Source organism: Vanellus vanellus (genome assembly GCF_965231255.1).
Source record: "Vanellus vanellus genome assembly, chromosome: 1".
NCBI lineage: Eukaryota > Metazoa > Chordata > Aves > Charadriiformes > Charadriidae > Vanellus > Vanellus vanellus.
The window spans coordinates 207,346,045-207,418,133 of NC_138905.1; the positions used below are offsets into that span (position 1 = coordinate 207,346,045).

Sequence of the window (72,089 nt, forward strand, 5' to 3'; positions counted from 1 at the left end):
AATTGCCACATGCCCAAATGGCTTTGGGCAAGCCCTGCACCTTGCTGCGGGGTCTTCTGGAAACGGTGCTGCCCACAGTCAGCTCAGTTTGAAACTCCTCCTCCTTTCCTCTTCTCCTTCCCTGCCTGCCAAAGCTTGGATCCAGAAGTCTCTTGCCCCTGGCCCTGCAACCGTTCTCCTTGGCTATTGATCTGGCAATGGATTTAAAGACAACACAGAAAAAAAAGAAAGAAAGAAAAAAAAAAAAAGGGACTAGGCCTCAACTGTAAAGAAAACAATTTCAACTGTGATCAGAAATCCTTGAGATCTTCATCTCTGTAGTCACCATGTATGTATCTGTGTAGCCACTGTCTTGACACACAGTGCCAGGCGTTTCCTTGTTGGAAACGGTCTCTGTGCATTGTTTATTATAGAGCCATCTCCTCTCCTGTCATGAGCTCACAGCCAGAAACAGCATGAAACATCTACCAGCTCCCTGAAAAGAGGGGAAGGTGGGGTGGGTATTGTGAGCATACAGGCGCTCTCTCTTTTGCAAGTATGTATTTTTTATCTAATTACTTCTTCTTTGAATGTCCCCTGTCTAACATCACTGGGGAACAGCCTGGTAAACAGCAGTGTTGTCTTTTTTTACTTCCAGTGCTCTCCATGACGAGGCTTGAGTCAGAGCCCTGAGGTGCCCCAGGTCCCGGCCCTGGGTGTTAGCTGACATATTCTGGGCTGTGAAGTAGAGCTGAGCCATGGAGATGCAAATCTCCAGAGGTGGGGAGGATGGACAGATGAGGCCTGTGACTCTTTAGGTGGCCCAACATTGGGCCAGAGTTGGACTCAATGGTCTTAAGGGTTTTTTCCAACCTAAATGATTCTATTCTTCTATGATTCTACCATGAGCTGTCAGAGCTTGTGAGAAAAGGGCCTAATAAGGGTTCAACAGCACTGGGGTTGCACCATGTGGTTGGACCATGACAAAGAAAGATTTTGGAGACAGCTGTTTGTTAATTAGAGTAGGACGTAACCTCAGTAAGGTTGGAGGAGTCTTTTATATTCCTCTTCTTTGTCCTAATTCATTGAGCTAATGAGACAGCACAACTGCTATGACTGTTGGTGTATATATATTAGAGTGACAGGAAGCCAAAATTATTATTTAGTGCTCTGAAGGATATTAACCTCTGAGGAGATTCAGAATGACATGCACATATCTAAGGGGATAAATAAGATCAGGACAATTGTCTAATGCCTAATCAATACCCAAAGTTTGGTTCCCATCCATGCAAAGAAATGCTGTTACCTTGGGTTAACAGACTACCTGGGCATCAGTCCTAGGTCTAAGGCATTTGAGAGCCCAAATCTACGTGTCCCTGAGTATATGTGCTCTGAAAAATCAGGTACCCTTGAAGTGCACCAAACAGATGCAGGTAACATGGAGCACACAGCAGAGCAAGGTAAGGGGTGGAGGAGGTGGCCCTGGTTGCCTTTTGTGGGGGGGTCTAACGGTCTGAGCAGTCCCTCAGGCAGTGAGTTTGCCATAATGATTTGCTCTTACCAATAGGAGCCTTTCTGTCAAGTTATCTTTTTCAAAATCAAAGTGTGTGGACCTAATGATGTGGGTCTTTTATCATTTTGACGGAGCATGTAAATACAAAATACGATTTACTGTGTGATTCCAAAGCTGAGGCCAGAAGCTTTTGCATAGTGTTGTCCTGGATAAACCCAGCCCTGCTTGTCCCTCTCTGGGGTTAGGTCCTCAGAAACGTGAGAAGTGCAGTTTTCAGACGGAAGGTTGGGTGAGCCTGCTGGAGGCACTGCGATAAGAAGGTGTGAATGGCACTAAGAGCTTTCCAAGAATAGAAACACTTCAAAATGTTTTTTGGTTGCAAAGATTTAACAAAAGATTCACTGCTTTGAGCATTGCCTTGTCAGATAGTTGCACTTTGACAGAGCTTTAATAGTTGGAGTAGAATGAACTCTCTGGATTGTCTCTTCCAGCTCTTCATGCTAAAGGAAGTGTAAAATGCTAGAAAGCAATTGCACTTGGATAGCACACTTGTAAAGGAGAACTTCCTTGATGGAAAATAAGATTTATGGGAAGTGTGGCTATTGTGGGAGATAAAAAATAGTTAATACATTTGGGGAAAAAAAGAAGAAACTGTTCACATTTTTCTGTCACTTAACACCAAACGTTCTGCCAAAGGAAAAAAGGTACGGATTAAGCCAGACTGCCAAAGCTTATCATTCACATATTGCCTAGAAAATTCCATCTATCACTATCCTAATTATTCCATATTTGGGCTGTCTGGCATTCAGCGACAAGTCGTTAGCAAGATAGAAAAGCTGCTATTGCAGTACTGTCTGAACTCTTCTGGAAGAAGCTTGCAAAACAAGGAATAGCACAGAAAAAGCGAGGAAGATATTCCTATTTCCCCAGGCTCACCAGAGAGCTAGGTACATGATATGAAGCTGAGATAACCTGAATCCATTTCAAAATCTGTTTAAAAAATGAAGGTTAAAAATACTGTGCAACTCGTCTATAAGAGCGAGGCCAGGAGCTGACTGAGGGGATGGTGCACTATTTCTTTCAATCTCTATGAGGAGTTCAGGCAGAGGAGACCAAAGGGAAGGTCTAGCTACAGTCCCATGACAGGATGAAAGGATGGTCTCTGCTAATTCAACATGCAGAGACTAAGCTGTTGTACGTTTATGGGGAGAAGCATGTCCTGTTTTCACAGTACAAATCGCACATACCAAAGACATCCCTGTCGATATTCACAACACCCACTTTCCCCCATTGCCCTGCACTGCATAGCGCTTCTCTCCTTCTACCTGTGGTGCGGCTGATCCATGTTCTTTGCAACAGTAGATGCGATTTAGTAGCTGTTTTCTGCGATGTGGAGCTGGCTGCCATCAGAAGATTTGCCTGCCATGTTTCTGCTGCCCTGTCTCCTCACCTGCTCTCAGCTGTTTCATACATGTATACTGGCCACCGAATTTGGGGTCGAGTGACCTCTCATCTGACACGTGCATGAGCTGTCGGGGAGAACATCGCTTACAGGAGTACCACTACCGCACTCCGTATGTGACAGGACTGTGAATAATGGGCTAATTGCACTGTATGATTATTTATACCAGCAACAGCACGAAAGTCAGTGCAGATGGAATTGGGAAGTCACATGCCTCGATAATGATAAACTGTCCATGTTTCACGGCAGTATGAAAAAGGGTGATGACAGCTGGGTGGCCCTTTGTTACTTTGAAGCCAGATGCCTCCTGTATTCCAGATACGCTGTCCTTTAATCTCCTAAGAGCCGTGCTGGATTTTGCTGTGCTCTGTGTGACTTCACCCCTCGCCGTGACACCCGGAGACAGCCTCCCGCTGAGGCAGCAGAATGGATCTGCAGGCTTCAGAGCCGCCTTGTCGACACGCGTCGCTGGGCCAGGCTATTTTCTAGCCCGGTGAGACTAGAAAAGGACCTCCATTTTCTTTTTGCTGGTGGCCAGGCCAAATTGCCTGGCAGCATTATTGAAACATTAATTAATGTGCCGTGCATCCTCTTCTGCGTGCACAATGACTGTCAGCAACGAGCAGGTTCCGGGCCATGTCCTTACGACCTTTCATTTAGCACCGAGGCTCTGGGGGAGGCAGGAGAGAAAGTAGCTCCCAGTATATTATTGTTGTTCCACCTACTAATGGTTATTCTGCACTGGAAGAACATTCTTTCGGTGATTATGTATGATTTGCAAATAATAAGCTATCTTAGAGTGACTCAACTGTGAACAAACGTAAATATGTAAAAAGGCATTTTAAGCCGTGTCTCCACAAATCTTCACATGTAATAAGCTTGAATGTGACGTAATCGTTCTGAGACTCAAGGCCAGAAACATAAGCCATAGTAAGTGCAGATTGAGACCACTCTATATTTGACTAGCTATTTTCCTGAGAACTTTCTGACCTAAGTGTGTGACAGAAGCTTTCTTTTTTAAATAACTTTATGAATGTTTGCTGGCATGGCAAACCAAAAGAACGAGATACAATAGCCTCTTGGTATAAATCTCTGTTAATGAGATCAGGACTAGAAACCTCATTGTTCAGCTCACATTCTGTCTGAACGCAATCTGCTTCTCAAATTATAAATCAGGGGCAAGACACTGTACCATTGTGTAACCCTACACCCCGGCTCTGGAATGTTTCCTAGTCACAAGAGGATTGTCATCATTTCATTTACGAGAGAACTATCAAACAGGCTTGGGCCATATTTGGTCTACAACCCCCCCCCAAATGAAGACAAATCCTACCCCCCCCGGCCCCTTTCAGCAGGGTATTTTTGTAGCAACCCCCCCAAAGCATGCGCTATGGTGCACCACATCCTGAAATCTAAAAGCAAAAGAAAATGTTGGTATGTCTATCACTCTCAGAAGCAGCACTAATTACTAAGGATTAAGAATTTCTTTATGTATGCCCTAGATATCTCCATCCCTCTAGAAAACAAGCACACGTATGTGTAATAAGATCATTGAATGGGAAGGTTTAGTCGTGTCTGCAAAGGCACATTGTGTGTGCAAAGCCTCTGCCCTCCCACAAGACCACAGCACAGTCTGCTTCAGAAAGCAGATCCCTTCTGACCAGCGCAGTCAGAGAGAGCGACTTAGTCACAGGGTGCGGGTGGTGCAGTAATTTCAGGAGGTCTGGAGGACATAATTGTTTTCACGGTTTCATCCAGCTTTCTAACAATCCAAGAAAAAGAGGAAAGACTTACTATATTTGTTACTGGCTTAGGAGCCGTCTAGGAAATCCCAAGCTCGCTCTTTAGCTCTACTGAATGCGGACTATTACACACTTAACCTAAACGAACAGTCTTTATGGCCAGCCAAGTCACATTTCGTTTCTGGTGGGACTTTGGCTACAAGGAAGCTCTCCCGGAAGGGAAAGGGGTTCACCCTTAGCAACCTGTGGACTGTCTCCCTAGTTCTGTCTGCTGTTAAGAGCAGTGTCCTGAAAGGTATGTGGAAATACTCACCCTTCCCTCCGTGTCCTTGCTAGCTGAAACCTCCCTGTGCTCTTCTCAGCGACTGAGAACGTCTGTGTTGGTAGTGCCACAGCAGCTCTGCGAAGCAGTGCCATATGGCTCTGCTCTCCAAAGGGAGATCGTGGGCATGGGCTGACTGAAAAACATGGAGATCAGTGTTGCAATGTGAATAACTAAGAGAAAATTAGTCTAGCCTCAGCAAACTGACCATACACTCTCTGAAGGCCATGTTCTCCAGTGCCAAACCCTTTGCCTACAACCGAGAACAGAGTTCACACCTCTTGAATAGATCGTGCGAATAATTTTTGCTTTTTAATAGATGGCCAAACTGAGAAATCAGAAGGAGAAATAATTTCCACTGGCAAGATATTACCAAAATATTTAAATGGACCTGAAACTAAACATTTCATATAGCTTTCGACTAATCTGATTAAGCTAAATTTAGTCTCAAAACCTTATCTTGAAGTGAAAAGTCAGACTTTTAAATAGAAACAGAAATATTTCAACTTTAGTGATTTTTTTTTCTTTGACGAAAACTCTTTGCTGAATATGAAGTATTTAATGAGCACTTCCTTCTTTAGAAATAAATGTTTTAATTTATTTCAGTTTGCTTAATGGCACAGTTTTCAGTGACCACCAAATAACAGACAATGGTCCGTTCTATTGGCATTTTTATGTAACTGTGTGATGGCACAACCTTAAAAAGATTCAGCACCAGTAGGAAAGATTAAATATCAACAGACATTACTGAAAATTGGACAAAAGGCATAGGAAAGGATTTTTTTCCCTCTTCCTCTCCTCTCCTCTCCTCTCCTCTCCTCTCCTCTCCTCTCCTCTCCTCTCCTCTCCTCTCCTCTCCTCTCCTCTCCTCTCCTCTCCTCTCCTCTCCTCTCCTCTCCTCTCCCCTCCCCTCCCCTCTCCACTTTGCTTTTATTCCTTCCTTTTTCTTTTTCTTTTTCTTTTTCTTTTTCTTTTTCTTTTTCTTTTTCTTTTTCTTTTTCTTTTTCTTTTTCTTTTTCTTTTTCTTTTTCTTTTTCTTTTTCTTTTTCTTTTTCTTTTTCTTTTTCTTTTTCTTTTTCTTTTTCTTTTTCTTTTTCTTTTTCTTTTTCTTTTTCTTTTTCTTTTTCTTTTTCTTTTTCTTTTTCTTTTTCTTTTTCTTTTTCTTTTTCTTTTTCTTTTTCTTTTTCTTTTTCTTTTTCTTTTTCTTTTTCTTTTTCTTTTCTTTTTCATTTTTCTTTTTCGTCTTTTTTATATCTTTATTTTCCTTCCAGTCTGAAAAAGCATGAACTATTGGATACAGATTAAATAAAAACGTTGGACAACTCCTTCCTTCTCAAAACAAACACAAAATTAATATATACAATAATACAGACTTTATATGTAGATTTGTGTCACCCACAGCCACTTCTGTCACCTGGATCATTGCCACCATTGTTGCTGGCTTGGGATTTATATTCAATATTGAAGGAATCCTGCGGCTATGATTTGAAATACAATTCCAAAACCACTGTGGAGTCATCTCTAGTTATATGGGGTGAAATTCACCCTGGGTGAATTCTCTCTTATGAAGCAGTGGTGTTAGAGCAGGAATCGTTACGAGCAAGACTATTATGAATATTATGATGAGAACGATTAAAGGATATGGAACCTCCTGTCTACTTGATCGAGCAGTTTTAAGTGTTTCAGAGTATTTGATGACAAGCAAGGCTGATTATTCCCACACACCAAGAGCCATGTTTTAGATGGCACTCCCCAATTCACTCTGCCCATATTTTGCTGATTTCTTTTCTACTGTGCGTTGTCATTCCTGTTTTGTCTGCAGAATTTGACAGCATCAGTCAGGTTCCCCTCCCCAGCAGGAGCTTTACCACAGCTTATGCCACACATCTCAAGACTTGCGGACTAAATACTGGCCTGGCCTGAGACAGGTAAAACCGTATTTCAAGGGTGCCTTTTGGCAGTGTTCCTGCTGCAATTTTACACAAAAGTTGGCTGCCCCCAAAAACTGTCACGAAGTAAAGGTTTATTTGTGCCCCTTTTGGCCGCAAACCACGGTGTTTAAAATGTTTGAATCATGGAGTACAGCTGCCAATAGTGGTTCTGCAAAGGCCGTCATCCCTTCACAGGGCTGCAGCTCTGTTACCCCGTGAATCTGGTAGCTACACAAAACACTTTTTCCCCGTGAAAGCAAATTGGCAGGAAGAGTGGCTGGAGGAGGAAGGTCTCTGGCCTCTCCCAGTTTCCCTCCCTTCCCACTTCTCTCCCATTACCACTGCAGTTCTTGACACCACCAAGACCTTATCAACCAGCAGAGGCTGGACCCTGCTGCCTGATGCCCCTGGCTGGCAGAAAGCTCCAGAAGAGGATGGAGAATCAGAGTCTTGTTCTGAAACCCTGGGCTGCTATGGCAGCCCCCGCTGCAGCCCAGCCAGTCCCCGTCTCCCTGCCTGTCCCTGCCAGCATAGTCCCCGTGTGGCTGCAGCTTCACCCATCCCTCACATCCACAGCACCTTCATGCCTGTCATCACTGCCTCCAGTGCCAACAGCAGGCAGGGGCCCTTCCCACCCTGATCCTGGGGTCCGTTGCTTCCTGCCACCCTAAAACCCAGCTGCAGGTGCTTTGGGTGGTGGCTATTAACCTGTGGTGCCCTCCCAGATGTAGTGGTAGATAATATTCTTGATGTTGGAGGCTGCTTGCATAGGAGATGGAGGAGACAGTGGACCTTGGCATGGGTGCTTTCACACCCTGCAAACCCCTGGTGGGGCGTAAAGATTGTGTTAACATCAGCCCCTTTCTTCTAAGCCTGGCCTTCTCCTGGCCCTGTCTGCGCTCAGGAAGCTGCTTGTCAATGACACCCTCATCTGGCTCTGCTCTACTGCCGTTTGCCACCCATTTGGGACATTCTCCCTGGCTGCTGCCTTGTATTAGCTGAAGACAATGCTGCGTCTACACCACTGTTGTGACTTTTCCTGAGTGAAGCTGGAGCGGGTTTATCACTACACACCCCATACAGGCACAGAGGGGTTGTGGAGATGGCATCTCGTGCTGGACTCTTGTCTTCATTTCACTCTGGAGCCTTACTGCTTGCTTGCAGGCCTCAGAGTCGTACAGTGTTCATCCCAGTCAAGTTTTCCTGAGTAAAATATTATGACACAGGTAAATTTCCTTTATAAATCCACGATTTATGGATGAGCAAATTTACTCAGTGTTGCGGCTCAAGGAGCAAATTAGACTAAGAGGGAAGTTGAGTGTAAAGCAGCAAATTTCATTCCAAGAAGAAAACCACGTTTGCTTTTGTGAAACGTGAAAGTTTAATCTTATCAATGAAAAATTAATTTTGTGCTCAGGCTCCCCTGTACAATTCCATGCGACCTGCTGGTCTTTAGCTTTTGCTTAAAGTATGTTTCCTCACTGGGGAAAGGATATGTACTGGGGACACGTGGCTATTTTTGGGGACCATTTGCATGTCATTCTCTGTAAAAGCAGGGAGGTGTACTTGCACCTGAAACCATCCCTAAGGGTGTTTGATCAAGTTGAAAACCAGACGCATAGGTGCACATTTAAAGAAGCTTTGTGGGTGTTTTGTATTTAGGCTTCTACTGGAAACTATAACTTTAACCTGTTTTTCGTGTTTTCTTTTCATACTAAAATGTTATTGTAGAAAAGATATGGACTAATTCTGTTCAAAAGCAGCAAAAATGGTTGACAGAGTGAAGAGCTTTTGAAAGAAATGGAAGGTATGCAAATTTTAGTATGTTCATGTCTAAACCAAGTTTGTTGATTTTAACATAGTTACTTCGTACTTGAAAGATAAAATTCACCCTTTTAATTTTTTTTTTTTTTTTATAATTTCTATGTGATAAATAGAAAAGCCTGAAAACATCAACCTGAAGAGTAACCATCAACTAATGGGAACAAAAGACCTTGTTGGTTCTTCGCAAGTGCTTAGAATCCAGTAGCTGCCTCTGGGTCCACTCTCATTCCTGATGCCCGAGTGTCACACTGCTTAGACACCTAAACAAAACCTATACTTTACTATTGTCAAAAGAGCCAAAGTGATCTAGGAAACAAGGTTAGTATCTTTGAGTTGAAGCCTGTAGCCCTAAATCAAATAACTGTTTGAAAATATTTTACTAGAAACATAAATTTAGGCACCCATTTTTGAAAAAACTCTCTCCATGTCATTGAGGACGCTGACTCACGGGCTTTGATTTGCCCCCTAAACTGATTAACAGGAGAAGAAACCTGGTTAAGCTGGTGCTCTGGCTTGCTGACTAGCAGGACTGTTTCTGATCCATGGCCTCTGGTATTTGGGTTATTTGCTTTCCCCTCTCTTAATCTCTGAAGGGAAACTTTCTCTCGCTATTTAAATATTAAATTCTCGCCATACTGGAATGTCGCAGTGTACTGCATGCAAACAGAGATGTAAGGGCTCAGTATTTTCAGTGCAAACCAATTTTGAATTCCAACTCAGAAGGCCTTTGTCCATTTGCTCTGAGGATACACACATGTCTTTTGCTGGGAATTTTACATGTATTTGAGCACCAAAGACCCAATAAGATATGACACACATCAGAATCCTTTAGGCATGTGCACTGCAGCTATATTTTCCCTTTTCTGGCAGCAGTGTCAGGATGGCAACAGCAATTGTAAGACATCAAGTTTCTACAATTTTGATGTTTATATACAGTTTATCTTACCAGGCTCCAGACTGAAGTCAGCCCCTTTGAGCCTACCAGATCACTCCTCCAAAGATGCTGCAGTGCCTTGCTAGAGGAGAAAGGGAGCGTTATTCCAGTCTTCGAAACATTGTTTTGAAAAAAATTAATCTTCCCCTAAATCTCCTTTGTAAAATTTCAGCTGCTGGCTATTTGCTACATACGTAGCTTGCCTTAATCTTGGCTGACATCACGCACCAGCAGGCAGTTCTAATTCCCTGATAAATTGTCCAGTGTTATGATGGGCACATGTTTTTCTCTTGTCTCCTTTTTACAGGCTGGTTCCCTCCCAAGCAATGACAGCACTTATTAAAGATAATGGTATGATGGGGAATAACAAAATTTTAAAAATACTTTTGCCAAATAATAATTTGATTGCTTCTTTTGGGAAGATGCATTCTATTCAGAGAAAAAACAGTGTCCCTCTGGGTGCACGATCCCACGGTTGCGCTGGTACAGCACTGAGCCCACTCCTGAAATGCAACTCTTCGGTGCTCCCATACACCTTAACAAAGACGAGCAGTAACACTGGGTGGAGTTCAGGTGCATCTCTGGTGGAAATACAGTAGTGCTTAAGTCCCCAGAATAACCCCAGAATTCTTACTCTATAGCTACGAATAGAAAACCAGGCATCTAATATGGAGTTAAAAATCCAGAGATTTAGTAAATTGCTTTTCTTGCTTTTTGCAGCCAATTACCAACTGTTGACCAGTTCTGTGCATTGCATATACCTTCTACAGCTTGTTTCAATGTTCATCTACTTTGTACAGAAACAGCAGAGGAAAAGCAAAAGAGAGGAAGTTAAAAAGTTACTGCTCCTTAGCAATTAACTAACTTCACAGATACGGGTATCATGCTAATTAACAAAAGGTCTTTAATCTAGAACTGACATAACAATGCAGACAGGATTATCATCAAACATGTCAAATCGGTTGACAAGTTAATTGTCATGCTACAGATGAATTTAAAGTCAAGGGACCAATGTATAATCTGCCAGTCCAAGACTGCCAAAACCAATCTGTCACTCCAAAATAAGCACTTGCAAAGACAACTGCAAGTGCATCTATCTCTGCAGAAAGACACTCAGACGTGTTATTAGACTATATATGCCCTTATGCAGAATATATTAATTTTTGGCTCCATTTGGGTATCTTAAGCACAGGAATGGAGTCATCTCCAGGCCTGCTGTCCTCACTTTGCTTCCTTTTATGAAGAGATTGTGTAATATGGGTTACAAAGGTAAAACCAATCAATCAGAAATACCACAAACCGGCTTTTGCTGATGAGCTAGCTGGGTGCTTTTGGCTTTGTGTTTCTAGAATAATGGTTTTAGCCTAAAGCTGACATTGCTGTAGAGAGGTTTCCCTGTGTGCTTCGGTGAAAGTGCATCTACATACCATTAGTTGTGCGTTTCCTTCCAAAGCACCCTTCTTCCTAATTTCCTGACAGTTTCAGCCTGGGGTTCTTCACATGAGGGGCTGAGGAAGAATTGCTCTTTAAGCGCAAGTGTTGATCAACGTTGTTGGGAAAATCTGGAGACCAGGAATCACCAACAAATTGAACAAGACCTGCAGGAGCATATGCTAGGAGAGGTATGAAGTTGGGAGCACAGTCAATTTTACAGCCATCAGAAGTAGCTACTGAATAAGGGCAACACACAGTTTGCAGTAATTTGCAATACAGCCACCAGTATAAAGATAACAGGTGAAACTCCATGTATTATGTACTGATAATCAAATAACTTTTAAAATGTATCTTTTGCAATTGTAATATTAGCAAATCCCCAACCCCCCGAGAAGTTAGGAAAGTAGTATATACATAATCTAAATAACAAAAGATTTGTTTTCCTTTCACTTTAATTATGGGTACAGGAAATTTACACAACCACTGCAAACACTAAAAATGTGAAGTATTCTAATTCTTTTAATTTTACAACACAGTGCATAATAAAATAGACTTAATTATCCTAAAAATGCTTACCAGTCAATTGACATTCATTATTTGAGCTACTTTCATCTTTATTTTGTTGCTAATTTTATAGTGTCAAATAGTGTACACCTTACATAGAAAGTACGTAAAGCTGCAATATCCTGGAGCAGATAATGTCAGTATCGCCTGTGCAATTGCAATTGATTGCTAGCTGAGGCATTCTGGTACTGCTGTGAGGCTGTTGTAGTGTTCACCAAAGGGGAGGATATACATGCCGAACACTCTATAACAAAATGGAGAATAATGAGATATACATGTATGTAAACAGAAACGTGTTTATGTATAACATAACATTCAAGAAATGCCATTTAAGGATATGATGTAATTTGTTTTCCAATATATAAACTAGTGTGCATCTTCATCTGGATTTAGAGGTTGGTATTACAGGGTACAGTGTCATTCACACAAATTACTGAGTGAATATCCATACTTTATTTGGAGGCTCTGAACCTAGGAGAGCTGAAGCAGGTTCTTCCCTTGGTGAAGTAAAAATTTAAAATCCCATCACTTCTTATAGCAGAAGATTTGATGAACTCTTAGTCATTTATACTTTTTCTGCACCTGGGAACTTGTATGACAGTTTTTAGTCTTATCATCACGGAGAATTCCAAGCCAGTGCCCGAGATCTGAACATATATCTACAGGTGGACACCTCTTTAAATGCTTAAGTATATACTCGTAGGGAAAGAAGGGTTTTAAATGTCCATCAGAGAACTTACAATTCCAGAGACTGGGCAGCCTGAGTAATGTCTAGTATTTATAACTCATTTATGAAACAAAAATCTTGTAGATGAAGAATTAATGGGAGAAAGGCTTTGTCACAGACCAGCCAGCCAGGAAGACTGACTACTGAAAGCCAGGAAAATGAATTGGTAAGGAGAACAGCTTTTTATTTTATTTTATTTTTTTAAGTAGGACAGGCTGTGAAGAAAGGCCCAGAGAACATACAAGCTCAAAAATGCTTTAGTAAAACACAGTTAGATCCAATAAAGGTAGCATTGCTGAAAAATACAACATTTACAAGTTGCTTAGCCATAAGGAATTAAATTTGTAAGACAGGAGGCAGAAGAGAGGAAGCTGAGGTTCCAAGTCACACCTGCTACTAGGATTCACAAGAAGAGAGGTAATGATGTGCTCTGTGTTCTTTTTTAATCATTTTGAATTTAGGAGCCTGGAAACTTTCTTGGCTTTTTCAGTCTCAAACTCAGTAAGTGGCAAAAGTCTTCTGAATAAAGAGTATTTTCTCTAACATTTTTGGTAACAGTTTATCCAGTAAAGTACATGAAGTAAGTGAAAGTATATAAAGTATGTGAAGTATACAGTCATCTGTCTATATTTTTTCCTCAGTACAAATATTGAGTAAAGGAGGAGACTGATAATACAGAATTATAAATACTAAGTCCTGCATTATAAATTGAATATTTGAAATGTAAATTTTGTACTTGGGACACTCATCTGCCTATTCAGTTCTTTATATTCCTGGTATCATGATTATTTTGTTTCAAACTGACAAGATCTAGAATATATGAAACAAAATACAAACACTTATTGAAGAAAGGTAATACCTATCACTTGTAGAACATGGTATATCTGCAGGTCAAAGTAAGAATTTATTGTATTGCCAGTTATTTTACACAGTACAATACATGTCATCTCTATGTTATTAAGAAATACAAATTAGTTATGAGCTATATAGAGTTCAAATCAACCCTGCTAAATTACTATTCCTTAGAAGTTCTTGGAACATCCTGGACTTGGCAAGTGTCTTCAGATTCCAAAAGGAAAATGAAGCCAGAGGATGAGGCAGTCTGGTATAAACTGTTAAAGCCTGCTTACGGTACTATAAAGTTCTTTTACATAAATATAAATCTGAAAATCTGGCAAGCCAGTGAACAGATTGATGTCAATATTTTCAATTATATTTTTACTATAAAATAAGCCATAAAGTCAGTTTGTAGGAGCTAAAGCTGAACATATTTAAATTAAATACTTACTAAAGGGGTGATTATCTGCAAAACATTTGAAACAGATGGGTTTCTGGTAATGGCTTCTTGAACATCTAAAAATGGCATAAAAGTATACCATAAATATTATGTAAACCAAATACTGCAACAGAAATGTGATTCACAGTCAAATATTCAACACAAAACTTTCCAAAGATTGTGGAAATGTAGTTTAATAGCACTGTTCTTTTTTCCCCTACCAACAGCTGCTGAAGTATATGCCGTATCTGTATTATTAAAATTTGCAGCTAGATATTATTATCTGAACAACAAATTTAGTGTTAATAAAGAAAACTAAAGCTAGAGAAAAAAATGCCAGCTACTCTAAGCTGGCAACAAAAATTCCAGACTTAGATTGGTTAGTGACTAACTGTTATTCATTAAAAAGACTGCTATGAAGGTACAGTTTTAGTCACTTAATGTGGTAATGCGAAAACAAAGCCAAAAAAAGGGGGTTCAAAAAGGTCATGATTTAAAAAAGCAATGTACTTACATGACATGTAAGTACTTACAACACTTTACCTACTTACTTACAGGTACATACTGACATGTCCTTACGTGTCCTGTAAGTCTACCTGTAAAATTTCACAGCTTCTTATTACCAATTCTAATCCCCAAATATTAGGCAAGCTAACTAGATTTCTAAGATACATATGTATGTATTACATTAATTTTCACAGTTACTTCATTTGCAATCAGTTAACTGCTTTGATTCTTTCATTGTTTCTATCATATTCCTTATGTACTTTCCTTACAGTTTTCATAGTTTTCCTTTTCACACTTTGCAAACTTTAGCTTTCTTGCTCCCAGTTCCTTTGCTGCATTTACCTTTGCCTCTATTTCTTTGTTATTTCTGTTATTTATCCAGCAATTTATTTCTATTTTCCTGAATTTCTCTTTTCATATCTACTTTCTTAACCCGAGCACATCCTACTAAAACTCCTCTCTGACAAAAGATGGCATTCTTCACTTCTATTTGCCTGGAAGCAGTAACCATAAGGTACAGTAAAATGAAATTCTGAACCACTGTTTGATGGGAGCAGGAATCATAGGCAACAGCTGCAGAAAGTTTCTAAGTGGTTGCAAAGATCTTTTATTCTGCTGTTGCATTTTACAGGAAACTGAAGCCTTTTCCCTCAAAGTCAAGCAATCCACCAGCTGAAGTAGAAATATATGGATAGTGTACAGGAGCTTAATAAGCTCCGGTTTAGTTTGATTCCAGTCAATAGGGAGGTAAATGTGGGTAATGACCATGAAACAGTGCAGTCCACAAGGAAAAGAAGTAGAACAGTAAAATAAAATCAATGGACTTCAAGAAAGCAGACTCTTATAAACTCAAATAATTGGCATGTAAAATTTTATGTGAAAAAAGTCCACGGAAAACATAAAATTTAGGAGAGTTGGCAGTTCCATAAACAGCAAAAATGGCAAGAAGTTATTCCAATGGTATGGAAAGCCAAGCAGTCCAGTGAAGACACCACAAGGTCCTCATCGATTTCAAATACAGGACTGAGCACACAAAATGCAGAAACTATGTCAAACTAATGAGAATTCTTATGAAAGACCTGTATGATCATGTAGGTCAAAGCAAATACTATTAGATACAGCAGCAAGAGACCCCAAAAATAAGTTTGTTCTACAAGTATGTTAGTTATAATAGGATGACAAATGAAAGTGTTGGCTAACTAATCACTGAAGAGAAAAAAAAACCAAGAACAAACACAGATTATTTTCCCCACATTCTTCAATAAAACGTCAACTGCAATGTGACAGCTCATATTAAAAGCACCAGTATAAAGCAGGTAAGAAATCAGCCTGGCATACAGAAAGAATAGGTTAGGGAATGCTCAAGTAAGTTTGAGATTTTTAAAATAGTTGTGCAGGTGATGTTCACATAAACATTCGGATTTGGCTGCAGCATCTCAGAACTGTATTGTGATACAGAGAAGAGAAGATCCTAAAAGACTAGAAGAAAGGAAATGAAAAACCATTCATTATAAAAGGTTATATTTGCAAAAATATAGGGTGAATAATAGAAAGGGTAATTATTTGCAAAAATAATTGCAAAAAAATTAAGATGGATAAACACTGGAACAGAGTCCAAAGTGAGGCTGATACATCTGTATCTCTACACTTTAAAAAACAGTTTTGACAAACATCTGTTAGAAACATCTACAGTTGGGCTGAGACAGTTTCTGAAGGTGTCCTGCAGTCATATTTTGAATTTTTTTTTTTTAGCAGGGCAAAGTCACCATTATTTTCAATTAATTTCATTGCCTCTAGGAAAGGTTTCATGATTTTGTTTTCCTGTATGTTACATTTAGTACAGAATAATAATAAGAAAATAAGAAGAAACATATTTCTATCATAGGATTTATTTTTTAATCCAAATTAATCCATGACAACAAAACAAAAAGTTACTTAATCACTTGATATAGGACCCTATTTATTATCAGACTTACTTTGTAGCCTATGATTGAGACGATCGAGCGATTGGAAAATCTTCTGTTCTTCTACTGAAAGTGCACTCATGCCTAGACATGGGGCCCTGTTAAGCAGTAAGGGCTGTCGGGCTGGATGCACACTTTCCATAGCTGCCAGGATTTCATCTTCTGCAACTGGTGTACTTGCTAGTTTTTCTGCCATAAGAAACTGAACAGTGCTTTCTGAAACTGAAGAGATTACAGGGGTAACTTCAAATGAGAAGAGCTCGTGACATTTAAATATGCTGCTTGCTTTCATTACTATAGGTCTGTGAAACACATAAAATTCACATTAAAAGATCAAAAAAGTGGCAAAGTAAAAAATGTTACAAAATTACATAATTCAGATCACTAATGCATCTTACAGTTGGCACCAGAGCAAGTTCTACTGACTTCAGAAATACATGATGATAGCAAGCAATACCTGTCACAGAATCACAGAATGGTCACGCTTGGAAGGGAACTCTGGACATCATCTAGTCCAACCCCTCTGCCAGAGCAGGGTCACCTACAGCAGGTTGCACAGGACGGCATCCAGGCAGGTTTTGAATGTCTCCAGAGTGGGAAACTCCACAACCTCTCTGGGCAGCCTTTGCCAGTGCTCCACTACCCTCAAAGTGAAGAAGTTCCTCCTCATGTTTAGATGGAACTTCCTATGTTCAAGTTTGTGCTCGTTACCTCTTGTCCTATCACTGGGGACCACTGAAAAAAGACTGGTCCCAATCCCCTGGCACCCTCCCTTTATATTTATAAGCATTAATAAGATCCCCCCTCAGTCTTCTTTTCTCCAGACTAAAAAGACCCAAGTCCCTCAGCCTTTCCTTGTAAGAAAGATGCTCCAGTCCCCTAATCATCTCTGTAGCCCTTTGCTGGACCCTCTCCAGCAGTTCCCTGTCCTTCTTGAACTGGGGAGCCCAGAACTGGACACAATACTCCAGATGTGGCCTCACCAGGGCAGAGTAGAGGGGGAGGATGACCTCCCTTGACCTGCTGGCCAAACTCTTCTTGATGCACCCCAGGATGCCATTGGCCTTCTTGGCCACCAGGGCACATTGCTGGCTCATGGTCATCCTGTTGTCCACCAGGACTCCCAGGTCCCTTTCCACAGAGCTCCCTTCCAGCAGGTCAGCCCCCAACCTGTACTGATGCATGGGGTTATTCCTCCCCAGGTGCAGTACCCTACACTTGCCCTTGTTGAACTTCAAAAGGTTTCTCTCTGCCCAATTCTCCAGCCTGTCCAGGTCATGCTGAATGGCAGTACAACCTTTCAGTGTGTCAGCCACCCCTCCCAGTTTTGTGTCATCTGCAAACTTGCTGAAGATGCACTCTATCCCTTCATCCAGGTCATTGATAAATACATTGAACAGGACTGGGCCCGGCACTGACCCCTGGAGAACACAATTATGTATGATACCTACAGCTACCATACAGTTAAATACAAACAGGAATGGAATGAAACTTGAGTATATGTTGTAATGCATTTATAAAACCATCAGTATCATGAGACATGATGCCATATCTTACATTTCTGTGAAAAAATAATTAGGTCCAGACAACAAACTGTCCTTTCTTACTTAGAATCATTGATGCCAAAAGACACAAGTGATGTTACACAGTGGATATATTAGGTCACTACTTTATGTATAACAAAGAATTGAAGAGAGATGTTTTACTGTACCTTCCTCAGACTTATAGGTGTTATTCATATTTTGTACTGGATAAAATGCAGATTGAACTGGACTCAGCTGGACAGTACATAATGAATTCTATGGAAAAAGTTATAAGAATATTTTAAGTGTAATTTAAGGTAACTGTACTACCTTCTGGACATTTTTAATTTATTATTTCATATTACTAATTGTTTTCAAGTGCAAAAATATTAGTGTACACTAATACAGTGATTATTATAGTTGATTTTATTCTTTTCATTAGCAGTGACAGGAAGCTGGCTAAGCACATTGATTCAAAATTGTATGACACCGAACAAATCTTTGATATTCCTGAACTCTTTCCATTTTTAAGAGAAATAAGCTTTTTATTTTTTATAGTATTCAATATTTACCTGTGCATGATAAGTAGGCTTCCATCTTTTAGAGGCTACACTTTGTCTTCTGTGTTCTGAAAAAGCTCCGTGTTTATTTTCATGGTTGGCAAAAGCCTGCTTTTGTCCTGTAACAGGAACAACACCTTAAGTAACATGCATACAAAAATAAACCAAAAATGCGTAATCCCACGATAAAGATAGTCGTAGCAAAATTAATAACAGTGAGTAAATGTCTCTGTCCAAATTTAGATGTTTACCTTGTGTATGTTTACATCTGATCTAGCTGAATGTATTTTCTTAGAGTGAAAAGAGAAAAATGGGCACTTCTAAGGCATATTTAATGTCATGTTAGCATAGGACTATAAGGTACAGATGTGGATTGTATGTGAACATTTATAAGCAGGTTAAGTGAAGCCCCACTTTGAATCCCAGATAATAAAGATGGTCTGTACAAAGATAAAAGGTGGTCTTACCAAGTAAGAGGGAGAATGAAGAGTGAACTAATATTGAATAATGTGCATTGAATAATGTGCCAAAAAGTAATGTTTTAGAAAATAAGTTGCATGTAGAGAATAATCCTAAAGTCTAATTGTCCAATGCAGTAAACGCCTGTTGCCAAGATGCTGTATCTTATATTTTCGTGGATTCACCATTTATTAAAATTACATAGCACTGTGTAGAAAACATGTAATAGTTCACACAGGTTATTGGATTCACAGAATCACAAAATGGTAGAGATGGGAAGGGACCTCTGGAGGTCATCCAGTCCAACACCCCTGCTCAAGCAGGGCCACCTACAGCTGGTTGCCCAGGACCATGACCAGATGGCTTTTGAGTATCTCCAAGGATGGAGACTCTACAAAGTCTTTGGGCAACTTGTGCCTGTGCTCCATCACCCTCATGGTAAAAAGAAGTGTTTCCTGATGTTCAGAGGGAACCTCCTGTGTTTCTGTTTGTTCCCATTTCCTCTGGTCCTTTCAGCGGGCACCACTGAAAGAGCCTGGCTCTGTCCTCTTTGCACCTTCCTTCCAGGTATTTATAGACATTGATAATATCCCCCATGGCCTTCTCTTCTGCAGGCTGAACAGTCGCAGCTCTCAGCCTTTCCTCCTAGGACAGATGCTTCAGTCCCTTCACCACCTTCGTGGTTCTTTGTTGGACTCTGTCTAGTATGTCCATGTCTCTCTTGTACTGAGGAGCCCAGAACTGAACACAGTCCTCCAGGTGTGGCCTCACAGGTGTGATTCTTGCAAAGTCATGGTTTAAAACTTTTGTTCTACAGCTTGGGATTTTGTAGATAATCTCACTAATTTATTCATGACAGTACTGCTGTGTAGTATTTTCCCTTGGCTAGAGAGGCCTAACCTAGACACCGTGCCTCAAACTTATCTCACTTTTGTCTGGTGTAATAATACATTTTCAAAATTAAAGCACCAAGTTTCAAAATTAAAATTAAGTTCTTAATTCATCTTTAATGCATACAAACTGGAGATGCAAATCAGCATTTTCATGTGCAACTCAGGAATCCATACATCTAAGGAGATATTATATTCTCATTTGTAAATGCAGTTACTTGATTTATACTTGGGAAGATAAATTACCTATTCATTTACATAACAAATATTTACATGTGCAGTTTAATGTACAGCTCATGATTAGACCGAGACTTTTTTAGTGGTTTTAACAGAATGTTATTTCTTTAGTTGTTATTAAAGTGGTATTTCAATTCAATATTTCTCAGTGATCAAAACAGCCAGCACACCTCCACCAAGGAGGATGGATTTGATGGGTAGACTGTTTGGTGGATGAGGAACAGGTTGGATGGTTGTATCCAGAGGGTAGTGGTCAACAACTCGATGTTCAGATGGAGATCAGAGACTAGTGTTGTCCCTCAGAGGTCCATGTTGGGACCAGTACTGTTTAATATCTTCATCAATGACATAGTGGGACTGAGTGCACCCTCAGCAAGTTTGCACCAAGCTGACTGGTGCAGTTGACACACCTGAGTGATGGGACTGGCTGGAGAAGTGGGCCCATGTGAAACTCACAAGTTTCAACAAGGCCAACTGCAGGGTCCTGCACCTGGGTCAGGGCAACCCCTGGTATCAATACAGGCTGGGGGATGAAGGGATTGAGAGCAGCCCTGCTGAGAAGGACTTGGGGGTACTAGTGGATGAAAAGCTGGATATGAGCCGACAATATGCGCTCACAGCCCAGAAGGCCAGCCATATCCTGGGCTGCATCAGAAGTGTGGCCAGCAGGTAAAGGGAGGTGATTCTGCCCCTCTGTTCCGCTCTCATGAGACCCCACCTGGAGTACTGCATCCAGCTCTTGAGCTCTCAGCATAGGAAGGATATGGACCTGTTGGAGCAGGTCCAGAGTAGGGCCACAAAAATAATCTGAGGGATGGAACATCTCTCCTATGAGGACAGCCTGAAAGAGTTGGAGTTATTCAGCCTAGAGAAGAGAAGGCTCCAGAGATACCTTATTGTGGCCTTCCAGTACTTAAAAGGGGCTTATAAGAAAGATGGGGACAAACTTTTTAGCAGGGCCTGTTGTGATAGGACAAGGGGTAATGGTTTTAAACCAAAAGAGGGTAGATTTAGATTAGATACAAGGAAGATATTTTTTACCATGAGGGAGGTGAAACACTGGCAGAGGTTGCCCAGAAAGGTGGTAGATGACCCATCTCTGGAAACATTCGAGGTCGGGTTTGATGGAGGTCTGAGCAACCAGACCTAGTTGAAGATGTGCCTGCTCACTGCAGGGGGATTCGACTAGATGACCTTTAAAGGTCCATTCCAACGCAAACTATTCTATGATTCTATGATTTAACAAAGCAGAGTTCTTACCATTTGCAGAAAAAAACCCCAATTCATTGATCCTAGAAATAGATTTGAAAGTACTCATCTGGCTGCTGCCATCAATAGTAACATGGGACACATTAGCTTTAAAAGGTTGCCATTTAGTTATATGCAAATTATTGTAATGTGACACGTGGTGCTAATAGCACCTGAAAAGAAAAAGAAATGTGATCATTTTATATTGAATATGAGGGGAAATTTTAAAAGAAGCAAATAAGAAATTCCTTATTGTATTAGTAATCAGGGAATGTTTTTCAGAAAAATACAATCCAAAGTTGCAGTATTGATATGCATCAACAATTAATTTAATTAGTTTGCAAGACACGCTAGATCTATGCCAAGGAAAAGATTCCTTTGAGAAATGTAAGACAAAAATACAATAAGCAATAGTATCTTTAAGGGCATGAGATACTGAGGAGTCTGCCCCTGTTTAACTATGAGCATGCAAATTAGTCCCATATTTGTCGCAGGCTAAAAGTTAAACATATTTTTAAAGCATTTTACTGACTGAACACCAAAGGGCTTAAAATAATTCTAATATGCAGCTACAGTATAATGTGTCAGCCATAAGATATACCACTGGAAGCTTGGAAGCCCAACTAAAGGAAGATCCTCACGGATAACCATTTTATTTATTCCTGTTCTCACTTACTCTTTCTGTACATTTGGCCAAGCATTGCAACAGATCTCATTTTCCACAGTGTCCTCACAGACCTCACTGTACTCTGTAATAGTGCCCCAGCAGATATTTTACTCAAGAACAATGCAGCATTCAGTCTCTCATAGCAAACACTTCAGGACAAAGACTATGGTGATCTATGTGCATTTGCAGGCAATAGAACAATAGCAAGTCATTAAGAGTTATCTAAAGTATTTAAAATAAAGAAGACTTACAAAACACAAAATCGAAGCAGATACAGAGAGAGGGCCACCCACCGCAATTTTAAAATGTTACTCCACGCTTCCTCTAAAAGAGCTGGAGTTATGTGACACTGGGGATGTAGCATTTAAAGTTGCAGTGAAGACAGTGTTAGCAGTGCACGCAACTTTGACCCAGTAAATTTCCTGATTCATTGATCTGATGTGCAAATAAGGACATCAAGAGGCAAGTATCTCTGCTGGAGGCGAGGCATGGTAATGCAAGGCTTCATTCATTTCCCATGTAAAATCAAATAGGTTAACTTAAGTCACACATATCTTAAGCTCATCTGTTTGACTTTGAACTGGAATGGACAAGCAGATAACATTTCTCATTTCCCACCCCTGCTTTAGGCCAAGAATATTCACCTACCTCTGCTCTTATGAAACAGAACCGTTCTGAATCACTGCGTAGTTAAAATTACGCATTCCTGGAGATAAAACTAGAAATTCAGGGTTTTTTGTAAGTTATGGGAATTACTTATTTTGCTGGGAAGTATCTTTGAGCTGCATGGCTGATCTTCGGGGTGATTCCAGTACGTAAAGTGGTTTGGATACTGCTCCTGCCTGAAGCAGGGTCTACACCTTCAAGAGCTCAGCCTCCAGCTGCAACCCTCAATAAGAAGCAAACCAGCATACAACATACAAATTACAAGCACAAGGATGCCATCAGTGCCCAAGGCACAGAATACAGCTGGGCTGCAGAGGAGAAACAAGGCAAATCAAAACCCATGAAACCTATTTTGAAATGTAAACCCCAGGAGATTAAAGTTTATTCTCCCAAAATTTCTTATGCATCTTACCTATGTTTTGTCAATCAATCTCTGCATCATATTGTTCCCAAGGTTAATTTTTAATAAAATGCAGGATTGGTCCTAAAATATCTTAAAATTCTTTATAAATCCGACATACTTTGCAGCACAGCAAAATTTGTCTGGTAGAAGCTCTTTAATTTTAACTTGCATTTCAGTTTTTTCAGCATTAATTGGATTACTGGGACTAAAACAATAATTTTAGGCATTTACAGTGTCAGCATTTTAAAAACATGGTAGATCTACATTTCTTTCACTCTCAGGTGGCAGTGACTGGTGGACAACAAACTATGACTCCCAGTTACCTTGTAAAACTCGGTCATATAAACTTATTCACTTCTTCCTGTGTCATTATTTAGACCACCTGTCACATCTGCTCATTAGTCAGGAATATAATCTCAGGGAAAATACTTCCTTTTCATTTAATATTGTAGAGAGCTATTAAAAACCAGATCAACGTTTGAGAGGCCTCTGGGCAGCACTAGAATAGAAATGACAGTGACAAATGGAGAAAACTTGTTAAAACTGGCTGTATTGTGTGAATGGATGAAAGGCTGGATGTTTTAACTGAAAACAAATTTGTGATGTAATTGAGAAAGACTTTCGTCTGTACATCCCCCCGCCCCAGACCCAGAAACATGACTCTTACCAGTGGCAGAGTCTTTTGGAGCTCGGGCAGTATGTGCTCCTTGCCAGGAGGTACTTGTTTTCCCAGCTGCTGGGATATGATGGAGAAGTAATCCATTCTCTGCGTTAGCAGGTCTTCTTTCGGTGCAGGTTACGGAACGATCTTGACAGGCGCTTGTCTGAACACTATTTACAGAACAAGTACTTTTTGCCCAAGGTTCGTATTTGGCCGTGCTGCAGCCAGGTGTAGATATCGCAGTGGCCAAGTCCGAAGGACAAGTAATACTCTCACTGTTTTCTGTACCGTTTCTATTTAAAACCTGATCTGCTAACAAAACATGCCTTTCATTTAAATCATTCCTGTTTGTAGTGGTAGCTTGAAGACTTGAAGGCAGCAGTGGCTGACACCCAGGGCTGGCTGCGTTTTCGCCACTTCTGTTTCCCGGCAGAGGTGCGGATGGTGGGTGAGGTGCTAGCAATTTCCCTGGAGCTTTTAGAGTTTTGTTGGCTTCAGTGGCTGACTGCGGTCGGATTATAGTGCCTGCTCTCTTCTTGGGCATAAGACTTGGCTGGGCTCTTACAGCTCTTGGTCTTCTAGTTATTTTTGCCTTATTTTTGAGTTGATTAACGTCATTAATTTTAGAATTCTTGCTACATACTGGGGGTTTACTTTCTTCATCCGGTGATACCATCCAAGCTTTTTTGGTAGAAAAGGATCCAGTAGACATAAATATATTCAGAGACGTGCATTCTTTATTCGATATTTCAGTATTAACATTTGGTTTTGATATATGAGAGTTTTCCTGATGATTTTTTATGAACATGGGGTTTGAAGGTTGAGCAACAATACTTAAATTAGTCTTAGGAACATTATTTGTAGTTTGAACATATTGCAGCTGTGCAGAAGATATTTCACTGGTGTTTTTTTCATAGCATTTTTTATTATTTTCTATTACTATCCTGTTAATTTGATGATGCCATCTTAGCTTTCTATTGTATTTTTCATTTTCTGCACTCTTCTTTTTTATTTTTGCCATTTCTAAACTGTCTCTGATAGAAGACACGGGCCGAGTTCCAGAACTGATCCCATGGTTCATAACCACAGCTTTAAAATGACTGGCTTCGTATTTAGATTCCTTCTTTAAGATACTTGTGAATAATCTTGCTCTTTTTCTTTCAAGAATATTATTTTTCAGGGTTTTGTGCTGTGCAGGAGTGCCAGAATTTAACTCCGTATCAGACACCAGTGACAGAGTTTCTATCATATTTCCTTTTTCTTCCTCTCTGTTATTCTGTTGCTTAACATCGCACAGAACTGAGGCATTTGGTATGTCCTGAAATAAAGATGATCCTGAATTAGTGACATCAATACATGTAATATTTTGTTCTTTTGTTTCAGTCATTTTCGCTGAGGTATTTTTTAAAAACTCCGTAATGATGTTTTTGTCCTTTGGTAATGTATCAGCTGTGCTGGGAATGCCAGTGGAACATCCCTGATTAGGAAATAAGATTATAGATGTTGCAATAGGTTGACTGGAGGTTTGCACAGATATAGTTCTTTTTTGTGGGGTCATTTTAAAACTCTGATCTTGCATCAGATCCTGAACTCTTTCTCCTGGAATAGAGTCAGGGCTGGCGGAGGCTTTGCTAGGATTGAAAACAGGATGACCAGTGGCTAATGTGCTGCCTGTTCCAGAAGATGGTTTGCTTCTTTCTTCTTTTATATTTTGCAGAAAACTAAATGCATTACTTACAGAGCGTTCTTTCTTACCAAAGGTAGACAACTCTGCAGATTTTTTTCCAGAGCTGTGTGAAGCAGGTGATTCCTCTTCTGAATTGTTTACATATTCAGCAGGAGTTAGAACATTATGTTTAGCTAAAAGATCATGAATAGGTAAGTTGTGGTTGTTTTGCAAATCTGCATTTCTCAAACAATTATTTAGATGCATATTTTTAGAAGTACTTTGAGCTGTATAAAGCAAACCATTATTCCTAGTTTGCAATTTTTCTGGATTGTACAGGGCACAGTCACACTGTGTAGTCAAAGATGATTCACTCGGTGTTGTGTAATTTCCATTTTGTTCTCCAGCCTCAAGACTGTCAAGGCTTGACAAGCTTTCTGAATCATCTGTTTTCTTGACTTCTTGATGAAAATTCTGAAATACAGGCATAAAACCAGACTGTTACATTTATCAGAAAAGATTTTTGCTGATACTAATTTTTCACTAATGAGAGCTTAGGCTAATACACAATCAATAGTGAGGTTGGTGTTCTTATGACTTGGAGTCATAGCATCATGAGTGTTTCCATCAAGTCAAAATTTACCTGTGTTCAATTGCAAAAGAAAGTGATGTGTTTTGGGCATGAAATTCAGAGGAAAGAGATGCAACAAAATGAATCTTAAGTTTTATATCAATTCTACAATATCAAAAAAGGAAGAAGATTTTTCTGAGCAACACTACTGTTTCCAGATTGCCCTATGGCACAGGATGTTTTTTGCATTGTAACATGTAAAGGAGTTTACAAAATGAAATTGAATCCAGAAAAATGCATATTTGATACTGGATCTGACCCAAACTGGAATTCTTCCATAATACTAGACTGAACATGTTTATTTTCATACAAAGTGCCACAAGTGATGAGGATTTAAACCTTGTCATGACAAACACAGAAAACGTCTCTCTGCTACCATAATCACAGTGATTAACACCTCCCCCCAGTAAACCCCCTCTTCTCATCTTTCAGAAAAAAAAATATCATCTGATCTATGAGGACAGATCAGGTCTAAGGGTATATGGGAGTCCCATCCACTCCCCCAATTTCTTTGTAAAACTTTAATGTAGTGATGAATAAGAGTGACTGGTACCATCCAAATCACCATTGGGACAACTTTATGTATGTACTATATAGGCATTTTCTTCACTATTACTTCTTCATCCAAACACTGAGATGCCTGACGTGGTTGAAAATACATACCTTTTTAAGTAAAAGATTTCAAAATACACATAAACATAGAGGAAAACAAGCATATTGACTAGTTTCACTATCTCGTATTCTCTCTGCTGTTAAGTTCACTTCCATGCAACTGAGCAGCTAGGTGATTTTAAACCATATGTTGGAAAAATTCGGGGTAAAATACTAGAAGCTACATGAGATATGCAATCTTATGCAGTGAAGACCTTAAATGGAAAATGTTCAAGTAGCAAAATCTGTTAACCTAAGTAAGTGATTATATATCCCCTGGCAATTACAGTAGAACTAACATTTTGACAACTTACATAAAGAATGCATAAAATTAATTAGCGAATAAGAACATATTTTTGTAGTAAAACTTTTTTTTTATTCTAATAAAATTATTATACCATAATATCACACAGTATATAGCTGTACAAATATTTTAAATTGGAGAACAAAAAGCTTAGTGAGTTCTGAAAGACTTTTTACGATTAAATTGAATCTTATCTTGCTCTAAACATTCAGAGTTTGGTGCAGTCTTCCGTTATAGTTATGATCTGAGATAAAGAAACTAAATAGAAGAACAAAGAAGCAAGTGTAGGGAAAGATCCTTTTAGGGAACATTTTCAAATGAAAGCTATACAAACCAGTGTCTTTTTAATATAAAAGAATAAATAACGCTTTGTTAGGTATTTATTAACCTTTATGCTTGGCTAAATTATGTTGTTAACCTCTGCTTGAACTTCACCAAACAAGGAAAAGGCATATGCTCAGAGTTTTCTGTACCAGGCCAAATTTAAGAACTAACTTTGAAATTTTCAGATGGGAAAAAAGAACAGTAAAAGGAAATTATAGGTGTCAGGCTTACTTCTTGTCTAATTTGGAAACTGCACCTGTATAGCTGAACATGTGTTTCTAAAATGACTAGGTTAAAAAGAGGAAAAATTTTGTAAGGATTGATTTTAAAAAAACTGTTCTGATAGCAGGCTAGCTTAAAATGGTAAATCTGGAGGCTGCAAGAAAAGTTGCAACTTCCAAAAATTAAGATAAAAAAAATTCTACTCAGTTGTGCTCCAGAGGTTGAAAATAGACTTGATCCTGCATTATATATAGTTTTAGTCTCCTTGTCAAACAAAACCTTGTGGGAATACAAAATCTCAGTTGTGGCAACCTCCAGAAATAAATTAGGAACTAAGGAATAAAGAAGGATTCCTCATTTAAGCACATACTCACTTTTACTTAGTTCATGCAAATTTAGTTCATTTACATTTATTTTGTTGCAACATACAATTTCATAATTTCACACATTAAAGATGCTTATCATTCTCATTAAAATATTTACATATTTTATTTCCCTTTCTAGCGTACTCTAATGAAAATGAATGTCACCTTTTCTTGAAAAATGCATAACTAGAACTACTTCTGCAGACCTCATAAAGCTTTCAACAATTATTATTTTTAGTGGGCAAAAACTACAGGGAAATAAACCTGGAAATCCCAATGATTTAATTTGATTTAATCTGTGAGAATATTATGGGATGATAAGGAAAGAAAAATGTTCATATAGTTTACTATCGTTTTATTTTCTGGATTTGCATATTGTTTCTGTTATATAAGTACAATTCATTGTATTGCCTGTTGCCTGCATTATCGTATATCCTAATGCATGAAACCTAAACCCAGCCTGTCCACATACCTGGTAGTCTAGAAAAGGGAACACTTACGAGGAGTTAAAGAGGTCACTTGTATGCCTTAAGACTTAGAACAGCTGTGTCAAGCAATTTCATTTCAGTAAAGCACTAAAACAAAGACAAAACATGAGCCTAAGAAATCTTTCATGAGGCCAATGAAAGAACAACATGGCAACAAGTAAAATTTTAAGAGAACCTGAGAAGTGAATTTTCTGCCAAAGGACTCTGTCAGAATGCTATTACACTAAAGAGCTGCTATATGTATATTTGACATTTTTCTGCAAAAGAACTGCTGACTGTTCACAATTCCAAGAGGTGAATGGGAACACTCTTCTACAGATAAATGATGGAAAAACGTTACCTACTCTGAAAACCCAGGCGCTTCACTTCTCACACACTAATTGCTGGTTTTGATAATTTCAACTGTTTTCTTCACAGGAGTTCTTTGTGTGTTATATGTGTGTATATATAATGTTATATTTCACATTCATTGTGAAGTAAAAGACACCAATGTGCATACAGATACAAAGCTACCCCTCCAAACCCAGTGAGGTAGCTAAACACCTTCATTGCTTTTGGTCTACCAACTATGGAATGGTAAAGTCCATTAGAAAATTAATAATCCCTTTTCTACGCAATTTTGGAAAACAAAATGTACATGGCACTACACTATAATGATTTCACAGAAGATTTGGGAAGACCCAAGAAAGCAAATGCCACTGAGAAAGGATTTCGGTGCTTATGTTACACAAGAGATCCATTATACTACGCAAATCCACCAAAGAAGCTATGGAGGTGTAGGATGACCAGAGAAAAGCTTCCTATCAACACCCCTGTCTTTCCTAGGCTAACTCCTAGGTGCATAATTTCCCCCCAGGCTATCTAGGATACAGAAACTATCTATCTGTGAACCTGAGTATTCAAAAGGACTTGATTTGCCCATTTGGAAAATCATCACAGGATGCTAAAAATACAGGTTCAAATTCCTTGGGAGAAAAAGAATTCAAGTTCCCAATTTCGTGGGTACTCAGGCACTTCAGTAAGCCGTACTGTACTGAAGGATTTTTAAAGAAAAGTGATCTAAACACTGACTGCCTGGGTTTCAAGTTCTGACTTCCAGTTTTAATGAAGACCTGACATAAATGTACACAACTGTGCAGGAAACAGGATTTCAGCTAAACTTTTCTCTCTGCTGCTTTCTTTTAATTAATTTAGCATCTTAGTACTCAGAGTGCTGCTTCTCAGGATCCCTGTTCCAGGTGCCTAACTCTCACAGACTAACCTAGTCATTCAGCTCCAGAAGTGGAATTCATAATGCTAGTTTTTAAATACTATTAAAATTATTAAATGAATAGATGTTGGGGCACTGAGCACAACAATGCATTAGCCCCTTTTTTGTTTATGGTTATAAATTAATACATTTATTTTGAGCAGGCACCATCTATCCTGCACATTTAAGAGATGGGGTCATGTAAAAATAGTATGGGACTGCATAACTGAAAACCATCATAAAGCAAATAGACATGGAGAAAAATTGGGTATGCATATGCAATATTAATTCTAGAAGTTCTTAACTGCTTAACTAATACTAATTTTAATGTTATATATAAAATGCAAGGATATAATTTAATAAGCATATTCATAGTTATTTACAATCTATGTTATATTCAATGTCATTTTGGGTCTCCCAAAAATGGAGAGTGGAGATCAGCTAAAACTTATCCATTTTCACTTCTTTGGAATTTGCAGGTTGTAGGAGAAATGATGTTTTAAAAAATATTTTGTAGATGAAGTTATTTCTAGAAAATACTTTAGAAACAGAAATGAAAGGGAAACAGTTCTCAGAGATTTTTTCCATCTTAAAGCAAAGAAAGAATCCTCTTTCTCAGTAATGGTTAAAGTCTTAATGACGAGACTCAAAGCCCTGAAATTATCCTTTTCAGAAAAGCTTTCCAACAAAATCTGATTTAAGGGGAAAGAAGAGAAGAATAACTGACAGAGGAAAGTAGTCTTCATCTTCTAGAAAACTCAGAATCTGCCTTCCTAGTTTATTCTTATTCACAAATACACAAATAAGGCATTAGGGTTAAACTATTTGAATGAACTGGACCTGTAGCATCAGAAAAAAAATAATATTATTTGACCAGTACACACCTCCTAAAAGACCCACAACCACACAGTATAATTTTTAAAATAATCCCTAGTTCAGCTGAGAGACTATCCTACCAGATCTCTCTGACTTGCTAAAAAATCAGTACGCATTTTTGCAGTCTGTAAAAAACATTACTTTTTCTTTTAACAATGTAAATACATTGCAGAGGTGGAACAGTTTTTAACCTCTTTCCACTTTATCTTGTGCACTGCACAGCAGCAACCAAGGCAGAAAGTGGATTTATATTAGGAAGTGCTAAAGGTCAGATACAGAAATACTTTTAGAATCATAGAATGATTGGAGTTGGAAGGGACCAACAAGGATCAAGTCCAAAGCCTGACTCCACACAAGGCAACCTAAAAGTTAAACCATCTATCTAAGAACATTTTCTAATATTGTGCATTTATACCTCTCTAGAAATAAGTTATCTAATGAAACAGTTTCATGTAATTGCCAACATTCACTGCATGCTTCATTAATATACTCACTTATCTTGAAAAAAATATTTAGTGACTGTTACATGTTACCTGTTTTACAAATTCCATTCTTTTGATCATTTATTTTTCAAGACATACATTCCTCTTAAGTACTTTACAGATATGATTTATAAGCACATGTACAAGATTTCAGCATCTACCTTCTCCTAAACAGCCTACTGAATTTAAAGGCTGATATTTATTGTTTTTTCTTGCCACTGTTAGAAACAGCGTAATTCTTTGAGCTGTTTGTTACAAGATCTTTCAGTCTCCTGGGTCCCAGTTATTCTTTGCTTATTTCTGTCCTTTGAATTTTGGGTTTAATGCTTTATTTCCCAGTTGGTGAGCCATACTTCCTATGGAGGTATGCCAATATCAGGCATGAACTGCACAGCAAAGCTCAAGCTACTAAATACCACAGAAGTGCTGTAATAACTAATATTAGAAAAAAATTGAAAGAATTGATTACTTTTCTGTGTACCCAGGCTACCATGAGCCTACTAGGACAGAAGCAAAATACTGGAAGAAAAAAGTAGTTAAATTCTGTTTTGCTTTCTACTTCACAAAAGGTTTATGTCTTTAAAAAAACCCAAAACACAGCTCTGCTCTTCAATGGGGTAGAATTAGTTTGGATGGTGATACTTTAATCTTAATGAGAAAGCAATAGATTTCCCAATATCCCCTTGAGACATTAGAATATACTTTCTCTGATAATGCCAAGTTACCATAATATGATATAGCATCCTGGCAGACCAGTATGCACAAACTTTTGTATCTTCCACTTCCTTCCTTCAAGGAAACATTTCAGTGTTACTATAACTTCAGTAAACTAAAGATCAGATCTATTTTTTCCTCTGTTCCTCTTCTTTAGTTACTTTTATGAACATTTTACTCTGTTGCAGTAAAACGAAGAACTTCAAAAATAGCTATGAAGTATGGTAGAAATAATTTAGTGCATGGCTATGTATATAAATATTTCATAGATCCATATATATAGATATATATATGTATTTGAATGTAAAACCAAAAATGGAATTCATGCTAATATGTATAGCAATTCTTATGAAAACAGTATATGCTTGTAAAGGAGGAGCAGGTATCTATTAGATGACAGTTCTCAAATTCCCTGTTTCTGTGGTTTGTGAGCTATGGTCTATGTATAACAATCCTAACTTATCCACAGGCAAAGTCTTATTCATGTAGTAATCTACCTGTGAAACAAACTCTTTTGTACTGAAAATGCTGTTTCAGCTCCAATCCTACATTATCACCTGTTCAAGCAGGGCTTTGAATTGAGGCAAGACACTCTTCAAATGACTGAACATCCAGATTGCCAAATATGAAGATTGCAGTGTCACTTTATATAGCACAGGCTTGGAATAAACCACTATTTTATGTAAAAAAACCCCACCTACTCTTGACAAATACACTATCAAAACAAGTTTGAGTATTTGGGCAAAATAATTTAGTCTGGAGATACATTTAAATTTGCATTTATAGCAAATGTGAATTTTGGATTAGTGAAACTTGTGGAAGATAGTGGTATGTTTCATTATTGTTTGAATGCCAATAAAAACTGATCCCCTCTGATCTTGCCAAAAGGAAAATGAGTAGGGAAATCACTCAAGTTTGTCATATAATTTAAGCGATTAACATAAAATGTTAACATTCACAGTTACAGGTAAAAAATGGCCAATGTTTCTAGATTTAAGGTGACCACAGAAACCTATTTCAAGTCTTTGAATGGTCTCTTCAAAATCAAGTCTGACTTCAGTTCCAGTGCCATTTTATCCTAACTCTCCCCTTAAGAGGCTGTTTTCCCACTAACTGAGCATTTTACAAGTTCTTGACACTGGGGAGAGACTCTGTCCACAGGCACTCCTTTTTTCCATGCTGGCCTTGTCTATGACTCTGAAGAGTCAAACTGATACAATACACCTTGCAGAAGGAACCCTTGTTTAACTCATTCCAGTCATACTACCCACGCACTTGAAAATGAATTTAGTTTTTCCATCAGTTACCTGAAACATCTCCACTTCATAAACATGGTCCAACCTCAAAAGCATAGTAACGCAGCTAACAGTCATACAGGTCAACTCACTCATGCAAGTAAGGCCATGTCCAACCCAAACCATTCTATGATTCTATGAATCTATCATATGACACAAAATTTTATTGTACTAGAGATAGTGTAAGAATAACCCTCTGACCTCATGGTTTGGGTTGCAATTTCTGAGAAATTGTACCTGTGTTCCCGTCCATTTCAATAAATATTGAAGCATTTTCATTGTCAGACTATGCAGGGATGCAATGAGGAAGGCTATGGCCCACTTGGAATTAAACCTGGCAAGGACAATAAAAAGGGCTTCTTCAAGTGTATCAACAGTAAAAGGAAGACTAGGGAAAATGTAGGACTGCTGCTGAATGAGGTAGATGCCCTGGTGATGGAGGATGCAGAGAAGGCAGTTACTGAATGCCTTCTTTGCGTCAGTCTTCATTGATAAGGCCAGTCCTTAGGAATCCCAGACCCTGGAGGTAAGAGAGAGAGCCTGGAGAAAGGAAGACTCTCCTTTCAAGGAGGATCAGGTTAGAGATCATTTAGGCAAACTTGACACCCAGAAATCCATGGGCCCTGATGGGATGCACCCACAAGTGCTGAGGGAGCTGGCAGATGTTATTGTGAAGCCGCTTTCTATCATCTTTGAAAGGTCATGGAGAACAGGAGATGTGCCTGAGGACCGGAGGAAAGATAATGTCATGCCAGTCTTCAAAAAGGGCAAAAAGGAGGACCTAGGAAACTACAGGCCAGTCAGCCTCACCTCCATCCCTGGAAAGGTGGTGGAACAGCTCATCCCGGATGTCATCTCTAAGCACGTGAAGGAAAAGAAGGTTACCAGGAGTGGTCAACATGGATTCACCAAGAGGAAATCATGCCTGACCAATCTGATAGCCTTCTATGATGGCATGACTGGCTGGGCGGATGAGGGGAGAGCAGTGGACACTGTCTACCTTGACTTCAGCAAGGCTTTTGACACTGTCTCCCATAACGTCCTCATAGGTAAGCTTAGGAAGTGTGGGTTACGAGTGGACAGTGACGTGGATTAAGAACTGGCTGAATGGGAGAGCTCAGAGGGTTGTGTGATCAGTGGTGCCAAGTCTAGGTGGAGACCTGTAGCTAGCAGTGTTCCCCAAGGGTCAGTACTGGGTCCAGTCTTGCTCAACATATTCATCAGCAATCTGGATGAGGGAACAGAGTGCATCTTCAGCAAGTTTCCTGATGACACAAAGCTGGGAGGAGTGGCTGACACACCAGAAGGCTGTACTGTCATTCAGCGAGACCTGGACACGCTAGAGAGTTGGGTCGAAAGGAACCTAATGAAGTTCAACAAGGGCAAGTGTAGGGTCCTGCACCTGGGGAGAATAACCCCATACACTGTTACAGGTTAGGGGTTGACTTGCTGGAAAGCAGCTCTGCAGAGAGAGGCCTGGGAGTCCTGGTGGACAACAAGTTGACCATGAGCCAGCAATGTGCCCTTGTGGCCAAGAAGGCAAATGATCTCCTGGGGTGCATTAGAAAGAGCATGGCCAGCAGGTCAAGGGAGGTCATCCTCCCCCTCTACTCTGCCCTGGTGAGGCCGCATCTGGAGTACTGTGTCCAGTTCTGGGCTCCCCAGTTCAAGAAAGACAGGGAACTACTGGAGAGAGTCCAGTGGAGGGCTACAAAGATGATCAAGGAACTGGAGCATCTCTCCTATGAGGAAAGGCTGAAAGACCTGGGTCTGTTTAGCCTGGAGAAGAGAAGACTGAGCAGGGATCTCATTAACATTTATAAATATCTAAAGGGTGGGCATTCAGAGGATGGGGCCAGATTCTTTTCAGTGGTGCCCAGCAACAGGACAAGGGGAAACAGGCACAAACTGGAACACAGGAAATTCTGTCTGAACATAAGGAAAACTTTACTTTGAGGGTGCCAGAGCACTGGAACAGGCTGCCCAGAGAGGTTGTGGAATCTCCTTCTCTGGAGACATTCAAAGCCCACCTGGATGCATTCCTCTGCAACCTGCTGTAGGTGAACCTGCTTTGGCAGGGGGGTTGACTAGATGATCTCCAAAGGCTGCTTCCAATGCCTACCATTCTGGATTCTGTGATTCTGTGATTTTATGCTGAGGGGAACAGTATCCATAGAAAGATTGATAGTGAGTACTTCAATGGCTGCACAGCACATTTGGAAAAACAGGAGAGCCAAGGTAAAATTCCTGCTTCAAATCAATCAGAAAGGGATTTAAATTTGAATTTCACAGACACCACCTGAATAACCTAATTATGGTCCTATAAAGGAGGGAAGAGGAAAATACAACCTCCGTGTTGTAATCTATACCTATTTTGTCTGTGAATTAGCTCTTACTTCCAAGTATTTTGTTTAAAAAGTGAAACAAAAGAGGTAAAATGTTACATCAGTCAAACACTTTAATTCAAGCATAATGTATTTTCTGGAAGAGTATAAAAATATTGTACTGATTTTTTTTTTGTGCGGGCATCAAACTAAAGAGGTAATGGAAAGAAAAAGACAAAAGATATCTGAATAATAGTATTCCTTGTCACAGATGAGCCATTTTACTGGAAAATTTCAAAATTACTCAGTTCAAGGCAGGTGCCATGGAAAATCTCAAAATAAACAGTTAACATTTGGAACAATGTTTGGCACTTGTCTTTTGGTGAAAAGCTGCATGCAGCTTTAGCTAAAGACCATGCTACCAGCTCCACCTTAAAGATTTTATTCCGGTCTGCAACAAACCCAGGAAAGGACTGTGCAACAAAACCTTTGATTGCAAATGAAATTAACAGTATTAATTTCTTCAAAACCAATCATACTTATGAACATATAACAAATAATAATTTGTTGTACTGGCTCAGGCGTAGCTGTTGCACAAAATAAAAAATCTACTGCTCTCAATATTTTAAGCAAAATAATTTTGGAGAATGGCAGAAGGGTGACTGAAAACCTTGGCTTACTGCTGAAACTATACAAATTTTTAGGGATGGAAAGCAGGGAACACACCAAATCTACTGGTAAAGGTCTACATAGAACTTCATTGCCCTGTAGGAAAGAAAAGAATTTTAGGAATCTTTATAATCCTGCTGGGCCTGTAAAAACAGAAACAAAGAGAGGTCAAAGGATCTCAATGGATGGTTAGACTGCAAAGCATGTGTGCAGTGAAATACTTTGACATTAGTTTCAGAAAGGCAAGTACTGTTGAAATTATTTTGGACAACAGACAGTAATAAGACTACTGAAACCTATTCATGTCAGTAAGAGCATTATAAATAATTATAATTTATAAATTTTATTAGTAAGAGTATTAGAAATACTATTTCATATCACAGGAAGTCACGATGCACACCAGCACAATCCAAGTATTAAACTTCCAAAACTCAGGCTTTAGAACAATGACAATAGCTTTCTTGACTATTTTTGTAATCAGAGTGCAAAGCAAGCAATTTCAACAAAGAAAGTCCAAATATTTGAAGTATAAATATTTACAATTTGAAACTGTTTATCAGAGGGAAGAAGCTGAGCAACCCCTAGTGGTAGCAGAAAAATAGAAATTTTTTTTTACAGAACCAGAGCATTTTCAAAAATACATTAATTTGTAAACACAAATTCCTATATTATATGCAGTGTCCAGAGCTGATGATAACATTTAGAAAAGACTACAAGTGAAAATTATGCATGACTCATGGCAGTTTTTCCCTAGAATTCAAGTCTAATGTGATCATTTTGTTTGATAAAATACACTACAATATAGTTGTCTTGCAATATATTAAGAAGAATCTTTTTATACCTCTTTCTCAAAGAGATTGCATTTTTCTTCCTAATTCTACGAATTCCTAATGCAGCTACTACCAAATTCAGCATCACTATTTAGGGAGGGATTTGCAAACACTATACCAATGAAATGCACAATGTGGTATTAAAAAAAAAAAGAAAAGAAAAAGCTTCGACCTTTGTGGATTTTGTTTGAAAGTGATTATCTAGAATTCAGTTTTATCAGCTTCCTCTTATAAATTGACATTTGCTCTTCCTTCTTTTTGTGCTTGGAAATAAGAATGAAATGGAAAGAATATTCAACAACCTTGCCAGTACAAACTGTACTTTTTGTCTCCTCAACCTTTTTGAAATTTACTTCAGTTGAGTGAGATTTTCTGTGTTAGCCATCAGCTCAAGATTCTCATGAATACCCATTGGAACAAAGTAGGTACGAAGACAGAGAAGAATATGGCTGAAAACATCAGTATCAAAGAACTCGAAATGTATCTGAACTGTGTACAGTCTTTCAAAAGTTATCCATACACATGTATTAAAAGGAAAAACCCTTGCTCTGTTGCCACGACTGATCCCATGACTCTAGCCATCACCAATATAAAGGGACGGTGTTTCATACAGTCAAGGTCATTTCAGACACCATGAATCCAGATACCAGTAGATAATATTATAGAAATGAAAGAATGAGTCCAAAATTATGTCCTCTTTTCAAAAAAATGTAATATTGAAGACAATATTTCCAAAATCAAAGACAACATTGACAGACCTAAAATTAGACTTAAAACTGCAGAAATCACTTTGGAGCTCGGTTCTTCTTGATTTTCACTGTGTTTCTAAGGTGACTTTTGAAACCGACTTTGGGTCCAAAAATTAGTTTAGGTAGAAAGTTATCGGGCCTGTTGCTGGAACACCTATTTCTATTCCAAAGATGACAAAAACTGATCTCAAGGTATTTGAAGTCAATCCCTAAGAAATCACAACACATTGGGAGAAAAAACAAGAAATGAAAAAACACCCCAACGTTTGACCTACCATATTTATACTGCTGTAGAATTTTGTGCTGAGCTGTAGCAATCAGCAAAGTAGAAACTTAAGTGCAAATTGGAAGCCACCAATTTAAGTTTGGAGCTACCACAAGACTCCTGTGATAGACTAATGGCTAGCTATCTCAGAGCCAAGAAGTCTGACATACAAATCTTACATTCACAGAAAGAAAGAACAACATGGCAGATATCTCTGAAGAATTTTTGAAAATATTCTTACAAACATTTTTAAAGATCTCAGATTTCTTACTGAAAAATATGTGTAATTTTACTGTAAATAATCTATTGGTAAGGCATAGTACACTGCGGCCTCAGGTGTTTTCTACTTGATAAAGAGTGCTTAACAGACCTTTCATTTTTATCACATTCAAGAAACTTTCTATTACATTTAAGAAGCATCATGTAATGAATCACATGGAAATATCATACCTCCAAGTTGCTGAGATGCTGTTTTTCGAGTTGTTGTTGCATTTCTTTCAGATTTTTCTGGAAAAGAAGTTGGTTACTATCCATGTTTGTTGTACTGCTCTCTTGTGTTGTTTTATCCCAGTCAACCATTGCTGAAATCTGCTTCTGATGGAAAGAACCATTTCTAGATGCTGATGAGGATGAAGTGTCATCTGTGGTTCTTGATGCAAGCAAATAACTTATTACTTTGGCTTATTTCTATGTGTCAACTGTACACTTTTAAATATGTTCCTTTCCAAAAGTATACATCGTCAATAAATGCCCAGCAAGTGAAGGACACCTATACTATATGTAACTACAGCTGGTGCTGTTAGTACTATCTAAAACTGCCCAACACTTTCCATTTTAAACCTTTTCTTCTGTTATTTATAAATAGTCAGACTTTTCAGTCAGACTTGGTTGGGTGACTGCCTCAGGCTGAATTAATCTGGAAAATGTCAGCCAACAGTTTGGTCACTTACAGAACTGGAAAATGGAATTTTTTGCTTGTTTGTTTTGTTTGTTTTGTTTTTGTTTTTTCCTGTTTTGTTTTGTTTTTTTTTTTTTTTTTAAACCCCAAGCAAAATGGCTTTTATTTTTCCATAAGGTTGGCCTATATAGAGGACAACTATATACTGATGTTGTCAGATATTCCCTTACTTCAAATAGCAAGTACTACCTAGAGACCCCAACTCTACTGATGATGTGTAATGCCACTTATGTGGTACATTAAAGAATTTGTATTTGCTACCTGAAAAAAATATCTTTGGAGTAGCTAGTCTAGCTGAGTACTGTGGTCAGGCTGAGTCCAAATTAAGATAGAGGAAATCTCAGGTTTCTACAGGATGAGAATTAGCAAGAACATGGGGCTGGTTGATACGCAGGAATCAAAGAAGCCAAGAACAGTGTGAAGCCAAATGACAAGGAAAATGTGCAAAGGAAGGCAAGGAGTGGGCAACAAGATACATTCAAGAATAAAAAGCAGATAGAACTGCAACAAGACTGGGTAAGATCCCTAGGAATAGGAACCAAGCTTTGGAAAACAAGAAGCAAGAACTAGGTAGAAATCAAGGATGACAAAACCAAGAAACAAGTAGCTTTAACCAATAAGAAAGGTAAGCCTTAAAAAAAAGCAAACCCAACCCACATATCAAAACCCACCAGCTCATAGATAGATCAAGCTTTAGTCTTCTGGAAGTATAACTGTTACAGGTTGCCAGCTATGCTTGACTGCCTAGGTGGAACAGTTTAGCGAAGGACAATATTACTGTCTTTTGGTTCCAATCTGGCTCAAGGGCCCTACATGCCCTTAGTCTGGTATATCCAAAGTGGCACTTACATAAATCTCCCACCAGATCCATGCTTTGAGTTCTCGCATCTGTTCAGTAGAGCCATAACCCTTACAATTGATTAGAAAACCAAGCTTATGTCTTGCTATTTTAGGATCAAGAATTTGTTATACTCCCTGATGATTAACAAATGGTGGTAGAAGGAGAATAGATATTGGAAACAGATTATCAGTATAAACTTTCAGTGAAGTTATTTGTAAAATGGGTATACCTTTAGTAAATAGGGGGGATCCAGGTCCAATATTTGAAATGATACTGTGTCTCAGGAATCACTGGATTTTGAGTAACAAACTAAACCTTATTGTCCATTCAATATGCAGATGCTTTCCAACATTCCCAGGATGCATTTCTCATATACAGTTCCTTAGCAGCATCACCACGATCCCTTAAATATTGCTCTATTGGGTGAAGGTGTTTAGCTAAATTTGTGGCAAAAGTGAACTTTGAGTCTATACGCGACAAAATGTGAAAATCATACTTCTGCATATTTCCTTCCTTTTTTTTTAAATTTTTTATTGGAATCTGGCCTGACAAGATGATGCACCACCCACATTTCACCTGTCTTCAGTTTCAGTGAAGGTGATGGTGAAAGTGATGGTTCCTTTCATATATGGGCAATACGCAGTGTAGTGTATGAAGATAGGACTATTTCATGCCACACAAAGCTATGTTCCTTAATAGCTGGCATTCCTATTGAGCAAATTTGAACAGTGCAGTCACACAATATGTACAGACCTCATCCTCTTCTACTGCTTATCCAACAGAGATGCATTATTAAGAATGTATTGTTCCTAGCTGGAGGTGGCTACCATATGTCTAATGTATGTATAGAAACTCAGCAACCCCTTTCCTTCATTTCTCTCCATTTCTTCCGCTTAAGTTTCCATGGTTCCTTCTTCTGAGCCTTCATCTGTTTCATCCTCTTTCTGTATCTAAAAGTATGCTCCCTGTTAAAATCAATCCCTTTCTTTTTGGTACATCTGTGTCAAATTAGACAAATGAGACCTTTTCTGTATTATAACACTTATAATTTTAGGACAATGAAAAATGTAAATTTTTGTCCCATCAAGATTATTGTTTTTTTTTCTGAAGATTTTATATAGTACTCCAAAAAGGTTGGCGTAATTGCACTGACCTAAGCAGAGATATATATTTAGCAGAGTCTAAAAAGGAATTTATTATTTCTGATAAGATGGCTGATAGCAAAAATGGAGAACAACTTCTATTTATTTATAGAACTCAGAAAACTGCATCTATATTCTTTTGAATGAGAGATATCCTCCCTATCCAAAAACTTTCTGTACCTATCCACTTTTAAAGACTTTGTTACTGTGGACCAGACCAACATACATCTGGCTCCCCCAAAAATCTGTTGGTTTTTGGGGGGGGAAGGGGGCGGGGGGGAACAGGAGAAAGTTTCTTGATATCTATTTGGATGTTCAGACCATTTATATTTATAAAAGTTTCTATATTCTCACTTTTTTCAGGGAACATTTTGTCTTGATTAAGTTCCTAGCCCAAGACTGAACCTAATCAAATACAACTGTTTGTAAACACAAACAGGGAAATATATCTTCTACAAAGAGCAGCACACCATTTACACACCTGATGTGCACACATCCCAATCCCTTTCAGCTAATGAGTTGACCAAAATCTCTGCTTCAGCCTTTAATAACTAAACCTTACTAGAAGCAGAGTAGCTCTTCTGCAAGCACATAATACAATCTCACTTATTAGGTGTTCCAGGATTTTTTGCCTTTCTCCAAGAGGAAGTAATATGTCTCCATTGCCTTATTTAATTTTTTACAACTTTTTAAACACAGACATTAAGAATTCTAGAACCTTATATAATCCACCTATATCCAGCTGGTCCTGCAGCCGATATTTGTCTTGGATACTTAATACAACATTCATTTCTTCCTTTAAAAGGGGACTGTCAATGAATTCTATACACTGTATTTCTGAGGGAGGGTGAATTCTAAAGATGATACAGGATTTTTGGTTTGAGTGTTTATAGAAGTGTAAGAAGAGGTAGAAATACTGAAAGGCATCTACTACCTCATCTGAGTTAATTATTAGCTGTCCCAAAATCTCCAGTTAAAGGGGTTATAAGACATTTTTAAAGCTTTAGAGCTCAGAATTGGTGAGTTTTGAAGAACCTCCACCTTTGCGAACCTTCTTAAAATGCTTTTCTTCTTCAAAGCTTACTTTGCTGTACTGATTTGCAAGAAATTTATTTGTCCTCTAAGAAAATTTTGGAACCAAGTCTGAAAACACAGACATGCCATTTTTATGACCCACATGAACTATGGCTCCCAGACCAAAACTAACAGGAACATCCCTGCACTAACATCTTCTGCAGCAGACCAGGAGAATCTATGCTGCATAGCACGTGCTCAGTTTGAATCTCAGCGCTTAGTAAGGGATTGTGTGAGATGCAGACAAAAACGCATACAGTATTTTCTGTCACAAGAAAGGGAGACAAATTGTTAGCATTAGAATAAGCAAAGCTTTATTTCATATTAATTTGTATACCTTGCCCCTATACACAAGCCTGTACTGCCATAACTTAATTCTTTTTCCCTTGTTACCATACCCCCAATATTCTCTGCATCCTCCTTCACCCATCCCATATGACTCCTACTCAAGCCTCACTCCTTGTGACCTGTCAATAGGTCAATGTGGACTCAACTTTTAAGCCTTTTTCATGCTGGGGTCACTTGTTTGAGTAATTTCTTCCTTGCTCAATTGCCAATTTCAAACTTGTAGAAATATAATTATCTTTGCAATTCTTAGCTCTCTCTCAAATTTGGTTACTAGGGGAACACAAACTGTAAAAGAATATGAATGTATAAATTTAATTTCCTTAGGAAATCAGGTTAGTAAAATGAAAATCAGGAAAAGAACACGCTATCATTACAGGACAGTGAATTTTTAAAATTATACAAATATAATATGGAGTGACAGCATTGTCATACTGTAAGAAATTAAGGAAATGGTAAGTGGTTTGAAGATGTCCTAAGAGAAACCTGTGAGCCCCTGAGGCACAAGAATCAGTTTGAAGAAAGTTGAAAAATAAAGAAACAAATGATAAAGGCAGTGGGAAGAGGCACTGAGCTGCTGTCCTTAATCAAGCCTATGACTGAAATCAGATAAACGATCAGGAACCCTGGGACAGGGTTCAGAAACATCTACATTTTTTTTCCCATAATTTCAACTTATATTTAGCAGGTAGTTTTTTTGATTGTTTGTTTTTATGGCTGCAATCCTTTATTGTGTCAATCCAGTGTAGTAGTGGCAGAACTATATGCCAACAGGCATATAGTATTTAGCTCAGAGAGGTATGAAATATTTTCTCAATCGCCCAGTTTATCTGCTGCAAACATGTTTTAATCAGCAGTAGAAATGTAATCAAGCTGAATATTAACGTGACAATGAAGAACACACTGAAGCTTGAAAGTAGGAAGAGCCCTTTTAGATAGAATTTATCTCTACTCTGAACATCTGCACAACTTACAGCATGCAGCAAATAATTATAATAACAGTAATAACAAAAGTAGCAACAACAAAAATAAAACCCTGAACTGAAATGTTAAAGAAATGAGAGATTAGGAAGGGGATAATCAGGAAGGAGTATCAAATACAGTAGATAAACTATGCATGAAGAAACATTCTGTGATAAGTCAAAGTATCTTAGAAAAAGTGCTTGGGTAGAGTGAAAAATATGCAATTCAAATTGCGTGTAATATAAAATGAAATTTCAGGGGAAATTGTTATCAGGATGCTCAAGATACATACAGAGGATTAGAAATTTAAAGGAATGTTACCTGGAAAGATCATGGGATAAATATACAAACTAAACTATCCTTGAATGTCAAAAGGAAAAAAATCTGGATGAGAATAAGAAATCACCAAGACAGAATACTTTATACTTCATAGAACAGCGGGTGGTTTGATAACCATGGCAGTCTGAGTCGGGCCACAACCGAATGCGGATTGGGTTGGCCCTGACTATTCCCAGAATTCTGCTGAAGGGAAAAGGTTTGTGTCGTCTCCTCTGGTGTTTTACCAAATGGACACAAACAACTCAAGATGTTTCATAATGTTTCATTGGAACAATTCACAGAAATGCTTTATTTGCCACTAGACAAATGGCCTATAATTTCTTAAAGAGTAATTGTCTGCTGTTTATTGACTGCACTAAGCAATTTACTTCCTTTGATCATCACAGTAAACAGAAATGCCTACCTGAAGTTGGTTTTGTTTCTGCTGGGCAAGCAGAGTCCTGGTGTTAAAACTGATCCTTTAATTTGCTCAAGAGCTTCTTCTAACTGAAAAGCTGCTTTTGTCTGAACTAGAGGGATTAGAGTAAAAAACACAATGGAAAAAATATTTTTACAATTGGAATATGTTACCATAAATGGTTTGGTTAAGTTTCTTAAGTCTGGAAGCCTAAATCCAGACTGTTACAATAAACTGAGTGGTTTAGCATCATTAGGCATGCTGGAGTTCCTCTGAAACAAAACCCCACTCTATTTAAGTGTTTACAGTAACACATGTATTCAACAGTTTTGCTATTTGTTTTCAGACTGCACTGTTAAAAAGTCCACCACTAACTTTGTTTTCACATCAGGATTATTCCGCTCATGCACTAAGCCAAAGTTATGGCTTGCAGATATTTTATTGAGGCCAAACTGTGACTTACTAATCAAATCAGTGGAGAAAGAAAGAGTCCAGACAGGCACAAGGTGTTGCCTCTTTCAAGTAAGCAAAAGTAGGGCAGAAAGTGGCAGAGGCAGAATTGCTATAAAAGAAAATCAAGAAAAAAATAATTGTGATTCACGATATTGCTACACAGTCTGGGCTGTCAGTAGAGCTATGAAGAAGCCCTAAACCAGTACTGTTCCATTTTGTTATTTTAATCTGACATTTGATCTTGAAGTCAGAGACATTACCTCACAGTTGGCACAATTGCAATTGGGAGAGTAAATCTGTTAAAGAATACCTAAGTAATATACCATATCTTAAGAGTTTCAACACTGGAAAGTTGACTGGAAATCAGACTTGGCTGATGCTGTTAAAAACTCCTGCCAATCTGCACCGATTCCAAGAAAGCAGGAACTGAGTTGAAGTGATCATTACTTCCCAGCAGCGAGAGAACAGCTTAAAAAGCTGACTAATTCAGCAAGAGTTATGTAATACATTAATATATGCTAGGACTGCTTTTACTTAATGATAAACAAATGCACATTCTTGAATATTTCATATTCAAGGGTTCAAATAGGGGATCATTATACTATCCTAGTAACTTCCAGTGGCCTTGTAACACTTTGCACCCAGCTGTGAAAGTACAGTATTGTAAGCAATAAGCACATTGGAGTGAAAAAAGTGGGGAAAATGCAGGAACCCACAATATTCCAAGGCGGTGATGTACTTACTGTGACTGGAACATAATGAAATATCTCACAATACAATTTTTTAGAAAAAAAAAAAAACAACATTTTTTTAATTCCCTCTACCCACGTTTTTCATATTTATCAGATCTGAGCTTTTTGTCAGTTATGTTTTGCTTATATTAATGAATACAATTAATCTGAGTGAAGTTAATTGTTCTATTTGCCTCAATTATATTGTATTAATAGAAAAACATTTGCATTGCGAATAATGGTTGAATTTTAATTTACAAACCTATTTGCTTGTGCTGAGAAAAAGGAAGATGAGCACGCTGGAACTTATCAGTTGCTTCCTGAAGTTTAATTTTCCTCTGCTGCAGAACTTGTTCTCTAAATCTTTGTTCTTTTTCTTCTTGTTGCTTCCGCCTTTCTTCAAAGGCTCTGTATTTAAGAAGCAAAAGTAGATGATCCCTGTGTTTTCTAATTACATTTACTGAAATATTAGTAACTTACTTGCTTATCAATTTGCAATTTTAGTACAAAAGCTTTCTTGTCCACAAATTAAATACTATAAACTCCAGCACCGCTGGATTTTTATGGTTTGTCTGAATGTAAATAGGACAGCAGGTTATAAATAAAAGACACACCATAATCTTTCTATTTTTTAGCCTCAACCAGCGGTTTGATTCTTTCTTATATATGAGTTAACATGCAGACTCAAACAGTTCTTGTCACAATGTGACTTTCTCCACAGTCTTTACATTACCACGTAAATCTATTACAGTGGGCAGATCAATAGGAAGGTGAACTGCAAATGCTGTGCGTGCAAGGTCCTGCACCTGAGAAGGAAGAATGCTAGGCACCAGTACAGGTTAGGGGCGGACCTGCTGGGAAGTAGCTCGGAGGAGAAGGATCTGGGGGTCCTAGTAGACAGTAAATTATCCATGGCCCAGCAATGTGCCCTTGTTGCCAAAAAGGCCAATGGAATCCTGGGCTGCATAGGGAAGAGTGTGGCCAGTAGGTCGAAAGAGGTCATTCTCCCCCTCTACTCTGCACTGGGGAGGCCACAACTGGAATACTGTGTCCAGTTTTGGGCTCCCCAGTTCAAGAGGGACAGGGAACTGCTGGAGCGAGTCCAGCGAAGGGCAACTAAGATGATTAAGGGATTGGAGCATCTGCCTTATGAGGAAAGGCTGAGAGAGCTCGGACTCTTTGGCCTGGAGAAGAGAAGGCTGAGGGGAGACCTTATTATGGCGTACAAGTATCTAAAGGGCGGGTTGAAGGAGGATGGAGCCAGGCTCTTTTCAATGGTTCCCAGTGACAGGACGAGGGGTAATGGGCACAAGTTAGAACACAGGAAGTTCCGTTCAAATACACGGAAAAACTTCTTTACGGTTCAGGTGACAGAGCACTGGCACAGGCTGCCCAGGGAGGGTGTGGAGTCCCCTTCTCTGGAGATTTTCAAGACCCGCCTGGATGCAGTCCTGAGTAATGTGCTGTAGGCAATCCTGCTTTGGCAGGGGAGTTGGACTAGATGATCTCTAGAGGCCCCTTCCAACTCTGAAAATTCTGTGATTCTGTGTGATTCTGTGTGATTCTGTGATTCTGCGCGTGCATTTCATAAGTTGTCAGGGAAACAGTAACAGTTGAGAAGTTGTTATTCATAAATAACAGAAAGGAACTACAGCTTTTACCTATAAATATGTAAGAGTTAGTACCAACTCCCAGTTGCTGAGAAGCTTCCTGAAAGACAATCAGATTAGTAGCACAAAATGGAATAAAACTGTAATGTGAAACTATGACTGACAGAATCAGTTGCTAATATCAAATATCTTAAATGCGTCCTACTGGTCGGAAAGCAAATCAGGCTTTCATCAAAAATAGCCATCATCACAAAGCTTTCCTTTGGTAGGCACAAGCTTGATGAAGCTATGTGGAATGTTTATTCCTGATGCAAAATCATCAACTTTTACTGACAAACTTAAATTAGCTCCCAGAGTGAAAACATATCCTCTACCAATAAAGTTATTGGCACAGTGCCTATGTAGGCAAAACAATATTTAAATACATAACTTTTCAAGTAAAACTTCTAAAGCCTGCCATGCAAGGTTCACTACAACTGGAAGATTCCCATAGTTAAAAGTTCTCTGTGTGTTAGAAATGTGATTTAACAGGTCACTAGTACACTAGGTAGGGTCCCATTCCCGGCCAGCATTAGTGGAAAGAAAGGTAGTAACATCTAGCCAGACATTCTTTGTTTCTCTCATCATAATAAGATACCTTCCCTTAACTTTAATCAATTACAGTTGCTTCATAGAGTTTCTTGCTTAATGCAGCAAAGCTCCTACTTAACAGAGCTACTCTTTAACTCAAAGTATTTTACTTATTCTTCCCTTTTCTTCTCAGGGAAAAAATTCAAACTAAACTATTCAGCTTGACCCTCCCTAGTATCCCTTCAAAGTGTTGACTTATCACCTGTGAAAACAAACAGAGGTACTGTTTGTTTTTTTTGAAATTTGAAATTTGAAAGGGGTACTATTTATTTTAGAAAGTCTAGAGGCTATAATTGCACAATAGTAAAAAATAGGAAAACAGCCAGCTAATTCCTAAGCACACACTTTTACAGGAATATCCACTTTAATCCACTTGGAATCCAAAGCGTAGCAGACAGAGACATAAAGAACTTTCACCATTTTGAAAATTCATCTATGCATTGTTGTCAAAACATACTAAACTAATGACTGATAATTCCCAATTTTATGGACCAATTAGTGCATTTCATTAATAAAAAGTGAAGACAATATATATGTATCTTTAAAGTGGAAATGCACTGTAAACAGATCCCATGCAGCTATTCAAACCTCAAAGCATGACTACCTACTTGCATTCCTGCTATCATGAGCGCACCTTAAAACTCCTCCCCATATCATAAGGGGAAACTGGAAATTGTGTTACTGCTGATCTTCCTTTCTTCAGTACTACACCTCCAATATTGCCAACGTTAACCTCAAGAAAGACAGTCGTGGAGCATATGAAAAGAGATAAAATGTGCAAAAGGATCCACTACTTTCGCTACTGTATACATATAGCACTCTGGATTAATGTTCTCCAAGGTCAGAAATCAAAATGCCAGTGAACAACTTAAGCAATTACTACTTCTACTTCAGAAGTACATTCCCTCACAAATCTCCAGATCTCCCAGCAGCAGCAATCCTGACAATTGTCTTGGATCATAAGAACTGCTGAGACTACCTCCTGCAATGCACACAGATGGTAGCTTACATTTTATTTTAACAACCCATTTATTGCAAATGACACTTAATAGTTATACTTTCAAAAATTCAGGTGAATATCTACAATTTGAGGTAATGCTGCTTCTAGAGATCAAGTTATAAAACTCTACAGCTTCAAATGAAGGATAAGACAGAAGATTGACTTATGCAAAGAGAAGTGATTAAATTAAAATATGACCCCAACACTGCAAGTTTCATCTGTAAACTTCAGTTTGTCAGCAAGCAGGAATGGTTTCACTTGAGGCATGGGGTGAAGCCAGAGAAGTTATCCAACACCCCAAAAAATCTGCAGAGAACTTTATCCACATAAAATGTCTTATTGCAATTTGGTTAAAATTTCACAGGAACTTCAGTTGTTCATAAAATCCAGAAGTGAGAACTAAAAAAGTAGAACTAGAGTTCATGGTCAACTTTCAGTATTCCTGTATTTCACTTGGGTTAAAATCCGATACAGAAATCCACAATATTTTACATCTTTATCTTGACTAAAGAAATAGGAAAATAACAACACAGGAAACAGACTTACTTATCCTAGTAAGCACTTTAAACACATTCTTCTTGATACCCTTAATACTTCTTGAAGCTGCTCAAGAAGGCCTTTAGTTGAACTGTTGTTGTTAAATTCAGACATGTGGGAAATTCTATAACTTTGCACCTGGAGTAATTCCAGAGTATAACTCCAAAAAGGAAAGAGTAAATTCTGACAGAGCCTTTATTTATTTATTTTTTAAACGATTTTGGAGTATGACTTAGCTGCACTCTTCCACATTCTTAATAACTGGCACAAAAAATTACTCTTGTTCCACGTTCCATATAGCTGGAAATGGGCAAGTCCAAATGCTGATGCAAGAGGTCTTTTTCACCACAGCTCATCACAGTAACTATTTGGTTTGGATTAAGGCATGAGGGAGAGAAAGGATCTTATTTTAAATGTAAGGAAATGCACTGAAGATATGCAGTGAAGCCTGCATCATTAACTTCTTGACCTCACAGAATGTAAATTGTGACACCCAGGTGTATTATGTAAAATAAATAATTTTACAAATACACATTGACATCTTACAGAAAAGCAGTTAAAGCAAATGTTTGTTCATCCGCTCTCTTTAAGCCACCAGCTTAGGTTCATATCACAGATGTAACATTGGCAAAAGAGTGAGGCTTGAAGATGGGGAGTTAGCACAAGAATTTCCTGGATGGTGTTTTTTTAACCCAGTTTTTCTGTCTACTATAAACAGCTCAGCAGTGCAGCAATTTTTGAAATGGCTGCCAAAATGTTTATAGTGAATTTGGAATACAAAACTTAAAATATTTAGCAGTTTCACATATACAGACATTATGTGGAAAGCATTTTTATGTTAAAAACAGTATAACCAGATGGTGGAACTATTTCCTGGTTAATTTTATTAAATTATCTTCATGGTGAAGTGATGGATACTACATTCCCAGGTGGACTAAATGCTTACTACTACCTTGGATGAAAATAAAAAAAGGAATATTGAATGCTAAGAAATGAACCTTTCGATGACGAGTTGATATTATTTATCCATTGCCATATCATGTTTGCAAACCAGTGCACAATAATTTTAAAATTGAGGTAGGAGGGTGCTTGTATACTTTATGACTACAGCAAGATCAAGAGAAGGCTAGAATGGGTGTCACACTCAAAATCCCCTTCATGGGCAAATAGGAAACACACCTTAGATCCTTAAAAGCATCTGCAGAGGTTGCCCATAAATCATTTTTTTTATTTAAGTGAGATACTTACCAGGACCATAGGGACACATACTAACTCCATTCTCTCATCTTCTCTGATTATCATATGATGAAGACAAAAGGACAGCCCCAAATTGCTGGGAGAGCTTCAGAAGGACTGACCCATACAATGCCATAAGAGCTCACAGAGGGCTGTCCTCCAAAATGCCCCAAAGGTTCACAGGAGAGCTGCCTGCACTATCCACCAGTTGTTACACTCCAAATCTTATTTATGGGCAAAAAGTAAGCATATGTTATATATTGCCAAGAATTTTTTTTGTTAGCATAATTAAAATCTTAGAAGTCTAATCCTATTAATCCAGATATAATTGTTACCAAAACATAATAATAATACTTCTATACAGAGAAAGCCTTGATAATAGTGATAATACAGTTTGAATTGTTATTCACACACAGAGTTTCTACCCCTTTTCTTGATGCTCGTGCTTCTTCTGTGTCCCAAGGCTGGTCATTTCATCCTGGTGGTGCTTGGGTGTTATGGTGAGTTGTCACCATCTGTAGTCCCTTCACCAGGAGCAATATGATGTTCATGTTAATGGTTTCTTGTTCCTCACCTCAGGATCTACTTGGCGTCATTTTTGTATTTCCCAAGACACTTTTGCACCTTTGCTCTTTCTTCATCAATCTGCAGCTCCACAGTACCTCCAAATATTCCATACACAGTGCCTTTTACATATATTACATATTATTCCTTTGTTCTCTTTGTTACCCCTAAAGCCAGTTTTGTCAGACCTAGGTCTGCATTTCTTTAACTGACTATCAGTGAGTTGTTTACAGCTGTGGGGTCTTCAGTGCCAAGCCTGTGTGCCATCTCTTATCACCCCCTGCCTCTACTCCTCTACGCTGTGTCTTGCACCTTCGGCTCTCAAGGCCTCTGCAATCGTATCAGGACTGTATTTCCTACACTACATCGTTATATTAGTCATAAATATTTCATTCTACATAGAATAACTGCTTTTTACTGCTATCTATATAAAACTATGGTCACACCATAAAAATATAAACAAAGGCAAAATAAATTAGCCACAGACACCTGATTAATTAGAGAAATTGCTGTTACAGCTAAACCAAGCAAAACAAAGCTGCAGGCAGGTCAAGAGTTCAGAGAAAGCAAGCTTGGCAAGCATCTGTCCTGAGGCCTTGCAAACTCAGCACAATCCAGTGGCCCATTACCAGAAATGGCAATACCGGATTACAGGTCTACATGGTTACAGCGACCACTACTTTTCACAGTTTCATTCCGACATAGAAAGCAATATTAAATTCTTAACACTTTGCCCTGTCGGTTTACCAAGTGCTAACATTTTTCTCCCATTTCTGGCACTAGACTGCTTTTAGGTCTGCATCAACAACACTGATGAATAATTTAAAAAGCTTTTATTAAATAATCAATGATAATCAGCCAGTAGGTGGAGCACGACGCTTGTGCATGTGTTGAAAAAAATATTGTTTTGAAAAGAAACCACAACAGTAATGGGAATAGATTGGAAACTGATATAAAGTGGGAAAGCGTTTCCTTCCCCAGTTACAACAGATGGATTAGCTATTCAGATTTTAAGGTAATTCAGACCACTGAACCAAGATAGCTGACTGTAAGATTTATTTAAAAATGCACATAGACAATTGCATTTCCAGAATGAACCAACTACCTGCAGCCAGTAACATCACAGTAAAATGGGAAACACATTTTGCATTAAGCAATAACAGCGGGACAGCTGCAGTCCCCAGCAAGTCGGCAGCTGGTATTTAAAAAGTACTGCAGTATATAAACCCAAATTATGATATCCTATTCACTTACATCAAGTATGCGTTTAGTCAGTAGCTCTTATTTCTGGAATACTGTTATTTAAACAAAATATCTGTCAGCTACTGTCCCAGAGCATATTTAATTCTTAACCTGATCTTGAAATTGCAACTTTGCATATTAGCGAGACAATAAAGCAATTACTTTCTTTATACTAGGGCAAAAAACAATCAGTAGGCTGGTTGTTCACTATGTTGAAGCACTGCTGTTAGGACAAAGCTAAGGAGCTTGGTCAGTACAAGAGATGCAAAGAAACTGGTGGCATCAGACATGAATATGGGTTCCTCTACGTATTCACTTTGAAAAAGATATGTGACTTAAGTTACTGTGACTTTGCTTTCCAAAGCTATACTTGCTCTTTTCTGTGCAAGTAGTGTTTCTGCCTTTTACCAATAAAGCAACTAACTGAGCACATCTTGTCAGAAATTGAGTATTCTTAATGCTGAAGCTGCTGCGTTTTAGAGGTATTGACAACAGATCAATACAACACCATCAGGGAAAAAATCATTACAAATACATTTAGAAAAAGTTGAAAACAAAAGACCTCAATCTGCAAGCTCTTTGAGCTCTTTGATCTCAATATGAACTCTATGCAGTTCTCATGAGTGGGGAAGTAGGGGCTATCAGACTTGGACTCAGCCTTGGTATAACCTTGTTTAAAGGTAGGCTACTGGTGGTTCTTCCAAAAAACGAAAAAAAAAAAAACCCACAGAAAATTTTTCCTCCATAATGCAACACAAAGAGAATAAACCTAAATGACACAAGATTGAGAATAGAGCAGAACCTCTGATATATGTTCCCTAGATCTGTTTGCTAAAGGAAATTCACCACTATTACTTTTCAGCAGAGGCTTTATAAATTTCAGGTTGGCATCAAATTTGGTCATGTTTGACCGACCTGATAAACTTCTTCAAAGAAACAACTGGTCAGGTAGGGGTAGATGACAGGAGAGCAGTGGATATTGTCTACGTGGATTTCACTAAGGCCATTGATAGTCTCCCATAGATCCTCATAGACAAGCTCTTGATGTACAGGCTGGATGACCAGACAGGGAGGTGGAAAGAAAACTGGCAGAATGGCTGGGCCCAGAGGGTGGTGACTAGTTTCATAAAGCCTCGTTGGAAGCCAATAACTAGCAGTGTAACCCAAGGGTCAATACTGGTTCCAGTCCTATTCAATATCTTCATTAATGATCATGGATGACGGGGCAGAGTGTACCCTCAGCAAGTTTGCAGATGACACAAAACCAGGAGGAGTGGCTGATACATCAGAGGGTCCTGCTGCCATCCAGAGGGACCTCAACAGGCTGGAGAAATATGCTAGCAGGAACCTCATAAAGTTCAACAAGGAGAAGCACAAAGTCCTGCACGTGGGAAAGAACAACCCCATGCACTGACATATACTGGGGGCTACCCCTCTGGAAATCAGCCTTGCAGAAAAAGACCGCGGGGTGCTGGTCGACAGCAAGCTGAACACGAGCCAACAGTGGGCCCTTGCAGCAAAAAAAAGCAAATGGTATCCTGGGCTGCATTAGGCAAAGCATTGCCAGCAGGTTGAGGACAGTGATCCTTCCCCTCTACTCAGCACTGGTGAGGCCACACCTGGACTCCCGTGACTGGTGAGAGACAGGGACATACTGGATGGAATCCAACAAAGGACCATGAAGATGATAAAGGGACTGGGCCATCTCTCCTAGGAGGACAGGCTAAGAGAGCTGGGACTGTTCAGCCCGGTTTTCCAGCTGAGAAGGCTCATGTGGGATATTATCAATGTATATAAATACCTGAAGGGAGGGTGCGAAGAGGATGGAGTCAGGCTCTTTTCAGTGATGCCCAGTGACAGGATCAGAGGCAATGGGCACAAAATGACACACAGCAGGTTCCCTCTGAACTTCAGGAAGCACTTTTTTTTTACTGTGAGAGTGACCGAGCACAGGCACAGGTTGCCCAGAGACATTGTGGAGTCTCCATCCTTGGAGATACTCAAAAGCCATTTGGACATGGTCCTGGGGAACGAGCTCTAGATGGCCCTTCTGTAGCAGAGGTGTTGGACCAGATGACCTAGAGAGGTCCCTTCCAACCTCCACCATTTTGTGTGAAGGTTAGAAGTAGAAAACAGGCTGTCATACCTCACAATGCACTCATGTCTACTCTCCATATGTTGAAAGAAAAAAAGAGAGAGAGAAAAAATTTGCTGATGATACCAAGCTGTTTGGCAAGGTAGACACACTGGAGGGGAGGGATGCCATCCAGAGGGACCTGGACAGGCTGCAGAGGTGGGCCCAAGCCAACCTCATGCAGTTCAACAAGGCCAAGTGCAAGGTCCTACATCTGGGTCGGGGCAATCCCAAGCACAAATACAGGCTCGGCGGGGAATGGCTGGAGAGCAGCTCTGAGGAGAAGGACCTGGGGATGCTGACTGACAAGAAGCTCAAGATGAGCCGGCAAAGTGCGATCACAGCCCAGAAGGCCAACCATATCCTGGGCTGCATCAGAAGAAGTGTGGCCAGCAGGTCAAAGGAGGTGATTCTGCCCCTCTACTCCACTCTCGTGAGACCCCACCTGGAGTACTGCATCCAGCTCTAGAATCCCCAACATAAGAAGGACATCGACCTGCTGGAGCATGTCCAGAGGAGGGCCACGAGGATGATCCAAGGGCTGGAGCACCTCTCCTATGAGGAGAGGCTGAAAGAGTTGGGGCTGCTCAGCCTGTAGAAGAGAAGGCTCCGGGGAGATCTTATTGTGGCCTTCCAGTACCTAAAGGGGGCCTACAGGAGAGCTGAGGAAGGACTTTTTACTAGGGCATGTAGCGATAGGACGAGGGGGAATGGCTTTAAACTGGAAGAGGGCAGGTTGAGATTAAGTATCAGGAAGCAGTTTCTCACTTTGAGAGTGGTAAGGCACTGGAACATGTTGCCCAGAGAGGTTGTTGAGGCCCCATCCCTGGAGGTGTTCAAGGCCAGGCTGGATGGGGCCTTGGGCAACCTGGTCTAGTGAGAGGTGTCCCTGCCTATGGCAGGGGGGTTGGAACTCGATGATCTTCAAGGTCCTTTCCAACCTAAACCATTCTATGATTCTATGAATTTCAGTTTTGAAATTACAAAACAGCAGTGCAAAGAATAACTTCTGATACATGCCAGTAAGCCCAGTCATGGAGAACTCGGGGTGCTGCCAGGTGAGAATGTGAAGCTTAAGGAAGGCATGCTACCTTTGCGAAACCATCATAGCTAACACCTTTACATGTGTTAGAAAGCTAACAGAATTTGCCTCATACACGGATTTGAGACATGACCTGATGGCTGATCCATGAGAAGATAAATTGCTTCCTACTTACATAACTGTCAGGAAAAAATATTCAATTCCAAGGAACTTTTTATTTCCAAACTACTTTCCTCCATACATGCAATGACACTTAATTTTGAATTATATTTCACAGCTTAGTAATACTGTATGCACTTACTACCTTTCTAACATTAGACAACTAACTCTTTTCAGTTATTATGGGAAGACTTGTTACCACAGACTTCTATTTGAACTGCTTATTAGGCTTATAATTATGCCATTATCAATTATCACAAATGGAAACAATTTCATTTTACGAATACCAGACCTAAATTTTTAACTGGCTCACCTGAGTAACTTGGATTGATACTGTGTTTCTTATAGCTGCAATGAAATTCATATGGAAATGTTGGGACTGTTTAGTTTGAGGAGGAGGAGGCTGAGAGGAGACCTCATCACTGTCTACAACTATTTGAAAGGACACTGTAGAGAGGTTGGTGCTGGTCTCTTCTCACAGGTAATTAATGACAGAACAAGAGGGAATGGCTTCAAGCTCCAACAGGGTAGATTTAGACTGAACATTAGGAAAGAATTTTTCACAGAAAGAGTGGTCGGGCATAGGTCGGCAATAGACTGCCCAGGGAGGTGGCTGAGTCACCATCCCTGGATGCGTTTAAGAGATGTTTAGATGTGGTCTTGGGGGATATGGTGTAGGGGAGAACTTTGTAGAGTAGGGTAGATGGTTGGACTCAATGGTCCTAAAGGTCTCTTCCAACCTAGACAATTCTATGATTCTATGTATTTATGTATCAACAAGTTTAACTATACCAATCTATCAAAAATATGCAGCATGTCTGGTATTCCTTTTACATTGGAGTATAATATTTCAAGACCAGTAATACAATAAACAGTGATCATCTGAGAGCTGTAGTCTTACAGTGGTACTGTTCCAGAGAACTAAATAAGATATTTAATCTTTCAGCTGAGATTCAGTTTATTATTTGCAAAGCTTGTGGGTCACACATTGTCTTTAATCACTCACAGGTGATTATATTTCCTCTTCCATTTTTCTTTATATTTCAAAACATATGTTGATAGGACATACTGTCAAGCTACACTGACAGTATAAACAATATTAACTGCCTCTATACCTATTAAACTACTTACAGCACTTCACTGAAACATCTCAATGTGTTTACTTAACCCATCTGTCACAGAATATTTCATGACTTTGCATTGTGATGTATGCAGAAAAGCAAAATATTCAAAGCTCCGTTTAAAGTGTCAAAGCAGAATAAGTTTATTATAAATATAATCCTGTACTAGGAAGACTGTGTTGTGTTTATTGGGGAGTGGGAGCACAAAGCCCCACCACGGAGGGGAGGCTGTGCAGTTGTTATGCCATGCAGACAGATAACCATACACTTCAGAGGGCAATGAGAACTGCCTGCCTGCTGACTGACTTGTACCGTACATCTTAATGTGTTTTTCACAGATCCACTGAAACTAATAAAAAACAGAATAATATTAGAAATGCAGATCCATGAAATGAAAGCACTACTTTACTTTATATGAGGTGACTACAGCGAGTCTCCAAAAAGTAGCGAGTAACTCAGAATATTGTTCTTTTTATATTTTATTTGTCCTATATATTTTGTCCTACATATTTTATTTGTCCTATAGCAAGAAACTGGATTGGTTAAACTTTTCTGCCTAGATTCCTCTAGAACAAAGGAGTAAGGCTATTTAACAATGCAAATGTGCAAATAGTAGAAATATATTGTGCTGTTTCAAGGTTTTGACTTGCTCTTTTTTCTTAGTCTCCTACCAAAGGAACTCTAGTTACTTACCTTCTTCTTCTGTTTGTCTCTAACAAATATTTCTGTGCTCTACTCCGACATATTTTTTGATCTTCTTTCAATGCCTGACGTTCTTCTTCTAAATCCCATTCAAAATGAAATGTTGAAGCTCTATCCCTAGCACTGTGTTAAGGACAATGGAAACTGTATTAAACAGCTCATTAAAGGATTAAAAGCCTGTGTGATTGACTTTACATACCTTTTTAGGAAAGGGCAAACTTTCTACATGAGATAAAGGCTGATACACCTTTTGACTAAATACACAATAGTTGTCTATTATGGTCATACCTAACTTTATGTTTATCCAGACAAAAATGTAATTGCATTTTATTGTTTACAGTGATCTTGACAGAGACTTTGCTCTCATCTTTCATCGTATCAGAAAATGAAAAATCTCACCTTCACTATGTCTATTTGAAGATACATCTTTCAGATACATTCTTCTGTCATTACCTAAATCTGTTACACACGAAAATGTTTTATCACAGGGAAAACAGTAAAATGGTAAAACCAACCTCTCCCCGATCTAAAGAATTAGTTGTTTACACTGAAATTTGTTCATATCACCAGATAAAAGCTCTCCACAGAGCACGATCAGTCCTGCCTCACTTCAGTCATGATTTAAGTAGGGCTGTACAGGCACAGCTTAGAACTTATGTCAGTATTTATTTTCACTTAAACTCAAAAAAAAAAAAAAAGGATCCCCAAGTTACGACGGAAAATACAACTCCCAATGGCAGTATCTTGCTCTAGGAGGGAAAACAAAGACGACGACTCCAAAGTTGCCTGAGGAGTCAATTCTTCTACCCCACTTTAAATGAAGCCAACATACCAGTTTTACTTCACGCCAACACTGAGGCAACCCCTGACGGGGGCTGTGCCCCCCCTCCTCCCCCCCGCCGCCGCCGCCGCCGCCCCGCCCCGCCCCGCCCCGGCCCCCCGCAGCCCCCCGCACCCGCCCCACAAAACCGCCTCGCAACCCTGCCGCCCGGCAAGACCTGCCTCCCTGCGGGACGGCCATTCCCGAGGCAGGCCGCCTCAACCCGCCCTCACCCTCCGCTCCACCGCCCCAGCCCCTCGCCCCCGGCGGACGGATACGCGGAAGGATACGCAGCTCCGCTCCTCCTCCCTTCCGCGCTGTCCTGGAGGCGGCCGGGGAGGTTTTGCCCCCGTGCCGCCCTGCCGCCCTTCCCGCTAGGCTCCATTCAGCGCCTCGGGCCCGTCGCCCCCGTACCGGAGCACACCGCCGTCAGTGCCGGGCACCGATCCACGACTCAGCACAGCCCGGCCTCGCCACCGCCATCGTAGCAACCGGAGACGCCGCTTCCTTCGCAACGGGGCCGGGCCACGGCTGAGGGGAAGGCGGGGCCGCCACTGAGGGGAGGGCGGCGGCAGTTTGGATGTCGCAGCCTTTGATGGCCTTCAAACCAGGCGCGAGGGACAGGGCGGGTGGGGCCCGGTCCGGGCCTCGAGGGTCCCCGGAAGTCCCCAGCGGTCCCCAGCCGAGGGTGGGCGCCAGGCCTGGGCACCTCGCTGCCCCTCCGTGCCCTATCCGTGCCCCCTCCGTGCCCACCCGCCTCTTTAGGCACAGTGCTGCCAAACTCCGGGCCCAGGCACGGTGCTTGGCTCTCAAGGGGCCTTCCATCCTTTCTGCACTTTTATAAATAACAGGATGGGTTTTTTTTTTTGTTTGTTTGTTTTTTTTTTTTTTTTTTTAGTTTAAAAAATTGGTATCCAAACACGTTTCTCATTAGTTTTGCAGGGCAAACGAAACACCGCTGCGAGCCCCTGTGTGCTACTTGTGGGTTTGCAGAGCTCTCTGTGGATGTCTGTTAAATCTGTTGATGGTAAAGACTTGGGAGCTAAGAGGATAAATTTAAAAAAAAAAAAAACCGCAAAAAATAAAAAGGTAAAATATTTAAAATGCTGTAAAATTTTATACAAAAATATAAAAAGTACATAAAAAAGGAAATAAAGTTGCACATAGTAAATAAATAAAATAAAAAGTAAGTTGTTCCTAAGACTGAAAAACTTTTTTTTTTCAGGCAAAGCAGGGTGTGTTTTCTTGGGATATGGCCATGCCTCGGATGAGTTGTCCGCAGAAGGAAGGCTAAGTGCCTTGGTGATTTCCTGGCGAGACATTTCTTGGCTGTTGTATTTGAGCTTAAACCAATTCTTCTCTTTTTCAGTGTGCAGCTGTTCTATGTCTTTGACTAGGAGGGTAAAAATAGTACTCGGCATTTGTAAAATACTTTTCTCCCCAGAACCCCCCCCATATTTGTAGCACAGCTTGTGAAGTAGGTGTTACTGTTACCATTTTACAGTCAAGACCCCTGATGCTCAGGCTCCCAAATGTGCTTAATATTTATAATATCCCGGTTACCACAGTTGAGAAATAACCCTAATATGGAAGTCTTCCACCTCTAATTCAGAACAGGAGACCCAAAGTCGCCACCTCTTCTGAACTCGCAACACAGAATTTTAGCTTCTCTAGAGTTACTGCAAATTTTGATCTTATCCAGCGCAACTCATGCGACTTCATGGGGAAGTCATGCTTGACCAACCTCATAGCCTTTTATGAGGAAATAACGAGGTGGATGGATGATGGCAGAGCTGTAGATGTGGTCTACCTTGACTTCAGTAAAGCATTTGACACGGTCTCCCACAGCATCCTCATGGCTAAACTGAGGAAGTGTGGACTGGATGATCGGATAGTTAGGTGGACTGCGAACTGGCTGAAGGAGAGAAGCCAGAGAGTCGTAGTCAATGGGGCAGAGTCCAGTTGGAGGCCGGTAACCAGTGGAGTGCCTCAAGGGTCGGTACTGGGGCCCATATTATTCAATATATTCATCAATGATTTAGATGAGGGAATTGAGTGTACTATCAGCAAGTTTGCTGATGACACTAAGCTAGGAGGAGTGGCTGACACGCCAGAGGGCTGTGCTGCCATCCAGAGAGACTTGGACAGGCTGGAGATTTGGGCAGGGAATAACTTAATGAAATACAACAAGGGAAAGTGTAGGGTCCTACATCTGGGCAGAAACAACCCCAGATTCCAGTATAGGATGGGGAGCTACCTGTTAGAGAGCAGTGTAGAGGAAAGGGACCTGGGGGTCCTGGTGGACAGCAGGATGACCATGAGCCAGCACTGTGCCCTTGTGGCCAAGAAGGCCAATGGCATCCTGGGCTGTATTAGAAGGGGGGTGGTTAGTAGATCGAGAGAGGTCCTCCTTCCCCTCTACTCTGCCCTGGTGAGACCGCATCTGGAATATTGTGTCCAGTTCTGGGCCCCTCAGTTCAAGGGGGACAGAGAGCTGCTGGAGAGAGTCCAGCGTAGGGCAACTAAGATGATTAAGGGAGTGGAGCATCTCCCTTATGAGGAAAGACTGAGGGAGCTGGGTCTCTTTAGTTTGGAGAAGAGGAGACTGAGGGGTGATCTTATTAGCGTTTATAAATATATAAAGGGGGAATGTCATGAGGATGGAGCCAGGCTCTTCTCAGTAGCAACCAATGATAGGACAAGGGGTAATGGATTCAAGCTGGAACACAAGAGGTTCCACTTAAATCTGAGAAGAAACTTCTTCTCAGTGAGGGTGACAGAGCACTGGAACAGGCTGCCCAGGGAGGTTGTGGAGTCTTCTTCTCTGGAGACATTCAAAACTCGCCTGGACGCCTTCCTGTGCAACCTCATCTAGGTGTTCTTGCTCCGACAGGGGGATTGGACTAGATGATCTTTTGAGGTCCCTTCCAATCCCTAGCATACTGTGATACTGTGATACTGTGAACTTGCAGCTTCACCTTAGATACCTTCTGAAATTTAGAATTAAGAATAGTCTTTATATATTTTATTGTCTTTCCCTTTTTTACTTTTGCTGACTTCTTCATAGCCCTCTTTTTGGGTTATTAGATAATTCCTCCTGGTAAGTAACCTCACATCTTTCAGACTGGGATGAGAATGTGACTAGTTGAGGACCATGTATTCCAGAACTGTATGATTACTCTGGGGCAGCAAGCAGCCTGATCTCAAGTGGTTATGAAATGAAAGATTCCACTCTGGCAGCTGGTTTGAAAGAAGTTTCATAAATTTTACTGTGGGCTGATATTCCAGTGAAGAGTAAGGATCAGCTCTTAAATCTTTGTGAGATAGATTCTGAATTTATTGCAAATCTTATTTGAAGGCTGGAGCATAGCTATGGTGCTGCAGAAACACATGTTTCTTTCCTTCTTGTTCCAGAGGGGATTAATCTCCTAATGCCCTTTAGCTTTCCTCCAAGCTTTAGTTTAACTGTGTAGGTGACTGCACGGGAGAAGGAGTTCAGCCAAGGTTCTGACCATTTAAACCATTCCTTCCTGAAATTTGTCTCCTCTTCCTATTTCTGTGCATAGGAAAGGAATAAAAACTGTTTATTCCCCCTTAATGTCATAGATGGATAGCTATGAAAATCTTTCCAACCTTCTCACCACCCTGAGACTGTACTATGGATCACAACCTGCATCTTCTTAAGAGAGCATCAACTGATGCACTTGTTAAATTCTAGTAACTCTGATCTTGGAAAACTATAATGTGCCATGCAGTAATTTAGAACAAATTAAACATTTTATTTTGAGAGATATTGAAGAACCAAAGTTATTAAAAATTTCCCAGGCAGTTGAATGTGCTCCTCTCAGGAAGAGGTCAGGTACAGGTTCTTACTGCCCTTTAGCTATCAATTTTGAAAGAAAACATTGGATTAAAAAAATGGATTAAAATCTGGATTTAAAGCTGTATTAACCACCCTCTCCCAACTTCTTTCAAATCTCCTTGTAGCAAAAGGTATTTCCAGTGTATTCCAACTTCAGACAGGGATGGAGATGAACCACAATATCAAGACAAATTTGGAACATTGTCTGGCTGTACCAGTGTAAGGCGATGTTGAGCAGTGTATTCTGGTGATCATTTAGATAGTCTGTCTCCCAGTGGTACATTAGAAGCTGAGGTTTCATTTATTTAGGCAGATCACAAAAAATTTAAATTCTCTAATGCACATGAGGAGTTGAAAATCTGTTGGACCTTTATGAACTTTCCATATAAACCTTACAAACAATTTGCTTTTTGGTTAAAATATCAGATCCAGTTTTTAGGATACAAAAATGGTGGAATGGTTTGTGAAAACTCTAAGTTCCTCATAGCTTTAATTAAGTTTTTGTGGACTACACTTAATCTTCTTTTTCACGATATTCTCTTGTACTTTGACACTTTTCAGGGGTAAAAGTCATTGTATTTGAATGATTGTCCCACTCTCAATACTTCTGTTGCTAGGGATGGGCTACCAGAGAGACCAAGAGACTGCTGTTGTCCTCCTGATAAACAATTTTCAATGTAACACACAGTATTATTTTTAAGTATTTTTTTTTAAGTTTTCTATTAGAATTTGCTTTTAGGACATATTCTAAAATTGCCTCCACAGCCAGTTTAGTGCACTACCATGACACTAAGGTAAATGCCTTAATTTTAATGATAAAAACCTTTGTAAAAAGATGAAAACATAAATTTATACTTATTCTTTCAAGTAGCTCAGACTACTCAATACCAAATATATACAAATACTCAAAAACAGTGTATAAGAAAAACTGTCACAGTTTTATCACAATGAAAATACGTATGTTTGATGTGTCATGTAAAGGTGATAAGCAGTAATTGCTCCCAGGATACAAGCAGTAGTATATAAAATCTACTGTGCAATTGAAATGTGGTTTATTAAATCCAGGCGTTAAAGGAGTGATGTGTTGGCTGCTCTTTGTGCTGTAGACATTCCCAAATAGTTAGCTCAGGACTTCATAGCGTACAAGCCTTTCCACGGAAATTTGAAACCCGTCAAAACGTTTGCATTTCTTCAAGTAAAAGATGAACTGCTTTAGGGTAACTTCACTGATTTGTCTTAATGTTTTTTTGTTCAGTTTAGGAGAGACTGTCATAAGTAATGTCAAGCCTTGTTCATCTACGGTAAGATTTTCAATTACTTTGCTTCAATAAGATAATGAATGTAACCGAATGTTTTTTTAGAAAAATGACAGATGTTTTTAAAATGTAGTTTGCTTTATTCAGGATAGATATGAAAATACAGAAGAGTCAGGTTATTTTCAGACAGAGAAAAGAAACTACATTGATATTGTAGGAATTCAGTATATTAGAACATTTTTGTCTCAATGTCCTTCATCACAGCTCAGTTGTTAGGCCATATTTTTAATCTCATCTGCATGACTGTAAATGCAGAGTAACTATTGTTTTTGGCAGAGTCACGGTTTTTGCTTGTATTGCTGAGGTCAGATTTAATTGCCTGTTTCATGTTGGCTTTTGTTAAAAATACTGATTAAAAATATTTGCTTGACAGTATTTAATTGAACATCTGGTGAGTAGCTGTGATAAAGCCCTGGAACAAACCATAGTTTCAAGTGATCTATTTATGAGTTGCAAGCGATCTATTTATAGCTCTTCAAGAATTTTTCTTTCTTTATTTTGTGCTTATTTCAAAATTAAAGAAACTCTAGCACTCGTTTCTGGACACAAAATGCAATTACATCAATCATTCAGAAACTTTTTTTTAATAAAATCTCCTTGTTAACAGTTTTGTGTAATTTTTGCTTTCACTTTTTAAAAGCAAAAATCAGGAAAAAACCTGTTCAGTGCTTTGCCAGTGTAGAGCCAATACCAGAAGGAGAAAACTGAAGCAGGAAAGGAGAGCAATTATATTGAAGATATATCCAAGTCTAAATAAGTTTTCTTTTTCATTAAAATCTTTAAGTTTCTACGAATCCTATTTACATTTGAAAATACAGTATATGAACATACTACAATGCTTTGCTGATATTATGGAATTAAAAAAACAATGACTCAAGTGAAAATATGTTTCTTAGTCTTTTTAAAACTACTCATATTTCAGGAATTACTTTTAGCGTTTCTTTAAGTGATGAGTCAGAGGCATTCCCTTATTTTATGTCAAATGGCACCACGGAAGAAAAAATATTAAATATGAAAGTATTATTTTAAAAAAACATTAATAGGTATAACTACTTTTACCAATGCTGTTATTGTTACTATTTCAGATAATTGTATGCCTATGAATTGCGTGCCTTTCTTCTTTCCTCTATAAGAGCATTTAAAATATTTTTTTAATGTTGGATTTGTCTTGAAATCTGCTTAGGACTGCTTGTGTGCATAGACTAATAACTTGTGCAAGTATTTCTATGATCAGAGTCCAAGTAATTAGTTTAGGGACTTCCAAGAGTGAAAGTGTTTTGCTATTAAGTGGTAAATCCAAAGCTTGCTCCTTTCTAGTGAAAATAACTTTGTTAGCATTTGAGATGTCTGTTGGGTGTGGTGATTCCTAAAATGTGAGCTTCTTAAATGCAAGATTTGCAAGTTCTTGCCTCCAGTTCACAGTGCTTACAGGTAGAATACTTTACCAGAAATGTTGGTGGTATTTTTAAAATTTATAGAGGTTATTCTTTACTTCTGACACTTTCTTTCTCTTGTGAGGTATGACTAAGCAGAAGACACCTAACAGGCTGTGGTCTCAGCTCTTTCAGTTATCCCTTGATAAAGCTTTAAAAAAACAGGTTTTGAGGGAAGACCCATGGAGTAATCTACTTCATTTTGGCAGACTGAGCTATTTTATGTATGTTTTATGATCAATTTATTTCCCCCTCCATTGTTTGGTACAACAGGGCACAAGGAATGTTGGAGCTGTGGAGGAACCACTCAAGGCAGAAGAGAAAAATAAATCTGCAGACATTTCAAAACAAAAAGAACAATGCCTTGTACCATGTGATGTTCAAGCTAAAATTTTACGAGGGGAAAAACATTACATGTGCAGTATGTATTCATAAAGAATACTCTTCAGTGACAAGCTATGCAATGCCATGCTACGCAATCCTCTGCTACGCTATGCTATGCTGTGCTAATTTATTTTTTAATCTCCTTAAGCACATGTGACAGCCTTTGACCCTGCTGCACAGCCTGAGTACTGTTCAGAAAATTTGGGGTGCCATGTTTTTGGGGTGCAGGCAAATCCAGACAGCAGCTCAGCCCACCTACATCTGTGTTACCCTCTGAATGTCAGTAGTTCTCTCCATTGGAGAGGAAGAGTAGGGTGTCTGTCCCTCATTTAAACATCATAGTTAGGTGTGGGGGAGTTAAATGGGAGTTAGTTAGTTAGTTTTAGCTAAAGTGAGAGGAAATCTATACTTCAGCTTGCCTGTTATAGATCCTTAATGCAGGACACTCTCTGTTCACTGCCTTGACAAACTACACAGCAAATGATGTAATCAGCCTCAGAAACAAAAATTGTCAAAATTCTTGTCTTTTCCATATGATTTTTAATATGTATTATTAATTCCCTGACAGGTTTACTTTTTAAAATTCTAGCATCAGGGCAAAAAACGGGAGTAGCAGAGTGAATGAGTAAATGTAGGATAACAGGACACCATATATATCTGTCTTTTATCATTTGCATTTGTATTTCCGTGATAGCTATTAACTGGTCATCCAAGTTACCCAAGGATAAGATGAAATTCTTCTTCAAATCTTAAGAAGAGCCATCAGTCCTTAAGATGTCTTCACTGCAACCAGTGAGGCTGAGGGTTTTAGCATTTTTGGCTTTAATCTGCAGTCTCTGTACTACTTTGTTTCACTTTTAGGTACCCTAAGGCTAAACACCTTCAATATTCACTTAGAGATCATAAATAAATGTGTCGTCATCCAGTCAATAATATTTCTAGATTTATGATAACAAAGTGGATGAACATATTTCTTTTAAAGGAAATCTGCAGAACTCTCTTGTTGAATATGCAAGAAGTACAAAAAAATTGGTAAGAAACATGATGGATGATCAACAGTCTTCTTTGGATTACCTTTCTAATCAGGTACATTTTTATCCTAAGGATTTTTATGTATTATTTATCATTACAGGTGTTGTCTAACTGAGGAAAGTTAAGCACTTATGTTGTCATTGACACAGTAGAATTACAGTATCTATCACCATTCTGTGTACTTTGGGTAGGGTGTGTGAGTTACATCTCTATGAGGAGTGATAACGACCACCTGGTCCACAACTGTGTGGCGTGCATGGCAGTAGGGGAAGTGGAGGACTGTTCCTCCACATTGATTGCTATCTCCAGCCCTGTCGTATTTGCACAGATGATGCATTATATTATCATTAACTCTGATAGTAGTTTACAACCACTGTGCATCACTTAGTAAAGATGAAAAAACCTTTAATCAAATGGAAGGATTTTTTTTTAAATTAATTGGAATTGTGCCTAAAAATGATTTTGAATGAAAAAAGTAAAAAATCAGACCAATTCACGTAATGAAAGTATGAATCACTAACACATCACAAAGATAAACTTCCGATTATATTTACTAGGAGTCAAAAAGAATGTCTTTAGAATATAATAGTCCTCATTGCAACCTAATTAGAGATCTTTTATTTGAATTTGCAGGTAAATGAACTCATGAACAGACTTCTTCTTTTGAATGCAGAAGTTTTGAGAAAGCATTTGGATACACTTCCTTACAAAGCAGTTCAATCTCATGGTAAGAATTTTTCACATTTATTCTCGACCTCTTCCCTTTTTGTCTGTATCTTGACAAAAAACTAATTAAAGCAAAGGTAAGCAATTATAACATTCATAACATAACAGTATTTATTCTGTGTTAGTAACATATAAACTCTGGAAAATTTGTGAACTGTTTAAGAATGTCATGATAAAGACTACTTTAAATCATTTGCAACTGATTTTTCTGGGCAACCTGTTTAGCATCTTGATTTTTATGCAAAATACCAAGTATGATCATCAGTTCATAAGTGAACTATCATAAGTGTTGCTAAATGGCACTTTCTTTTGCAGTGAAATAAAGCGTGTTCTACCTTTCAATATACTTCTTCAAATCGGATGGAAGTCACTTGTATGCTGGAAAGTTAATCTTCTTTGTAATGTCCATCCCAACTAAAGGAAACATTACCTCTAAGCAGTCCTACTGGCCTTAGAAACTGCTTGTTTGAGTATGTTTAACACAGACCTGGCTTAACACTCAGACGCAAAGGGTTTTTTGGGTATACATGATGATGTAAAGGCTTTTACAAATATAAATAAAAATATCTGAAGGAAAAAGACATCCCATCCCAGATAATACGTTATTTCTCACTACAGGTGAGAAAATAATTTTACAATTTGTAAAATGACCCAGATACATAATCTTTAATTTCTGTGTCATATCTGTTAAGATTAGAAAGAACTTTCTCTATACAATATAATTTATACTTCTTTCTCAGCTTCATGGGGTTCAGAGAATTTTCATTTATAAGATAAATTAATGACAAAACATGATTTTAAGGTTTGCATGACAAGAAAATGCTATTTGAAATCATTCATATGTTACCAAGAAAAGTAATATTTCTGTGCTTAAGATGTATTTGGTTTTTTTTTTAACATATTTTGCTAATGAACTTCAAATATTTTGTTCTCCAGGGTTGGATTGCACTGATATTAAAGATACCGTTGGTTCAGTTTCAAAAACTCCAACTGGTCTGTACATTATCCATCCAGAAGGATCAAATTATCCTTTTGAGGTAATAAATTTATTTCTCAGGATAGTCACAATTTGCTTGAGAATATGAACTTAGAATATATTTAATGGATTTAAAGTGTTTGCCTTGACAATTTCTCAACAGATGAATAAGGAATGTATTAAATCATCCAAATGTGTCTGCCATTACTATAATTTTGGAGTTGCTCATTTTCTACAGAGAAATTTGATCTCTTTCATAAGATCACATCATCAATTTTCATATACAGTGAAAAATGTACCAAAGAGGAAAACCCAAGGTATTTTCCAGCACCCCTCTTGGACATTGAGAAGTGCTGCTGTTTTCTGTTTTAGAGATGGAAAACTGAGGAGCCAAGTGACTGATTCATTTGGTTCCTACAATGTGACCTTTGGCTTTTTGAATTATTCTGTCTTCTCTTGAAGAGAAAATGATGTCTATAGCTTGGACCATGATACTGTATAGGTATCTAAATATAGGTGCAGATGTACATTAGTTTGAGGAGAAGGTGCTTAGCTCTTGTCTGAGCATCATTACAACTCAGTCTTGAGGCAGAGAGGCATCTAAACTTTTAGTTTTCATACCCAGTGTGTAGGATAGACATTCTTAAGACAAAGGAAAATGGGTGAAATTCATCATGAACTGCAGCAGTCATGCTTCCTATCACCACCTGCATTTTCTGTAATTGCTCAGAGTTATAGTGCTCACCGAGGAGAAGAGAGTTTTGGGTTAATTTCCTCAGGCTCAGGACGTTCAGATTCATGCAAACTCAAGGAATAACTTTGTTTTGTCTCTTGATTTCCATTTCAGGCTGTTCTACTTAGGGAAGTCCTTATACATAGTGGAAAGCAGATATGGCACTTCCAAACCTTTAATTTTGCAGTACATGCTGGGGTCATTAGTTTTTGGAGGAAAAATAAGGAGTTTAAGCCAGCTAATAAATAGCAAAATTTAATATCTAACTTTACAGTCTTCCTTTATATATAACAAAGGAAGGATGAATCCCTTCATCTCTAGCCAATTGGAACCCTACAAAATGCTACAAAAAAAGAGCTCAAACTGGTTATAAAAGGCTTCAGAAGTATGCTGGCATCTCAAAAGAAAAAATGAACTTGGTTCTGCAGAACCTGATAGAAAAACCTGTCATTCTCTCTATACAATGCAGCGAGCTCGGAGAAAAGATCTGTAACTCATCAGCAAGTTCTTCCAGGTAAAAGAAAGGCAAAGACAGGTAGAAGTGTTCAAAGAACAACCATATTTATAGTATGGAGAAAATGCTGTCTGCCTCACCCCAGGATGAACCATAGCACAAAATGCAACTGTTTCAGAATTTCCTCTGGACTGTGAGGGATTCCACTGAGGAAACATTCATACCTCACCCAAATTACTTTTCCTGAGAGATGGTATGACTAATCTATGTGAGAAAAGTGGTTTCTCAGTTCACTTATAGTTTTTGGCAAATAAATCTGAAATTATAAGTTCCTTTCACTTCAAAAATATTTCTGACACTTTTCCACATTTAAAGTTACTGCCAGAATCTGAGAATCAGTTATATGAGTGGAAAGGTTCCTTAAGGAGAACAAGAAACAAAAGGAAAAATCCTAATAATTTGATTAAAAGCACAAGGTAACAATAAATAATGAGAAGAGATGTCTGCACTCATGAAATGAGTGTCTCATTTCTTGTCTGGTAAATGTTACACAGAACTGAAAAGATAGTGCCAAAAAGTTCTCAGAGAAAAATATCTAAAATATGTGTGTTCCATAAAGAATATTATTTTAAGGAAAACTGGTTAATGCAAATTATTCCATGTGTTGAAGCATAAAAGGGGTGCAAGAGAAATGGTAGATGAACAAAAATATCAAGACATTAAAACATAAACAAGAAATTGTAATGCATTTTAGGTGGCTACTAGCCAAGAGTTCTAGAAGTTCTGCAGTCTAGCAAAGTAAGAGAAATACAAAGAGGTAGAAAACCACAGTAAGAAACTAAAGAACATAAAACGAAGCCAACATGAAACAATTTATTTCAATGAGGACCTTTTCAGCAATAAGCTGCCCTTTAAATGTAACTGAATCTAAACCAAGCTATCTTTAGAATCATTTGCATAAAGATACCAGATAAAGGAAGAAAACTATTTAGACAACTTGATCCTGTTCTCATGTTTTCATGTTTGAATCCTCATGTTTTCAAAAGTGAGTATATATTTTGATGCTTAAATCAGGCTAATTGAAACCTGAATTCCAGGAGCTCTAAGAATATCCGGTTTCAGTGGTACCAGCAGAAAATTAGTCCCAAATAGGCTTTTGTCTGAGCATTCAAACATGAAGCAATTAAAACCAATTTCACTTCTGGAAAATTGAATCATGATCACTTTCTGATACATTTTTCAATGAGTAAATTAAGATCAATGATATTTCTAAGGTGGGTCAGACCAACTAAACAGTTGTTTGGAATACACCTCTTATGCACACTAAAGATGGAAAGGGAAGAAATACTCAGTAGAAGCATCCTCCTGCTCATTTAATTTAAATTGTACCTGGCACAGTCATGCCCCTCATACCTTGCATGATAAGGAACATAGAACAAGCTGTAAAGTGGATTAACTATTATGGGGGTTTAAGAAAGAAAATTGCATCATTTCCAGCATATAAGGGATGAAGAAACTACACAGTGATGACTGTTTTTTGTGTCTCTCTCATATTTTTACTTAGCTGGTGTATGTTTTGGTGCCATATCTAATTGGCTGATGGCCTTTCATGTAGAACCAAATCTGCTCCTTTTGAGAATTATCAACACTCCCACTGATTTATACTGGACTGAAGATTGATTTTGTGACCAAGTGGGCTCCTCATTGTATTTCTGACTTATCGGGAGAAGAGTAGCCAAGCATGCAATCATCTTCTCAAGACAGCGGATGAGGCAATGGGATTATTTTTAATCAGTTTTAGCTATTTGCATCTAAATATTCATTTTGCAATCTTCTGTATTTCTTTTTATTCCAGTTCCACCCTTCTTGGGTGACTGAAATAAGCATGTGATTCTCCAGGGAATAAAGCCTATAATTTTCTTCCATGCACATGACCCTTACTATGATTCACTTGGTTTTTGTGTTGCAAGGATTGCTCAAAGCATCCAATGGCATTGACTTATGTGAAGATCCAAGATTTCCCAGGTTGTATTAGATCATATTGCCGCTCTGTCCTGTTGCTTTTTTGTTGTTCATACAGAAGATGTTGTTAAGTCACAGAGGTTCTGAATGTGATGTTGATGTGTTCCTGCCAAGGAACAAGCCATTGGTTTAATGAAAAGTATCTGGCTGGTACAGGCAACAGGGCTGCAACATATAAAGCTCAGATTACCACAATTTTTTTGTGGGTTAAACTGACTTCCACCTAGACTCCACTTTTAGCAACTGGCTAAGATTGCAGATCTCTCTTTTCTGAAACATGTTCCATTGTGCACATTTCCTGTAACATGAACAAAAAATTCATACTTTACTCCATCACTTGTGCATCTGCTTAGTGCTATGATTTACTGATAGCCAACATTATATTCTGAATTTACTTTTGTTATCACAAGTAGCTTAACGGCTCCATAGCTATAAGCATTTTCCAGGTTTGTTCTCCTGGTATTAGTCACACTGGGAGACGCTTAAAAATGAGCCTCTGTTTTTAAACATTAATTAAGCATATTGTCCCCTAGAACTACTTTGAACAGCTTAGGTGATGCAGTGTCTAAATGAGCAAAGTGCACTTTTCTACAGTAGGATCCCAGACTTTCTAATCCCTGTTAGAACTGGTCAAGCTCTGGCACTGAGGACATACTTGAAAAATACTCAGAGTGACCTGGATACATTTCACCTAACTTTAGGCACTTAGCTGAAATCTCTGGAGAGCAGCCAAGGGTCTAGGGGCTCATTCTGTAGACAGCGGAGGTGACTGACATCTGCAGAGGGTGATTTAGATCTTGGTTTCCCAGAGCCACACTGTGAATGTGCATTTCTCTGTGTAAGGGGAATTAAAGGGAGACAAGGGCAATAAGATGCCTAATTTAGGGAACTCAATTACATGTCTAAAGTTAAATGGGCTGAGGAGAAAATGTGCCACATAATGTGATATTCCACAGCAGAGCAGAGGGCAGCTGGACTGTTGCCATTTGACATGCTTTTGGGCACAGATTTTAACGAAGACTCACAAAGACTCATAAATCTGAGAGTTGATCTTACGTATTCAGTGGGACTGCTCAGTTGCAGGCTGTTAAATGTTCACATTGGGACTTCCCTGGATGGGGGCCCCATCTTATGTAAAGTTTTTTGCTGCTCCAGCATAAATTATTATATACGGGCTTATTGCTATCACTTTTTTCATTTCCTCACCTTTATTAAGGGCTCTACATTTCCCAGGCATCACAAACACAGTATTTTTGAGGAAGACAGTATGATGGTGAGGGAGAACACATAAAAAGTTGTGTCTGTTTTGCTTTGCTGAAATAAAGGTATATTCAATGTTAGTGCCTGTATCTGTAATATTTGCATGATTAATACATGACATTGCATATTGCTTCCACTTCATGCTGTTATTAATAGACAGTGACATTTATCAACGTTTATTTATTATATTGGATATGTGCAGGCATTTGCACAGAACAGTTTCTGCTGGTTGAGGAAATACCCAAACCAAGCAG

At 38.9% G+C, this 72,089-nt stretch overlaps 2 protein-coding genes across 2 annotated transcripts in view; one reads left to right on the forward strand and one right to left on the reverse strand.

The window, feature by feature from the left end:
- Nucleotides 1-13,227: 13,227 nt before the first annotated feature.
- On the reverse strand, nt 13,228-58,022 carry CEP126 (centrosomal protein 126; the record flags this gene model as incomplete). Its single annotated transcript, XM_082496657.1, has 11 exons — nt 13,228-13,242; nt 13,721-13,785; nt 16,192-16,401; nt 17,891-17,978; nt 18,275-18,399; nt 23,500-25,633; nt 38,048-38,246; nt 43,663-43,782; nt 45,099-45,248; nt 56,809-56,940; nt 57,871-58,022. 11 exons carry the CDS (start codon nt 58,020-58,022, stop codon nt 13,228-13,230), a joined length of 3,390 nt encoding a protein of 1,129 aa, XP_082352783.1.
- A 4,679-nt stretch (nt 58,023-62,701) lies between these two features.
- ANGPTL5 (angiopoietin like 5) overlaps nt 62,702-72,089 on the forward strand; it is a gene marked incomplete at both ends in the record, with an annotated part of 12,443 nt that continues 3,055 nt past the window's right edge. The window contains 5 exons of the mRNA XM_082480368.1: nt 62,702-62,800; nt 64,522-64,669; nt 65,615-65,718; nt 66,298-66,391; nt 67,327-67,427. Of these exons, the coding sequence (XP_082336494.1) occupies nt 62,702-62,800; nt 64,522-64,669; nt 65,615-65,718; nt 66,298-66,391; nt 67,327-67,427 (546 nt within the window). The remainder of the gene's footprint in view (nt 62,801-64,521; nt 64,670-65,614; nt 65,719-66,297; nt 66,392-67,326; nt 67,428-72,089) is intronic.